The 72,089-nt window shown below is 39.8% G+C and overlaps 3 protein-coding genes across 4 annotated transcripts in view; all 3 read right to left on the bottom strand.

Moving 5' to 3' along the window:
* The window catches only part of plcb1 (phospholipase C beta 1), a 23,067-nt gene extending 10,190 nt beyond the window's left edge, over window positions 1–12,877 (bottom strand). The window contains exons 1-15 of the mRNA XM_079362164.1: window positions 12,385–12,877; window positions 9,809–9,886; window positions 7,892–7,960; window positions 7,228–7,368; window positions 7,072–7,151; window positions 6,388–6,441; window positions 5,657–5,732; window positions 5,103–5,203; window positions 4,329–4,492; window positions 3,498–3,644; window positions 3,207–3,364; window positions 2,758–2,840; window positions 2,588–2,672; window positions 2,341–2,506; window positions 1,266–1,321 (exon numbers count right to left, since the gene is read on the bottom strand). Coding sequence (XP_079218290.1) covers window positions 1,266–1,321; window positions 2,341–2,506; window positions 2,588–2,672; window positions 2,758–2,840; window positions 3,207–3,364; window positions 3,498–3,644; window positions 4,329–4,492; window positions 5,103–5,203; window positions 5,657–5,732; window positions 6,388–6,441; window positions 7,072–7,151; window positions 7,228–7,368; window positions 7,892–7,960; window positions 9,809–9,886; window positions 12,385–12,483 — 1,557 coding nt within the window. The 5' untranslated portion in view covers window positions 12,484–12,877. The remainder of the gene's footprint in view (window positions 1–1,265; window positions 1,322–2,340; window positions 2,507–2,587; window positions 2,673–2,757; window positions 2,841–3,206; window positions 3,365–3,497; window positions 3,645–4,328; window positions 4,493–5,102; window positions 5,204–5,656; window positions 5,733–6,387; window positions 6,442–7,071; window positions 7,152–7,227; window positions 7,369–7,891; window positions 7,961–9,808; window positions 9,887–12,384) is intronic.
* Window positions 12,878–21,331: 8,454 nt separating this feature from the next.
* Window positions 21,332–26,049, bottom strand: crls1 (cardiolipin synthase 1). Its single transcript, XM_079363076.1, has 7 exons — window positions 25,382–26,049; window positions 24,687–24,824; window positions 24,014–24,143; window positions 23,812–23,897; window positions 23,629–23,697; window positions 22,625–22,716; window positions 21,332–21,618 (listed from the first exon to the last, which is right to left on the bottom strand). Exons 1-7 carry the CDS (start codon window positions 25,814–25,816, stop codon window positions 21,525–21,527), a joined length of 1,044 nt encoding a protein of 347 aa, XP_079219202.1. The 5' UTR covers window positions 25,817–26,049; the 3' UTR covers window positions 21,332–21,524.
* A 330-nt stretch (window positions 26,050–26,379) lies between these two features.
* Window positions 26,380–36,029, bottom strand: mcm8 (minichromosome maintenance 8 homologous recombination repair factor). Of its 2 annotated transcripts, XM_079363075.1 has the most exons (22): window positions 35,944–36,029; window positions 35,490–35,547; window positions 35,253–35,441; window positions 34,953–35,018; window positions 34,795–34,877; window positions 34,538–34,687; window positions 34,136–34,233; window positions 33,824–34,022; window positions 33,570–33,655; window positions 32,955–33,100; window positions 32,702–32,776; window positions 32,482–32,617; window positions 31,222–31,252; window positions 30,871–31,008; window positions 30,708–30,768; window positions 30,492–30,572; window positions 29,248–29,443; window positions 28,949–29,162; window positions 28,652–28,861; window positions 28,441–28,517; window positions 27,453–27,642; window positions 26,380–26,966 (listed from the first exon to the last, which is right to left on the bottom strand). In XM_079363075.1, exons 2-22 carry the CDS (start codon window positions 35,533–35,535, stop codon window positions 26,874–26,876), a joined length of 2,565 nt encoding a protein of 854 aa, XP_079219201.1. In that variant the 5' UTR covers window positions 35,536–35,547; window positions 35,944–36,029; the 3' UTR covers window positions 26,380–26,873. The 2 variants fall into 2 exon arrangements, with proteins under 2 accessions (XP_079219201.1, XP_079219200.1); XM_079363074.1 differs by having other exon boundaries at window positions 35,253–35,547.
* Between the last annotated feature and the right edge of the window lie 36,060 nt (window positions 36,030–72,089).

Below are 72,089 nucleotides of genomic sequence, written 5' to 3'. Positions count from 1 at the left end.
ACACCCACCATATTACTCAATACTACAATTTATTTTTTTAATTATTGTTGTGAACCTGTGACAGCTTTGAATAGATTTTTAACTTAATTTTTAAATCCTTACTTATCAGTTTAATGCAACAATGGGTAGACAGAACAAACGCATCTGTACACACTTTTCTCTTTTGTCTACTTCATTTCATTTGTATTTTTAATTTTGTCCCAGGGACAACGTTTTTTTGAACTTGAATATGAAGTCCCTTGACTCTCCTACCAAAAAATACAGAAAGAGGTGATACTGAAGCATTTGTATGTACAGAAGGAATCAGTGTGCAGAGCAACATTAGGAGGAAGTAGCATGTCTTAACTGTTTGCATACTGTATTCTGTACTACTACTACTGTACTGCAGTTCAGGTTTAAAGTAAAGCAGGGGACATCTCTTGTTTAAAGGCATCCCTTTGGATTATGTTAATATACAGTGTGAATCCAACAACATTTAAAGAGAACAATTAATGATCATGAGACATTTGTGTTAACCCTAACTGGATTCAGACAAAACACAAAAAATATGCATTTGAAACAAAAAAAAACACCATCAACTAGAGCCCAACCGATGAACTGGAGAGCCGATAATATCAGCAGATTTCAGCATATCCAGTGACTATCGATACTGGCTTATCTTATAGCAGATATCCGCTGATATTGCTTGATTAATTCATCAGTTAAATCTCAGTTCACTTCAGTTTCATTGCATTACACTAGCAGTTGTGTTCAGCAGCAGAGTGCGTTATATGAATTATTACACAAGCATTATCCCCCCATCCAGAATATAAAGCGGTGATGCACATACATGGGAAGTTACTTTCCAGTCGAGTGACCATCTTTACTATATTAACTTTTCCACAAGTGTTTGATGACTGCATTAGAGGGATCAACACAATAAATGTTTCTATCTATCTATCTATCCCTACAGATCAAACATAGATCCAATGAAGATATCGGCCGATGTATCGGCGTCTGATTTTTTTTCTTCTCAGTGTCGGCCACAAAAATCCCCTATCGGTCGGGCCCTATCAACAACAAGAACAAGAAAAACAACAACAACAAACAGAGAACTAATCAAACACGCTGCACATACAACACTTGAAGCAGCAAGGCTGGACAACTACCAACAGCAGCATGTAAAGTTCACATGAAGAACAATGAAAATGGAACAAAGAACAAACAGAATAAACGAGACTCGTAAACAAACTACAAATGGCGACAAAAGTGACGTCACCACTGACCTTTTTACCATCATCATCGTCATCATCATCATCTTCCTCACTCTCAGCCTCCATCTCTGTTAAAATTAAAGTTAAACCTAATTAAAATGAAAAGTCGTCATGATCATCGCCTCTTAATCTCTTCTTCTTCCTTTTCTCTCCCAAGATGTCGGGAGAGAAGAATATCAGTAAACAACTGGAGCCTGAGTGTTCGGCTGATACTGTGGTCAACACAACAATAATGTCAGATCAAAATGCTAACACCTCCGTTTAAAGAGTGATAGGCTGAAGCTTTAATAAAGACAATGGGAGACTTTGTGCAACATCAGTGCCTGATTTGTTAAAAGTAAAAAAACCAACAAAAAACCCATGACATATACCAGACTAACAACCAGACACAGGGATGTAGTTTTTTTCATAAACAAGTCGCTTCTTTAAGAACTCTGTCGGTGATTATCCAGCCCACTCAAGCATTCACCGCCTGCAGGGTCATGGTCAGAGCGTGTGTATGTACCTGAGCACAGCCACCACTCTGCTCTTTGTGTACCATGCACAGCAAACTCCCAATCCTGTATTCAAGATTTGCACGACATTTAATAAGGCTCTTAATTTCCCCCTGCACCTCCTGTTTAATCACTGCTCCTTTGGGAGGTCCGGCTCCTCATTGACACATCCCGGATGAGGTCCAGAGAAAAATAAAAAAAAAAACAGCAGTGAAGCGCAGGAAGAGCCATTTCGGATGCCTGTCCGAAATGAGGACAGAGCTTGTGGCTGACTAAAAGAGGTGTTCACTTTCAAAGAGACTTCCAATGGCAAAAAATATCTATAAAAAAATGAAACCTGACCATACAGTATGACTTCACTTTTTATTATTTAAAGTACATAAAAAATGTAGCTAAATATGTTTTAGAAGTTTTATAAAGTAAGTTTAGTTTAGTTTTATAAAGTAAAACACTGAACAATCTTCGGCATGAATTCCTTTCAGCCATTTGAGTTCTGTTCTGAACCATGTAGTCTTTGTATTCTGTATCGCCTTTTGATGCAAACAACATCAATTTGTCACAGCTGAACACATCCTCATGTCTTTGTGTCTTACCTCCTGTGTTGTTGCTAGGTGACAGTGGTTCGCTGGTTTGATTGGCAGGTTGGTCGATCAGCCTTTTGGTGTCCGTGTTATTGGAGGGTTTGTGTGATTTCTTGTTCTTGATCAGGATTTTGCCCATCAGCTCCTGAGGACTGGGGAGGGGGACGCCGGACTCCAGCTACACACATAGAAAGTGAAAGTGAAATTTGATAATGTCTAGCTGTTTATCATAATTGCATGCCTTCTATGTGTTACTTACAGGGTATTTCTCCAGAGGGTCAATCAACAGCCTGTCACCGAAAATTGACCGACAGTATTCAGCCATCTTAGCCTGCTGCTTTAAACTGATGGACAGATAAACAGACACATAGATATCATACATTATGATACTGTATATTTGTCAATCTGTTGATAAATAATGATCCTTACGAGTCCACATGGTTTTCAAAGGAGAGTATGACAGGGAAAGGTGATGTCTTGAAGGCGCATTCTGAAATAGCTTCAATCACTTCCTGAAAAATACATAAAATAAATCAGCTTCATTAATAAAGAAACTCAAGGCAGTCATATTAATGTTGTCTTCCAGCTGCATTCCCAACAACTTTGTCAGTGTGAACAGGAGATCCCCTCATGTAAACATTTTATATATAAAAGTAGGGAAATATACCTCCAAAGACACAAGTCAAGAAATCTCTAAATTACATCTTTTCAGTAAGCTACAAAACCTTGTCAATGAGCAGACATTGAAACTACATTGTGATCAACTCAAGCCAAACATGTGTAACTGAGAGGATATTGTTTCGCTGTGGCATTAAAAAAAAACCAAAAAACAAAACCCAGAGGCTTCAAGAAGTCAGGACGAGACTACGTCTACACACTTTAAAAGGGATTTCTGATGTCATGGTGAAGCCATGGGTGATAACAGGTTCCTCCTCTGCAGTCCGACCTTTCCACACGTCCAGTTCTACACAGCGACACCCGGCCAGGAGAACCTGCCGGTACATCTCTACTGACGAGCTCCCTGCCAGCTGGCCCGCTGAGACACACAAAGACAAAAAAAAAAAAAAAAAAGAGAAAGAAACATTGAATTAAGAATTATAAAGACAATTATTATGGTTGTTTTACTCTAGAAGTTGTGTGTGTGTTTGTGTGTCGGTGTGTGTGTGTACCTGTCAGATATGTATTATGTGAAGAGTTGATGAAATACTGAGACAAGGGGAAGCTCATGTCTTCCGACTGATCCAGTTTCTCAGGTGGGATGACTCCGTTCTCATCACTGGACAGATAACTGGAGAACGCCTGTAGAGAGATGGTGCCTACACACACACACACACACACACACACACACACACACACACGCACGCAAGCCGACAGTGACATTAAGGTAAATAAAATACCTCCTGTACAGTGAGATCAATAAACACTACTTCCAACAACCTTGCTCTGCTACTAAATGCAAACTCTATGTTGTTAAATGCTGATAATGTAAATGCTGTGACTCACAATTCTTGTCTGAAAAATGATCACGTTACCTCCTGTCTACTTTATATCACCTGCTCATTTCAGATAACAGATGAGATCAGATTGTACTGTTTGTTTCACTGTTATATCATACAAGGTTTTCTTTCAATATAAAACATTTTGAGACACATTTGATCACCTGAATAAAACTAAAACAAGATTTCCAGAAAGTCATTTGTTTCAAATAACAATCTTGTCCTATAATAAAACTTGGGAGTTGATTCATGCATATATTAATAGATACTTAAAAAAAAAGATCCAACTGGTAGGAGAAATACCAAAAAAGAACTGGTCCTAGAGGCATAACTGGATCTGAAGTAGGTGCCATTTTTTTTTGGCAGTATCCAACACAAATGTGAACTCCTTACGTTCTTATTTTAGCCGTTTACACTCTGGGGGGATGTGGGTGAAGCTAGAGGAGTATTTCTGTAACAGCCCGTGTTAACGTTCAAAAGAACGTTTTGCAAACGTGTGTGCACCTTGATTCAGCAGTTCCAGGTCATGCTGGTAGCGCTCCATCAGAGCCTTTGTCTGCGCGGGACGTAGAGGCGGGTAGAGGATTTCGTTGAGCCTCGGGTCTCTCTGCCTGTTGTTGATGAACTCTGTCATCTGATCGACTGACATCTTCCCTCTATCCCCTCCTCTACACGGGAGCAGCAAGAGGCAGGCCAGAGGTTAAAGGTCACATCGAATGTCATTGATGTGTCTAATGTCTTCACACGTTTTGCTTAGCTATTCTCACGTATTCTTTGCTCTCTTCTCTGATTAAATCACAAGCGATTCTTTTTCTAGGTGTTACAATTGTCACATGAATTACACTTAAAAATGATAACGTCCAAATGTGTTTACCACTAAATCTTTATCTTCAGTAGTAGCGCATTAAATCAAAATCTATTTTTACATCCATTAGGTACATTTTTTTTATTTAGTCCTTTTTTCTTACCCAGAAGAAGAATATTTTTCATTTGAATTAGAGCTGAAATAATCTCTTCGGCTGATGAAGTCATTTGGATGATTTGCTGCTATTCTCTGTCTTACATCATCCAAATCCTCATCCCTTTGTGTTTTGTGAGTTGGGACTAAATGTCCGAGCAGCAATTGAGATGGCCGTTTTTTTTTTTTTGTGCTACATCTCTTTAGACTTTAAGTTTTCTCTCTAAACCATCTCTGTTGTTGACTGAAGTCACTATTGAGCTGTTCTCAGAGAATTAGCTTAAAGAAAAGAACAGACTGTTTCTGAATACGGCACTTACTGCAGTTTAAAGCTGCTGCTGAGCTCTGGACGAGGACACAGGCTTTCCAAAAAGCTCTTGTAGACTTCGAGTGTAAAGTCCTCCAGTTTGATGCTGTCACCCTGCAGCAAATGTGAAACAGAATTAAACACAGCCACTTTTTTTTTAATGTCCTCTTGCTTAATACCTCTCTTACATGTTTTACAAAAAACACTTGAAATAATCAACTCTCCTCATTGTTCACACTTGCAAACAATTTTCTTTATTAGAAACAAACATTTAGTGATTGGGCTGAGAATCCGACTCCTGCATTTCTACTTTTCAGAAGCCTCAGAACTTGCTGAACCAGATGCATTTAGGCTAAGTTGACCTCTACACCGTGAGTCATTCAAAAAACAGATACAAGCATCTACAGCCATAAAGAAAAAAAAAAAAAGGCTAGTCAGTTTTTTATACATGTCGAGTTATCCAAAGAGGATGACGTTCATGGCATTTTCTATCTGGTTAAACTCTCATGTGTAGCTACTGTTTACTGCTACAATCATATTAAAAAAAAATCAATTTAAAGTGTTTACCCGTGCATAGGGTAGATTACAGCTCTCCAGGGAATTTTCCACTCTCTTTCTGTCGGAGGAAAACAGTCGAACAATGCTGCAAAAGACACAAGATCACACAGCTATTAATTCCTGTTCTAGCCCAACATATCACCAACTTGAAACCTGCAGTTAGACTGCCTTAAATAACCCCTCTGATAAACCCCTTCAAATGTACCCTTCCTAACTCAACAGAATGTCCTCCTCCAGCTTTCTGTAAATCTCTCACTCCCCCCCGCCCCCCTCCATGTCCAAAAATTCCCCTTAAACAAACTGTAGCTCAACAGAACATGCTCCTCAACCACTCTGAAAGCCAATTCGACGACTCGCCCAAACATTCAAACCCGAATTTAACATCTTCTTCCTAGACATCCAGGATTATGAGCTGGCCTTAATTCAGCTTCTGTTATCTTCTAAAATGAAGGTTCCCTTCGTATTATCTCCTTCCCTGGCAGTGGTTGATTACCAGGTCAGTGCTGAATTAAGCACCTTCATGAATCCTGTCCCTGTTTTTGCTTTCCCAAGTGCACATGGAATTAAGTGTATTTTTGGAAGCAAGGGACAGAAAAGAGCAAAGTTTGTGCATGTCCCTGCAGGCTTTGTCGAGCTATTTTCTCACCTGCGCAATCATCTATCGTAACATGTGCCACAGAGTTATCACAGACGGAACCATTGATTAAAGATAAGGAAGGCAATGATAATCCGAAGCTCACTTCTTGACAGGAATTCTCCCCTCTGTATTCGGCTGGAGACACAACTTGACGTACCTGAAACAGAGCGAGGAAAGTTCAAGGTTAAGACTCTATTCAAACAATCTGTTGCACATGGGATGAAGTGCTGGCTCCATTCGTTTACAGTGTGTTTTATCCATTTGATAGTTAAATGAAAAGAAGTGAAAGTTTGTTATTTTACTCATGGATTGTAATGTTACTTTCCCTGTAAAAGCCAAGTGCATCTGCACATCCAGCAGTGCAATTTATACTTCTAATTTTAGCCTTTTTTCCCCACACTGGGCTGGGATCAGACCTGGGCTGAAGCATAATCCTTCCTGTGTTTCCATCTGCATGCAGAAGACATGCGATTCACTGCATGAAATATTGTAATACTAAGATTGAGGTTAGACTCACTGCAGTGAACCCAATACAGCAGAAACAAAGTATGTTCAATGTGATATGATATGATACAACTTCATAACTTTGACTGGAATGCTCCGCACATTAAGAAGTGCCTTAGAAACAAATGCTTGCTGTCTTCCAGTCCTTCACTTCAATGGCTATTAACTGTTTGTAATAATAAAGACAGTCAATGGAAATATCCTGAAATTAACTGAATATAAAGTGTACACATCAGGGTTTATGTGTGTGCATGCAGGTGAATGCATCTGTGTGTGGACTCACGCTTTCAGGAGACTGTGGTCTCTGTTGAGGTTGTGGCTCAGCAGGTTGGAAGACAGAGAAAACAGCTCCTCACACCACACCTACCGAAATCAGAGCCTCCATCATCATCGTCATCATCATCATCATTTCTAATATCACGAAAAATGACTTCTGTACCTTAGCTTCATCTTCCTGCGAGGCGATGAAGTTAAGCTGGTTGACGTTTACGAGGTCTGAAGCCGTAACCACGGTAACCATGCGGTTCTCAAGCCGTCCAACCAGGTTTCCAATGTCAAGAAGCTCCCGCAGCTTGGCCTCCTATCGAGCAACAGAGAGTTAATGCTGCGAGCTGAAACAGAGCCACGCTGAAGCCCCATGGAAGAGATGACTGAGGGGTCTGGAGCAGATTTTTTTATTTACTTTTTGGTCTGTATGACAGTCATCTGAAAGATATTTGTTAACTATGCCTCACGTATTTCAGCTATCTGGAGGTTGAGGGACCACCCATAAAGCATTCAACATGGCGAAAAAATATGAATAAAAGCAGGAGAAGAGATTTGTTGTTTAAAAATTTAAAAAAGGAAATAAAAAGACAAAACGTACAAAAACTTGGAGATTAAGCCAAAGTCATTATAACAGAACAATGGAAGCACAAAACTGAAACCCGTATGATTAAAACATCAGTTGTGCTGCATGAATGAGCAACCACTGAGTGAGAGGTTACTGTGAGGTCACAGAGAGGCAGTTGACGGGAATGAACAGCTCTCTAAGCGGAGAGATATCTCCGGCAATAAAAGGCAAAGACCTGGTGCATAAAAGGTGAAAAGGTGAAGAAGAGTACCTTGGGTGCTTTGGTGCTTCTTCCTGTTCTGACATCTTTCACAAGGGTGAGGTCCAACAACTCTGTATCCTAAGGAAAACACACACAATGGTGCATGTTGAACACACGTGCGCGCACACGCACACGCGCGCGCGCGCACACACACACACACACACACACACACACACACACACACACACACACACACACACACACACACACACACACACACACACAGTGAGGTAATATCTGGGAGGTAAATGCTTCATCCTGTGCCCTGCTGAGGCTTTAAGCCCACCTGGAGAGAACGTGTGTGTGTGTATGCATGTAAGTGTGTATGTACTCACATACTTGCTCTTTCTCAACCTTTCTCAACCCACAATAATTGATTCTTCGATCATTTATTGTGGTTTATAAATATAGCATTTGCAGCTGTATTTGTAGCATATTAACTTCACTTTTAGTAATTATGCACCTTTACCTTATACAATAAACCACAAGATAATGTAAAGTGCCTAAATTCCTGAAAAAAACATGTCATAGCGCAGACCATTTATCTTTTTTATGTTTATTTTCTATAAATGCATATATTGTGATGTAAATTATCATCAGTATTTTGCCTCTTTCATTTACAACAAGAAAAAGAAAAACTGAGTTGATGAGTCGATAAAAGCTTGTAAGGAGAAATTCATGGTTAGCTTCATTATCATTAGTGGGCTAACAGTTAGCCATAATAGCTCACAAGTACGAGAAGTGTAGCATTGTTGCTATGGAGCAATACAGCTATTTTAGCAGCAAACCTAAACTGTGGTCAAACTGTGGCTTAAATAACATCACGTCATTTCTAAAGGGCGGCGGTTCTGAGCTTCAGAGTGTTGTTTGCCTGATGTGAAAACTTGGCTGTTTGTCACTTTTTGTACTAGCCATCCACCCATGCTTTTATTTTTTAAAACCTTTTCTCAATGCCATCACAGACCTGCAAGACACTTCATGGAGGATTGTAGCTGCGATCAGACTTTCAAATGAGTTTTATGTGGGCGTCGAAGAACTCAAAAATCAACATTTATAAGCGCTATGCTGGAAAAAAGGAATTCAACAAAATAGTCCAAATATGAATTGACTTTAAGATGGACTCCTTGAGTTCCAACAAACAACGCTCATTTCAGGTGAAATGTTCTGTGACTCTTGTGCATTTCAAGACTCTAATAAATAAGATCTTTACTTGAAATGGAGATGAGAGCAGAACATTATCCACTACTTAACCTTCTTCCTCAAACTTGTGTTATTTTAGTAATGTGTTATTTGTGTTATTTAACTTGTGTTATTTTAGTAATGTAAAAAGTACAGGCTTTGCTCTGTGAAATAGTCGCAAAACGTATTCTTGTTATCTGTCCCAAATGTGACATCGTCGGGTTGTACATGTTTGACTTTCTGCTCTGTGACTCGGGATATTTTTATCAGTGTTTACAATAGCTCTGTGTTTTATTATATTTAACTTGTGAAATGTACCGCTACATATTAGGACACTCTTATATATGGGATGATTGATGTCAATGAGTTTTTTGCCTGGTTAAATTTATTCTAAATAAATACATCTATTCTAAATAAATAAATAAACTATTGTTCAATTGTTGAGTTACCATGTAAAGAGGTTTTACATTAAGACAGAAATTCGAGAGGTGTATGTTAACTAATTAATTAGTTACTCTGAGAACTCTATCTGACCGTCGTCTCAATCTGATGACTTGACTTTTCAGGTCTGAATATTGATGACTTAAATTAGGACTGACATAATTAACTTCACTTTCAGCATGGTGCTAAATCAGTTCCTCATCATCAGGCTAATATGGGCCTACATGTTGAGGACATTAAGGACAATGGTATGTGTGTGTGTGTGTGTGTGTGTTTCTGTGTCTGTTCATGTGTGTGAGTGTTAACCTTATTTTGATCTGTCCAGTAAAGGTAAAATCCATGTTGGTCCACATGTAGAGTCACTGGAGTCACAGTTGACAGATCCTTAGGAAAAACAGAGAACATTAGAACAATGCAGAAAAAAAACAGGCTTTTAAATAGAAAATATTCATTCACATGAAAATGTTTAAAAGCTAATGTTCTTTTTTATTAAATACCCAGACACTCCTTTTTATCCTCTGTGAGCGAGTGAACAAAGATGAATGGTATTGGACACTGTGACGGTACAGACTTAAGTTCTGCCCAGTTGTCATGGCATTCAACTATTGTCCCTGTTGCTATAGTAACCCAACATGACAGTTTGTAATTGGTTGCAGGTGTATGTTGCGGTGCAGCTGTCCTGATGTTTTCATCCCCTTGAAAAAGCTTTTGCATCCACATCTGAAACGTACTCAACAGAGGGCCAATTCATGTGGCTGCTTCTCAACACGGCATTGTGCATTTAACAAAATGATATGATGTATCATGACAAATATGCATAATTTAAGGCATTAGTTAGTTGACTGAATTTGGTAATTACTTCATTTAAAATCTTGGCCAATCAGAAGTTGTAAGAGATGATTTCTATGAGCTTATAATGAATGAAAACAGTTAGAAGCACTGATAACACAGCCAAGCAAACTAGACACAATAACTTGATGACTGCTTGTCACTAACTTGCTTGGAAGCATTTTGCCTACTAAGTGTCCAATCAGGGCGTTGCATGGCCTAGTGGTTAGGTTGAAGGCCCCATGTACGGAGGTTTCAGTCCTTGCTACAGATGACATGGGTTAAAGTCACACTCAAGACTTTTTTCTGCACATCATTCCCTCCTCCTTCCTTCCTTCCTTCCTTCCTTCCTTCCTTCCTTCCTTCCTTCCTTCCTTCCTTCCTTCCTTCCTTCCTTCCTTCCTTCCTTCCTTCCTTCCTTCCTTCCTTCCTTCCTTCCTTCCTTCCTTCCTTCCTTCCCTCCCTCCCTCCCTCTCTCTCTCTCCTTAACTAATAACATAAAAGCAAAAATAAATGAAATATGACACCAATAAGACCAGTCATTTCCGATGAAAGACTCATTCCTGGAAGCTACCTATCAGCTTTGGGTTGTCACTGTGTTTAAGTTAAAAGTTTTTTACATGACATGATAATATCAATCATAACCACAACTGAAAGGTTTTACAGCGTGCCGAAATGTCCTTAATTGTTGTGACTGTGAAATTGTAACTTCTGTGAGGGACTAATTGCTCACACGGTGCCACCAGCTACATCTTGCACTTGAGTTTTAACTTAATCCTGACAATCTTCACTCTGGGTTGGGTAAATGTGTGCAGATTTCAGTTTTCAATCATTTATGAAGATATTTCTTTGAAGGTGTTTGTGGTTATGGATTTTGGAGCTGTACAGTAGCTGCTTTCCTCATGACAGAGCAGCCTGCATTCAAAAGAAGCAGTGGAAGAAAACACTCTGAAGATGGTTAACTAGATCCCTGGTTGTCACTTGTTGGCATAGCAACCGATTCTATTTTTCATAAAGCTCAGCTCAACATGCTGAAGAAATTCAAATATCAAAACAGACACACACACACACACACACACACACACGCAAACGGTTCAGTCCGGATTTATAGATTCAACAGAGTATTCGATTAGCTCTTCCTTGCGTATGATTCATGACATTATATGGCTCAATACATTGACTTGAACCCCCCCACACACACACACACGCACACGCACAAAACCAAGCAAACGTCCATTCTTTCTAACACAAATCACATCTGTTTAGGTGGTGGTAACCATGCCAGTTACCATGACAACCGGACCGCATATTTCATATAGTCAGGGACAACACTTCAGCATACCAGTGCACGCACAAATGCACACACACACACACACACACTACAAATGCTAGTTGATGAATAAATCCACACAAACTTAACTCGACGTATACCTATTTATATGTTTTTATTTATATACTGAATTCAACACACACACACACACACACACACACACACACACACACACACACACACACACACACACACACACACACACACACACACACACACACACACACACACACACACACACACACACACACACACACACACACACACACACACACACACACACACACACACACACACACACACACACACACACACACACATTGAACAGTACATTGCATACCAATGGAATCCAAGCCAACAGGTGGTAATAGGGAAACTGACCACAACTGCCTCCTTCTCTAACTATTACTTACACACACACGCACACATACACACGTCTGTAATCCACAGGTACTTACTGCTAAATCTAAATCAACAAATGAGAAGTAAACGCATCTGACAACATGGAATGTTTCCTCCTCTTTTTCTGTCAGTTTCATTCAATTCTACTTTATTATAATTACCATAGAACATTTGTAATACAGCTAGAACATATATGTAAATATTAAATGAAAAGCTAAAGCTCCTAAAAGGTGTGTAAAAAAGCTTAAACATGATAATGATCTTCGGTTAGCATATCAAAATGTACTTTTATTAAGCTGGTAAAGAAAGTCGGTGTCCTTACCTCGTCCCATTTGATGAAGTTGCTCCCGTTCCTCAGCGTGTTGGAAACAGAGGGAGGCTGGAGTTTCAATGCATGGACCCCCGGCTGAGCGCTCGCCATGGCTTCACGCACATGAACAAACTCTTACACACACAGACACACACACACAGACACAACCTGGAGATGCTCAGGCTGAAACACTTGCATGCTGCATCTCTGTCACGTCCAAATCCAAACTCCTCAGAAGTCAGGCAGCAGCATCCTCTCCTCCTCCTCCGGATCTTGGCTTGCACTTGTCTTTTTTTTCTCCTCTGTTTTCCCCCCTGTTCACTCTTTTTCATGTATGTCCTTCTTCTTCTTCTCTCTCCTGTTTTTCTCTGCTCTGTATCTCTTTCCTTTCTTTTCTCCTTTCTTATTTCTCCCTCCTCTCTTCTCCCTCCCTCCCCCTGTTTGTCTCCCCCTCTCTCCTCTGTTGATGCTGCATCTCACTGAGAGACAGACTGAAACAGATGCCTTCGTGGGAGACAGGATATGTGTGTTTGTGTGTGCGTGCGGGTGTGTGTGTGTGTGTGTGTGTGTGTTGGCGCGTGCACTGCCTCCACAAATTGACTCATCGGCGACATGCGCACAACGGCAGCTTCCCACAGATGGGGGAGGGATAAAAGAGAGAGAGAGAGAGAGAGAGAGAGAGAGAGGGAGAGTGTGCAGCAGAGACAGGGAGAGCTAGAGAGAGGAATAAAGGAGAGAGTGGGAGAGATGGAGTGAAATGAAAAGATAGGAAAAGGAAGGAGGGAAAAAGAGGAGGAGAGAGAATAAAGAGCAGGTGGGAGAAAAGGGAAAGAGAGTGGGCGATTTAGTGCAGGGTGATTCAAACTGAAACCAGGATTACGGTCAAATGAGGCCACTTTTAGATTCACAGTACATTGCCAAAAGTATGGAGACATCAAACATTTCAACCATACATGGTTCTCAGTTCTGAATCATGCATTTGAGTGTGCTGCTACAAGAGCCTTCACTATTCTGGTTTTAGATTTCCCCTCAGATTTTGAAAGCTGGGTGCAGGGATTTGCTCTGGTCAGCATTAGTGAGATTTGGCACTGATGTCAGGCGATGAGGCCCGCCTTGCAGTTCGGCGCTGAGGTCAGGGCTCTGTGCCAGCCTATGAATCTCTTTACAGTTACGCAGTGGGGGGCTAAGACAATATTTTTGGGTGAACACTTACAGTAAAAATCTTTAAAAAAAAAACAAATGTAAAATTCATACCACATTTGACTATTTGCTTGGCATGAGATTTGTGATGGTTGCATGAACCCTTTGCTTCCACTTGCTGTTGTGTATATGACTATTAGTGTGAGGTTTGTTGTGGTTAACTAAAGTGGCAACCTCAGAGGCATACAAATGAAACAAACGCAAACATTGCCAGAAACTGCAGTTTCTAGAGTTGACCATTTGAGGTTAACTCCAAAAGCCGGTATATCCTCCTTTGGTCCAATTTTAAATATAGCCATCTTTGTAGAAGAATTAAACATGCTTTTAGCCTGGTGCAAATAATAGCTAAACCCTTCATAACGGAATTTTCACAGAAGCAAAATGTAAGGAAAGGGGAATTTTATAAATAGTTAGGGGCGTGGCCACTTGGACGCTGCAGTCTGCACCCCACTCTCCTTAATGATAAAAGCCTTTTGTCTTCTTGTGATTATTGTTGGTGAGAACTGTCCATATAAAACGATCGTGATGCTGAAGATTTTAGCCTATCAGCCAATTAGTGGATTTTTTTTTTTCTTACTTCTTAGCTGCAAACTACATTTGTTAGCAGATTCCATCCATGTGACCTTTCACCATAAACAAAGAAATGACCTGCATTCGCTCTTCGGATGTACAAGTCACAAAGTATGAAAACAAACCACAACTATATAAAAGAATATCCACACACTCTAGATGATGTAGTGTGCTAAAAAAACATGGGCTGGAATTTTTATGATTACAAACAAGACTAATAATAACAGAGAAAAAAGCAGAGTGGGCGACACAACAGAGAATGAATAACTGGAAACTGAAACAATACAAAAAAAAAAAAAATACAGTCAATGGCAAACAAGCATGCAAGTCCCTGCCTCCAAACACAATATCTGATATTGGCAGTTGTGGGGCATAAAAAGGTGTGTGATAGTGATTCAAAGAATCAAGACATCCGACAATAAAACTGGATTTTTTAAACAATTTCCGTTGTTTAAGGCACACAAAACATCAATATATAATGTGCTCTGGGTTGTTAGTGGAACACAGAGTTTACAGATGAATTAATTTCTCTTTGCAGTGATGCAATAATGATTATTTACAGACTTTAAAATACAGATGCCAACAAACGTATCCAAAAAATGTTTTTCTGATAAAAGTGTTCATAGTACTGCATCTGCCTTATCCTTACTAAGGCTTTGTATCAACATTGTGTCTGGGAAGAGACATTGCTTCTAGAATTTCACATTATCCATTTTACATGATAACAAAACCAAAAAAACTGATTTCATTTACAACAAAACTTCATGAAGATTCCCATCAAAATGTTGCACAACCCAGCAGATATCCCCTGTTATTCTGTCCGACTGAGAGTCCAGAAGATTTCTAATTAACAGCCCAAATACAACAGAGCAAAAAAACATCCTTAAATGAGAAACGATGGAAGCAGAGAATCTGTGGCTCCATTAAAGACTTGATTAGATTGCTAAAACTGTCCGGGAGTTTCCTGCCCACTCAGGGATTGTTTTGATAAATTGCCCTGTACCTTCTAACTGTTTGTCACCTTTGATCAACTTCTGGGATCAATAAGAGACCTGTCTATGCCGTTAGCATGAAGAGACGCACAGAGCCCAGAAACGCTGCTCACCAACCACACAGCTGTTTTTTTTTTTCATCAATACTCACACCTACGCACATGTATGCAGTAACATATTGATTTCCAAATGCACATTTCTTGAGACATAAGCACATATGGTATTCATCCAGTGTCACACTTTGACCCCATAACCTTAACATGATCATACACACAAATATAATGCATCACATATTTCAAATTCACTATTCCAAGGCCCACTTTATCAGCCTGCAACCTCCCACACACTCACACATAAATGCATAAAAAGACACGTGCAGAGACTCACGTTGCCATGACACTGTGAGTTTCTGCTTGATACTGTTAGTCAGAGCCAGAGCCCGTCGTATGGGTGAATATACAGGATTAGTTTGTGTATACAAACTTGGCGTGCTACCAAAAAAAAAGGTATAGGAGGGTTGTTTGTGCGTCACTCATCAAAAGAGTATAATTGAGGACAAATGTTTAAAAAAAAAAAAAAATCAAAAATCTGTTCAGTCCAGATAACAATCCAGCACGAGGAGTGTTTTTGCCTCAGTGTTGAAGCATTGAACAGAAGGGCAGATGAGATGCTCAGTGTTGCACAAAGGTGAGATAAGATGGAAGCTTTGTGGAGCTCCCACAAAAAAAAAAAAAAAGGTGGGAGGTTTCCTCAAGCATGGATACAGTTCAACTTTGAATTAATATACCAATAGTACTATCAAGAGGATAAACAAACAACTGGTGGTAATTTTTAAAAAACAACAACAACACAGACTTTTTGGACTATTTTGTCAATCTACAGTTTTGAAACAGAGCTACTTGCCATGCTTCTTCATTGTTGCTGGGCAACCACAAAGTCATCTTTCTCTTGGCTAACTTTGCCTTTGCTGCGAGTTAACTGACAGACCTGTACATTAAAATCCAAATGGAAAACGGTAATTCTACTCGTGTAACCCTTGTGAACATGAGGTCCTCTCTTGGACTTTAACATGTGAATCCCAGTGTGTGTGCAAGCAATGCAATAAACATACTACCGAGAGAAACAACTGGTCAGGTTTTTTTTTCTCTCTTTAATTTCTCAAAGTGTTTGCGTTTCAAAGTTCCACTAATGTCACAAAATCTCAGCAGCATTATACAAGTAGATGGTCAAAACTACAAACCCCTACAACTCAAACTTCACAAACAGAATTGATGAAGAGAAGGTTTTTAATTTGCTGCCTAAACGCACCACCAGCAGCATCAACCCACTCACAGAAACACATAGACATGTTTCCGCACATATATTTAACCACAAAACTTAAGACACTCCTATGCTGCCCACACACTGGCACTCACACAGACAGAGGTGCACACACATTACAGGCACATGCACTTGAACACACGCTATTGAACACACCCCAGTCTTCACCAGCAGATCTCTGTGCTGGGAGCTTATATAAGGGAGAGTGGGAGGCTGAGAGCTATTTCAGGACCAGAAAAGACGCAAGTATCTGTGTGTGCGTTTGTGAGCGTGTGATTGTGTGTGTGTGTGTGTGCATGGTTATAGTACCCGTATGGATTTGTATTGGTGTTGCTGTGCGTGTGGTGTGTGCGTCTGTGTGTGTAGGCCCGCTGTAAGGACTATAAGGACTCCAATTCAGTGGGTTTCATAACCAGTCAAGTTTGAAGTGAAGTTTGGCTCAGAACCTCTGGCAGCTCAGAGAGTCTCTGTGCCTACGACGTGTTCAGTCATACCCTGAGCTGCCGGCGCACACATTTCAAAAGGCAGCCATCCCACAGAGCTGCAGAGAAACTGGAAACGTCTTCATGTTTACTTGTTGTAGCCACAGACATGTCAAGTGCATCTGGATGTGTGGCAGCAGCATCACCTCCCCGGTTGCTCTGATGAGCGCATTTCCAAAGCCGCCTTTTAATTGCAGTGATCTCCCAAAAGCAGCCCTTCTGAATCTTTGAAGATTAGAATAGAGGTTGGTTCACCGCTGAAGGGAACCTGAAGAAAGAAAACCTATACGGTTCAACGGCTGAAAATCAATGTAAGGCCCTCGCAATGGGCTGGAAGCACCCAGTTCTGTTATGGGAAAACTCTGAACCTGATTGAATGAGAGTCATTTTTCTGCAGCACAAAGCACGATAGGAGAAGAGATGTTTATGGATGCGTGGTACGGTATATGTCTGCTTTTTCGGGGCCCCACAATTTGTGAGCTAAACAGAGAATCCAATCAAGTTAATATTTCAAACTCAACCTTTTTTTTTTATAACCTCATGCGCCAATGAGCAGCCCCCCCTCCCCACCCGCATCTGCTTCTTCAGCCTTAAACTTAAGACATTTTGTGCACAAGACCTAAATTCTAATGAATCCCTCATTGTAGAGCTTTGTATGTAAGGGGTGGGAGAGTAGAAGTCTGGTAACACTTAGATGTTGTCTGTGATGAATACTGGAGCTGGAGGGTGGGCTGTGGGTTGTATCAATCACCCTTTAAATAAAGCTGGGGTAAGCAAACTGAAGCCTTTATTCTGAATAAAACATTTGAATAATAAATGGAAAAGCAGGGTTTTTTTTCTTTTTACAATTTATCTTTATTACCGTATGTGTTGCAAATAATTCTCTATAACAGAGAGTAGAAGCTGAAATGCTTAAGAGCACAGCAAAGCTTTCTTTAGCTCTGGAGGAGTAGGAATAACTTGATGCAGGACTGACAGCAACAGTGAACAGTAGCCGGAGGGCCGCGCTGACAAAAGCATACAGATCCAAAGTTTGTCCTTGTTAGTGTGATTCAGTGTCTGTGGGTTCTGGAAAGCAGGGCTGTGAAGTGTGAAGGCACATTTGGCTGCTCTCGCCTCTTTCGCTAAATCATCTCTGTTTTGCCTCTCCTGCTTTCTTGCTGCTGCTGCTATAAAAGGTAGCCTCGTGTTCTGAAAAAAAAACAATGACCTCTGGATCTTCGTAACCTTTTTCTAAAGTGTGTGTGGTTAAAATTGAGCTACAGTTACAGTATGTTACACAATATCAGTGCAGGGTGAATTTTACCTGAAAAGACAAGAAAGCAGAAGAAACGCAGGAATACGAAAGGTATTTACAAAGGAAGCATTTGTAACTGTGTGCCAAACACTTTTCAATGCTGACAATGAATGATATGAAAACTAACATAATTCACACATCCCCGTTTCCTTTTTCACAGCCTTTTAGTGGTAAAGGAAGCATGTTTGCCCGCTGAACAAATTGCACATTATGCAATATTGATTGACAGCTCAACCGATGCTCTGATACTGCCAGTAGCTTACATTTTGCACTCTTACTCATTATCATGAAAATATCCACTGACAAAAAAACAAACAAAAACCCCCCGCAGAAACATGGACAGCTTAGAAATTATTACTTAGAAATAAACTAAAGTCTGCACATAGTGGATGATTTTCAAGTTAGATGCTCCACATTTCAACATTAATTTCAGATTTATGAAATCACTGTTACTTTATTTTGAAAAAAACAAAACAAATAACACTTTGTATTCTTCCCTTTCAAAGCTGTAATTACTCATCTAACATTCAAACCTAACAGTACGCTTTGCAGTGGTGGTAACTTTATTGTGTCTGTGTTTCAAAAGCAAAGAGAAAAAAAGTGATACTGGAATACAAGTTTTTATACTGGGGTCAGAGAGTGCTCAATGTTTACGTAATGTGCCATTTAATGTGATAATCAACATCATTAGACGAGATTTGTTCCTTTTAGAGTGTCAGAAGCGATGAAGGGGAACAAGACCTGTACTCGAACTGACATGAAAACATCCAAAGACTATCTGGTTCTTCCATCTGGTGGTGGAGAAGGGCCTAACAGTGGCTCACATAAAGCTCTATCTGCACGTAGAAGGCTTTGTAAAGGAATATCGTTTTTTTTTTTTTTTTACAGGATGCGAGCAGAGTCGAGATCATTTAAATCAAATGTTTGAAAAATGGCACGTTGGCGCTTGATTTATTGCGATAAAATCATTTGAAGCATAACAACAACATTAGACAAGCCACGGCGAAACATGAGATTGATATTTGAAATGAAACTGCATTGATTGCTTCCTTTTACTTTGACTAATATTTCTAGTTCTCTTCTTTTTTTTTTCTCTGTAAATGTTTCACGTGACTCACAATGATACGTTATGTTGTCTTTTAGGAGACTCTGCATTGTTAGAAAGGGTGCCAGAAACTGTTCACAGGGAGTTGAAACATTGTTTGGTTTTAGAACCAGCAGATACGTTCGTTGTCCTACCATGTTACATTCAATCTAAAACTGAGCAGAGCAGAGGCTCTATTTCTTTAAATGAGGGCACTGCACAGCCAATAATATCACTTAATATAAGCCAATTACAGGACTGTCGTTATCGACTAATTTTATATATGCTGATATATATGAAATAAAATACAATCCCATATCCTAATTTAAACATGTAATGAAAGTGAACATGTAATCAAGATTGTCGCTAGGCTAATGCATGTCTAATTATAATAGCCTGTTATGAATTCAGACTATCTGGAGAATGACCGATGACTTTGGAAGGTGAGGAGCAAATCACACTTTAGTCATCATGGGCCAGGTCTTACACATGTTGCTTCGCAAGTTCTTATTCCTACCACTCTAAGTCATTCAGGAGTCCCTCTGAAGAAACAAAGACGTGAATGAGGCAGAATGTCAAGAAACAAGATGGAAAGTATTTTTCCAGCTTGAGTTCATGCGTCAAAACGTTTAGTTTAGTTTCCAAAGAAACCGACAGTCCATGTGTCAATCATGATGTCACATGTAGCTGCTAAGACTACAAGCTCTGCAATGAGAGCTTCGAAAAAAAAAAAAGTGCTTTGATTTCATTTATCAGAGGCACAACTAATTACTGCATAAAAAGCCTGAGGGACATCATCCAATGCTTTCTAATAAAACACTTCTCATCTGTGTTTTTATATATGGACTTAAGCTCCTTACCTTTAAAAAAAAAAAAATAATTACCTAAAAAATATTTCAACAGTCATAAAGAGCATAGGTATCAATTTGATCCCACTGATGGATCCCCTCTTTTTAGAGCGAGACTCTAAATTATTCAGCGAGGAGATAATGAGCAGACATCCCACACAAGGCCACGAAAACAACTCGTGGAAGCCCGGCAGTCATCGGCACATGCTGGGTAATGAAACAGCATTACCCAAGAGGTGTAGAAAAACTGCTGCCAAATAAGTGGAGGAGTCACACAAAAAAAAGGTTACACAGCCAATGTACCTTCATGTAACTAGTTCTTTTTTTAACTTGTGAAATATAATCGCTGCTGGAACAGCTGAGAACAGAAGGTACAATGGTAGCTGATGTCTCTAAAAAACCTGTGGCTTACTTTGCTTACTGATATTCAGGCCAGAGGAACGGAGTTAAAATTGAGTTTGTGGATCTTTCATTACCAACAATGAGCAGAGGATTCAGACAGTTGTTACGAGAACAGCATTTATTTTTCTTTTCGTTTGTATTTTGACTTTGTCTGGTTTGTATTTATTTACAGTATTAATACAGGTTTGGAAATTGGTGCAACAAAACAAGGCGTCAACAGATGTTTATTTGAACTTTTGTCTTTGTATATCAGAACATCTCAAAGGCCCAGTTCAACCAGTCAGGTTGTTACTGGGAAGTTTCGGTAATCCTGTGCTGCTCTGATGCAACACTGCTAGCTTAACATTGTGTTTCCATTCAAATTTCTATAATCCTTGATTCTGGTCTCGAAATGGATTAATGGCCGGATTTGTGTTTCGCAAGATTAAAATGGTGTCTTTTTGTCTGAAGACAAAGCATCCCCTATAAGACTGTATTAACATTCATATGGACAGAGACAGACAAGGCCCATTTTATTGATTTATTTTTTAATCAGAAATCATTGGTTTACAAAACTGAAGATCATGTGACAATGAGTCGGTTGACATTGTAACCGCTTGATTGGAAAACTGAGACCAAAATAGAAGCTCTCGCTGGATCACTGAACAGACACTTGACACACTCGTTTGAGCGTATGCGTGTGTACGTAGTTTGGGTTTATATTTGTGTCAATGTGCAAGTCTCCTCCGCAGCCAGTTCAAAGCAGAGCTGCCGTTTCTGTAGTGTTGCAGTGAACCATCTGCGGGCCACGGTTGGTTTCCCTGTGTCATTGCTATGACGATTCACATAACGGTTGTCACTGCTACTTGGCTTATTCATCCATCTTTCTGTCTCACTCTTCCCATGGCTGATCAGTGTCTTTGCCGCGGCTGTTCACTTCTTTTCGTTCTGCTCTCTGGGCACTTCCTGTTGGGGTTTTCACGGTGATCTGGTGTTTAGCACCCGCACAGTCTTACGGCCGTAGTGCCAATAACTGTAGCCTGAAGCAGCTGTGGTCACTGCGGTGACATACCTGCAAAATAACACGAAAAACACATCATCCCACTTACAGATGTCAGCATTCATTATTTAATCACACAGGAGGCTTGGAGAGCACGGACTCCATCACTTACCACTTTCAAAACAAATGGATGAATTCACAAACTTGCATAGATGTTTGAGCTTCAAATTGGGGATTTGTAATGTGTGTGCACCCTGTTGGCATTATTTAAGAAATCATTTACAAAATAATTACTCGAGGTTAATCTAATCAACGAATCAAACCACTGCATTTGAAATAGCACAAGTAATGAAAAGCTCTGTAAGGAAACCCTTCCCATTGTCCCTTCTAACAGAACGTATTCCTAACTGATAAGTTACGAAAGCTACCACACGACCATTAGTGATCACCACATCTGCATTATCACCTAAAAAAAAAAAAAAAAGACGCTTCTAAATAGTATCAACTTTTACTATCTATGAAATAATGTGAAGGGTAGAATGAAGCATGCACTTACTTGTCTGCTCATTTATCTGATTGTTTGTTGATTCACTCATCATACATTTTGCTTTTTTCACTGCCGTGGTTTAACTTTAGGGCTGAGATTAAATCTGATGATCTCCTCTCTCCTCCGGTTAGAACTACAAAGCTCCGACTCCGCCATGTCTGATAGAACGTATTCAATGAGCTGCTCTGTTTTACAGCTCACTTCAGCTGTCTGCACAACTGACACGATATCATGTAGGTTAATGTGAAAAGCTGACATGTTGGTCATGAGTCTACGCCGACACACTCGGCTGTGTTGATTGGAATGAGTCAATACACTTGACTCGATCATTCACGGGGAAAACAAAAAACAAAAACATACCCAAAACATTTATTTGTTAGAGACTGATGATTAATGTGAATTTGATCACCTCTCTGCATGATCAACACTTCCCTTCACAACACTGAAAAAGGAAGCCCATAATGGATGTAGTTGACCAGATGAGAGCTGCGTGTGTGTTTACATGTAATGTGAGTAATTCAAGTGGTTTACCATAAGCACTGCAGCAGCACACTGTCGGTGTACTGGAAGACCGGAGCAGCCAGAGACGACGCAACAAGAAAGAGCTGGATGGCTGTATTCACCTGACAACAACATGAACAACAAAAGTCAGATTACAACTTTGTAAAGACGCAACAAAGGGCAGAAAAATGTGTTCAATGATTCTCAGATAGATGAGGTTTGGATCGTTAGTTTTGGGGAACGACTTTAGGCCTTTTCACAACACACTTCCTCCTGCCTGCTTCAAAAGGACAGAACAGTCTAACACACAGGCGACTGTATCAGAACACATTTTGCAAAAGATGAGCATTTTTACACAGGATCTCATTCTAGTCAAAACATCTGATATATTAGCTGTCATGATAAGATGCTGATGACGACGTATTCGCTGCCCGTCACTTTGACAGAGTTTGTAATTATGTGTTATTAGAATGAAAATCCCATCTGTTTTTCAGTCGCACGTCCGTGTTGGAATGAAACTCAACACCTTTAAAAAAAACACTGACAGCACTTAGCGTGGTGGAGTAATGGTTAAGTTAGCGTGTACTAGCAGCAGTGTAGAAACTTTTCATGACATATTGAAACGAATTAAATGTACAAATACTAAAATCTCACATTTGCTTTGAACATAGGGGCTTTATCCCTCTCCCTATACTTTCCCTTTGTTTGTTTTCTCCGACATATTTCATTTTCAGTTGTTTCTTTCTTTTACATCTTTTTTCCCCCCTTTCTTCTCCACCATCTTACTTTATTTCATGTCTGCCTGTTTGTTTATTTCTAAAGGTTGATGCTTTCTTTTCTACTTATTGAAGTAGTTTTGTTTTTATTCTATTAATTCAACACCATGTTGAAAACATGTTTGCTGGAAAAAAAAAGTCAACTACATGACTGAAGCTACCCTTGAAAAAAATAAAAATAAAGTGTAAATATATATAAAGAAACCTTTTAAAGTAGTAGAAGGAAATGAAGAGTGGATGGGAGGTTGATTGTCTCACCTTGCTGAAGAATGTGGGCTTGAGCTGTGCAGTGGTGTAGCAGGGGTTAAAAAACTTACTGAGGGTCACCTGGTGGGAAATGAGAGGGGAGGGGTTACAAATGAGTTTGTTCAAGTCGCCGTGAAGCAGATTACATTCAAATCCACAGGATGTGTTTTCAGAGTTTTTCTTGTCGGGTCTCACCGGGGGAGGAACGGTCTTGTACCTGACCCAGAACACTGCAGCGATCAAACCGATGTCTCTGGATATCACCAGAGCCGTCAGTAAAGCTGAAACAGAACCACAAAGGATTTTGTACTGAAATAAAAACACGAGAAAAAAATGTTGCTATTCAACATCTCTTTCATTGTTAAAAGGAAGCACAGACGCACAGAAAGCCCAGTACCTGGGATCAGCTCAGCGTAGGTGAGGCTCAGATACAAAATACTGATGAGGATCTTATCAGCCAATGGATCGAGAGCGCTGCCCAATGCAGACTTTTGAGTGGGCCACGTTCTGGCGATGTAACCATCCAACTGAGTAAAAGAGACAGATATGAGACGTTTAAGGAATCCTTGTCAAAAGCTAAACCGAAGAAGAAAAAAAAAGTCAATGTCTTTCTAAATGGCTGTTTGAAAAAAAATATTTGTAATATTTGGTGCTTTTACACTTGCACGAAGCTCCAGTGTTCAGGGTTAGCTGCATGTGTGAATGCAAACAGGTGAGTTTTTCTGGCTTAAACAGGCTTGAGCTTAATATACAGGCTCAGGACCATGGACTGTAAGCATCCAATCTATATGATCATCATGCTTCCTGTTCGCCAGTGTGTGACAGCTGTTTTGTCGATGTGTGTAGATGGAATGTTGACCGATATTAAAGTGCACACAGTTCCCTTTAGTGCTATCGGAGTTCAAATGAATTTCCCAATCTGTTAGCCCTAAACTTCTTCACTCTTTAAGAAATGTGCATGTTTCAACTCTTGTCACTTTTGCTGCAGTGCAAGCCTACAGCGTGTCTGTCTGTGTGCAGGTAAACAGCAGCTCCACATATCAAAGTGTCTCAGTACATGCATGCATTACCAGGTCTGTTGCTCCGGCCAGTATGAAGAGAGCGAGGCTCAGGTGAAAGTGCTGCTCGATGATCAGGTGACCCAAGAACGGAGCCAGCACAATCCGACACACGCACAGAAAGTTGGGGATGGTCCACGGGTTCTCATACTGTCGAAAATAGGATGGATACAAGCATAGCAGAGAAATGTAATACCGCCAGCATAGCTTGTGACATACTGTACATCACCCCATTTGTACTATTCCAGCATTAGTATTTTAATGCTTGGGATAATGCTGAGACATTGTCCGAACTATTCTTTTCAACTGTGGTTCTTAAAGACATGATAACATTCCTTGTCACTTTGAATTGACTAATAATGATGAGTCTGTCCATCTGTCTAGTCCTCCATTCAGTAGTAATACTTTAAGTTAAACCTTTAACATAACTTAAAACAATGACTTTCAGATTCTTATGCACAATCTTGGTCAAACTACACTGTCATAACTTTCCTACCAGCAAAAATAGTCACCAGCAACAACGTTTAACATGGTGTTTACCATTAAACCTCGAGTATTAACAACACTAATGAAGTTAAAGCTCAGTTACAGGTCGCCTAGTTTATAAAGTACATGCTGATAACATTATGATACCTCATACTTTCTCTCTCTTCTATTAACGTTACGTTTAACGTTAAAGTGATGATGTGACATCATGTGACATTTACCAATTCTTTGAACTTGAACAACCCGTGTCCAGGTACCGGGCTGCCTTCAGTCCGCTCTTCAACCGGAGGGGTCTCCGGTGTCTCCTCGCTCTTTCTGCTGCACAGCGCACGCGCTTTAGGTGAGAGGAGGGACTGGACACTAGCCTCCGACCTCTCGTGACCTCCGTTATAAATGGGGACTACTGTCCCTCGTGCTTGCCAGGGTGACACTTTCACCTGCTGTAGGATCCCAGTCCAGCAAGCGAACCTGCTGTCCGTCCCTTTAAATCTGAGAAGACACAAACCACTGGCCGGGGACCGTTTCACCTTTGCGTACTCCGTGACAGGTGTGTGTCTGTACCGCCATGACGCAGGCTCGAGCCAACACACACCCGCACGGCGCGTGGACGTCACACCGCGAGCCGCTGCAGAAATCCTCTGTAAACACGTCATCATCTTCAAGAGCCCTCTGTTACCGACCTGCTGGTCTCGAGCTGTCCGTCCACGTTTTCATCATGAGTTTTCAGATAAAGACCGTCAGCGCCGAATGAGACTCAGCTCAGCAAGCAGGCTGCCATTTTGCCGTAAAGTGCTGCCGCATATGATGTCGTAAAATCCCCCATAACACTGAGTTGACTTGACTTTCGTTTTGAGACTATCTTGAGCTTCAGTCTGTATTTAGTCAAGCAGTTATAGCCTCGAAAACAGTTTTTATACAAAACCGTAAACCGACACCGTATTACAGAGTTCTGTTAAAAAAAACAAACAATAAAAGTAAGGAATATTAGTTAAGATAAGACCGTTCCTATTTAACAAGAGGAGGACTTAAATCATTGTCAAGCTTGTTTTATTGAATACTAAGAAATAACAAAATGCTGGGGGTCATAGTTACCCAATTTTCCTGCTAATTAAATATAAAGTGCACAGCCCTACAGATGATACAGTAAAAATGCATTCATATTTAAGTGCTCTATTGGTGAGAAATGTACCACCAGTTAAAAAAGTTCAGAAAAAGAATCGGTATTTAAGTCATATAATTATTTAACATTTATTTACAATATCAGTGGATACACTTTTATTTGGTAAGAATTAAAATTAGCAGCATGAAGCAAATTTTCAAATTAAGTTCTTTAATTCGAAGATTTGATCTTTACTTAGCTGCTAAATTGCATACTGTATATGAACACAAACATCAGCAAAAATATATCATTGTATTTATAAAAGAAATAACAGACATTTAAAACATATTTTAACTGTATTCATGTTTTTAACACTTTTACATGTAGACAACAAATCTTGAATTTATCCCCGAACAGTAAACATTTACAAGGTATACCCTGAAGCTATGTGCATCATCATTTTTTTTAATATAAAAAAAAGAAAGAAACAAAAGTGTTTGTGTGCGAGTGTGTGCTGGAGTCTTTTAAGCAGGAAATACTGAGACCCCCCCCCCACACACACTTGCCTTATATTCAGGTGTGCATGAAGAAGCAGGCGTTGCAGTGAGAAGTAATCAGACGGTCTGCAATTGGTACAGATTGGCTCCTTTCTTGAGCAGGAAACCCTGTTCATTCAAGGAACTCACCAGACCTTCAAAATCCATCACCTTTAAGGAATCAACCAAGGCATGAACACATTATTAAGCATGTGAACACTTAAATTTTTTTTTTAATGAAACATCATTTAAATAAAGTCATATTCTGAAATACTGGGACTGCTTATGCCTGGGATGATTTCTCACAACAGAAATCACAAAATCACAACAGTTAATTAGGAATCATGGCGTTGCATCGATGGTTCTAATTTCGTTTTTTCCCCTCAGATTCATACTTTATCCTGTTTATTAGAAGAGGACAACACAACACTTTCCTCCTGGGATGTTTTATTGAATAATGTGGTGTCTTCATTTAATAAGTATCAAAGTTTCAAACGTCCTCTGTGCCTCTTGAGCTCGGCCTCATTCAGAAATCTGTCTAGATGACATTCAAAGTCACTGATATTTCAGGCGATCCCACAAAAGTGTTTATGAATTGCATGTGCATTAGTCTGTTCTAATGTTGTTGTTCATTTGGGTGTATCTATGGGCTTTCACCTTGATGTTCAGTCTGGCGGCCACAGATCGAAGCGTCTGAAGGTCAAACTGCTTCTGATTGGTTCTCTGTGCATGTAAATGCAGAGCGTTGACCAATCGTTTTCCAGTGCCGCGCTGACTCATTCCCGACCCGAGCTGAGAACGCTCGAAGTCCAGATTGCCCAGACCATCTGAGTATGTATCAGCCAAACTGCAAACCAAAATCACACAAACACACACATCTCAAGCTCAGGACAGCATAACAATGATGCATTATGGGTGTTCGAAAGGATGTCTTCAGTGATAAGGTTTTTAGAATCTATGATTTTTTATATCATGCAAAATAAAAAGCCCCATCATCTTCTGAAGGCTGACATTATAGTAAGCAGACAAAAAATATCTTCCCTGGTGAGAGCACTTCCTCTGTTATTTTTGTGAATCTAAATCTCAAATTGTCATTTAGAGATCAAATGAATGTCATTTTGTGTTGATGGAATAATCTCATTCTTGAAATACACTTGGCTAGTACTGCGCTAAATTGACTAACAGCGAGGCTTTTTAAAAAATTTTTAAATACACTAAAATAACTTGCGTCTTTTTGAAATGTTAAGTGCTCAGTGAAGAAACCTCTTATCCCTCCTGATAACTTACATAACCTACCTTGAAGTCCTTAAGCTGCCACCGCAATGAAAACAGTGTTGCCACATTCGACAGACGTGGTTGATGCGAGCTCGCCAAGTGTTGACATTGCCCATCCCTACCTACCCTACCACATGGCCCTCATCTGACTTAGTTTCAGCTTACAAAATAAGAAGAACACATCCTATTTCTTTGTTGCACATGATATTTAACTCTGAAGATGCTAACCTGGGCTACAGAAGATTGTGGGCGTTTTTTGTTTTTTTTTACTGACAATTTTTTGACCGGGCTTAAATAGATAGGTAATAATTTACTTTCAACACCACAAATAGATTTGTAATGCTGGACAGAAAGACTCCTGCAGTGGCACCTGTGTTTCATAATCTCCACCACATCCTCAGCGTCACTCTTTGTAGCAGTCTCTCGGAGGTCCAGCCTCGCTCTCGCCTGCAAACAAACAGAAACTCAAACATAGTAGTACAGGAAAGCGAGGGGCGGGGGGAGATGGTTCCTTGTTAAGCATAAAATATTTCTGAGTTTGCATAAATTGCTGATGAGTTGTCAAACATACAGAAGCCTACCTCAGTCAGCCTTATTAACGACTCGAGCTGTCGCGTGGTGATGGGTGTGGCATCAGCACAGTGAGCCTGAGATCTCAGTGACAGGTAGAAGTCCTGCAGTATCTGCGCAGCCTCAGGACACAGCGTGGGATGGACGTACTGTCGAGCGTAGCTAATATACTTCCTCAACAAACATGCTGGAATGGGATCGACACTTTCACCCGCGGGGATCTTGGCGGACACAAAACACAAATTGCATGAATGGAAATGATCCTTGAGAGGAGGTCCTGCTAGTTCGGAGGACGCTTCACGCTTTACCTGCAAACGTTCAGCCAGCGGCATATCCGAGTGCTGATATAAGACAGACGTTTCTAATTCGCTGTTAATTCTCGTAACCATGGCGCTGCTGGTTCGGCCTTTCCCTGCCCTGTTGGCCATGACGTGCTCAGACAAACGGCGGTCATGTGACTCATCTGGGACGTCCAGGAGGAGGAAGACGACGTCAAATCGAGAGAGAAGAGCCGAGCCCATTCTGCAGGTAGAAATTCCACTTGTATCACTTGTGTGTTTTACACCCTGAAAAGCAACGGTTCACTCACTGTGCTGGGCTGACTTACTTCAGGTTTTCAGAAACTGTCTTGCCTCTGTTGTAATGTCCTCCGATGGGGTTCGCAGCAGCTACAACGGATGTTCTGGCAGGCAGAGAGGAAACTATTCCAGCTTTAGCGAGGCTCACAGACTGCTGCTCCATGGCTTCCAGCAGAGCCTGCTGCTGGTTGCCCAACTTGTCGAATTCATCGATGCAGCACAGACCTTTGAAGACGAGACAAAGGAGAAAAAAGCCATGAGAGAAAAACAAGTGAAAATCAGCGTTAGAGTGTGTGGAGATGAAAGAACAAGTGAGATTCTTTAACAGGCAGGCTGAACTGCAGCAGCCGTTTATTTCTCAGCTTTCGCTTTAAAGTTTCTTCCAACTGCTTTTGTGAGTCGAGAAGTAAAGTAAAGAAACCATAGGGCCTTTTCAAAGGAGTTATATGTAACTTTCAAAAATATCACATCTCCAGGCTGCTCGGCTAACTGCACCAGCATCCTGTTGCTCGCTCTCGCTGGCGTGCTCGTACATACACGAGCAGGCATCTTCATCGGCCGCAAAACTCACACGCTCTTGAGGAACTATCTGACCTTACAATAGAAGTGAAGCCACCTCTGGGTCAGACGCTCCCTCCATCAATCAAACGCTCTTCTGTGTTCACTCGAGTTTTCACCCGACGGAGGTCATAGTCTAGTTTGGCTCAACGGGCTTCGAGAGATAAAACCTTTTATTTATTTTTTTTAGTTTCTTGTGCCTACGTGGAGTCTGCGAAGGAGTCTGTGTTGTGCTAGAGAATGGCAGTTTATTTGTAATAACAGATTCCATCTTAGATTCTCCATCCAGTCAGACACAACTGTTGTGAGGAGGACGTCGAGAACGCACAAATAATTGTCACTTCCTGCAGTTCTTGCGGAAAATCGGACCCGGGTTCGTCAATTAATAATAACAGACAGTGAATGTCTCATTTTTAACATCAGTTATCCGTCCTCTTACTAATTGGAGATAAAAAGGGATTTAATGATGTGACAAAGTTACATATAGCTCTTTTCAAAGTCTGAAGAACCGAGAGGCTCTGCTGCAGTGTGTGTACTTCTCAGACGAGGTCGTAGATCACTTCTTTTCTGGTGTATTATTGAAGAGTTTGGCATTCTGTTTGGTCAAAGACAAACACAACTAGTAAAAGGACCTCCATACTACCTTTAAAATGAAGACTATGCAAAGCTTTACAAACACACTTTATGAACTAATGTTTCGACCCCTCGTGCTCACCTTGGTCAGCGAGCACTAAGGCTCCAGCCTCAAGGGCATAGTCTCCTGTTCCTGTGTCTCGGGACAACGTCACTGTAAGTCCTGGAAAAATAAACGTGCAATATTAAAATCACAACTTGATTGTTGATGGAAAAGATTGGAGATTGAGTCGTAAAGTGCAGCTACGGGACAACAAGGATGAGTGTGACTTTTTGTTTGTTTCTCAGTGCGGCGTACCTGTGGTGCTTGTGCTGTTGCCACACACGTAGATTCCTCTGGGAGCCACATTACACACCGCCTGCACACGGACATTAAGGCGTTAAGTTTTAAATGTGTACATGTGACAACTTCAAAAGGGGAAAAAAAAAAGCCTTACAACTTCAACCTTGATTAGTGTTACCTGTAACATCTGACTCTTTCCCAGTCCAGGGTCTCCCACCATCAGGACGTGTGGGTCTCCTCTGACGGGGACGCTGTTCTTGTCTGTGTGCTTCTGTCGGCCTCCGAACAACACTAAGCTAAGAGCGGCTTTTACAAGCTGGAAACACAATCAATCAGTATGTTGCTCTGACTTTTTGTCGTTCTCTTAGCAAACTGAAGAATAAGTCCCAACCTGTCCTGTTTACAAGGAGTGTATTTAAAGTAGTCACAAGTATCCCTTCGTAAGATGTGATGAAAATGAACAGTGTTCTTAATCTTGTTGAAAAAAGAAAAGGAAAGAAAGTGTGAAAAAAAAGTGTACCAGACTCACCAGGTGGCCGTAGATGGCCGGACACAACGAGCTGAAAGAGGGGAGAACATTGAGAGTTTAATGGCTTTTTGTGAGTCTGCATCGACGTGCATGAACGTTTACTACAGGGCTTAAAGAACACGTTCAGAGTAGCTGCACGACGAGGCCGTAACGCTCGGCAAACATAACTGTCGTTTGGGAAATGCATCTCGAGTTTATTCGAAGGCGTTTGCTTATCCATTAAAGCCCTCCAACTACCAAGGCTGTCATTTTGAATGCTTTCAAAATTTGCGACGTCATAACTTGGTTTAAAAAAGAAAAACAACCTATGTACCAATATGACCCTGACTTTTCCTAAATGTGTGTATATTTCATTCTAACATTATTTTATCATTAAAATTTCAAAACACAAACGAGATCTGAGTATTACTACCTTGAGTGACCACAGCAGTCGAATTGACTGCATGCTTTTTTCCAGGGGGTTTTATACGTCATATTTTACTATTTGCTACATTTTACCGCTCTTTCTCCTGCTCTGTTGTTGTGTTAGATTTGTATGCTAACTAGGTTATAACTAAGTTTTAGCTTCACCCTAAACCCAAGAGAGACGCAAACGACAAGTAGAAAGAAAATGACATGTTATGGAGGATTTAGCCTCGCTTCAGAGTCTTGTAGTTGTAGTTCAAGTTTGCCTGTTTTACGGCCCTGGGGCCTGTTGCCTTCTGGGTACTGGTTGTTTTCTTGCAGGACTGATTGGTGCTTGATTACAAATAAGATCAACCTGGCGGATAAATAGGCCCGCCTACATGAACTCAAGTCCCTCTCTCTTTTTGACTTGCCACCACAGCGGACCTTTTGTTCTTTGTTTGTCTTATTTACTTACTTTGTCGCACACACAACACCCACCATACATTGATTGATCTATAGATGATGCTATTGATCATAGCACCCGCACACTTGCATACACTACTGATATCCACACCTCATATGCTCAATACTTAATTTAAATAAATGACTTGTGTTAAATATCGGACCAGTGCGCGCGCATCTCCCTCTTTTTGTTGCGGCTTGAGAGCCGGTCGTAACAGTGTCCTGATGTGTATTTACCTATTCCACCAATTCATTCTTAGAGCTTTTTTAATGATAATCCAAATGATATATAAAATATGTCCGAGCAGTCAAAATGACTGTCATGGTCATTCAAGAAGCAGAATTCTTGTAGAGAGTCGTGTTGAGTGTTAAAATGCTGAATTCTACAGGCAGGGTTTCACGTGTACTTACTGTACTATGAGCCTGAGCAGGTCAGGCTGTGACTGGATCTCCTGGATGGCATACAGCTCCTTCAGACTGAACTCCTCCCCTCCAGAACGATCCTCTGGTGACCCCCCTGAGCCCTGAGCTGACTTGGTCTGCTGACCTTCAGATTAAGGTCATGTGTCATGAGAGCTGAAAACAGAACTGTCCAGAACAAACCGTACAGAAAGGACACACTTGTCATTACCTTTAGAATTGCTGACTGAAGTGGCTTCAAGGTAGAGGAGGAACATACACTGATCCTTGTTCCCCCGTGTAGTACCTGCATACATGTAGCGTCAGTGACAAGCACACTGGATGTAGCTAATAGCTTTTTACAAAACACAACCACTGGTAGAAGAAGATTTTTCTCCAAGTTTTCTACAAACTAACTCCTCCCTTCCCTTGGGAGTGTGTGCGTGTGTGTGTGTGTGTGTGTGTGTGCGTGTGTGTGTGTATACCATCGTTGGTAACTCGGACTATCCCCGTCACTGTGACCGTGTCTCCAGGGACGCAGCTGTCACAGAGGTCGGCGTTCAGGTGACACTCCACAGTGCGTGGGATCCTTCCAGTCTCCCTCTGCTCCCCGCCCATCAAATCCTGCACCCTGAGGTGGGCGGGGGGGAAAAAAAAAAAAAAAGTTTATCGTTCTGGTAAGCATGTCAACGGGGGAAACCCAAGGTGGGAGAGAAATGCTGAACATTTGCAAAAACTGGAGAAAAGTTTGCGCCGCAATCCTAAAACAGAATCAGGAGGGAGACAGGAATCCAAAGAAATGTTCTGAGTCGACTTCCAGCTGAGACATCCAACATGGCCATCGCTAATATGTTGACAAGCAATTCCACAGTTTCACTCTCACAGAGTTCATGTCGTGTAGTGACGCACAGCTGACAGTGACAACAATGATTTCAAATCATAGTTTTAACGAGCTGGAACAGAAGAGGACTTTTAAACTGTAATCATTTAGTCTTTTCTTTGTTTTCATTTAAACGGCCTGAACCCACGTTAGCAAAAAGAATTCAACCTCACCACAGATTTTCTCAGCTGAAAAGCACTTCCATAAAACAGACACTTACTTAATAATCTGCCAGTCTACGGTGTGAGTGAGAGGCGAGCTCCTGCAGGGGACGAAGGAACGACTGCGACACTCAGGCTGGATACACTAGTAGTAAGACAAGACATGTGAGCGCTCATTTCCCTAAATCAAGGTTATGATATCAAAGAGGCTTTGTGTGCACCGTTAAAGAAAAAGTATGAATGAACAGAAGCCGTTTTGCTCGCGGGAACAAAACGCAACAGAGAAGATAAGCGGTACGTTCTGAGTGCACACCTTGGTCGGTGTCGCATATTTCCCGTGCTGCAGCGGCAGAGACAGTGTGTTCGAGCAGCCAAGGCACCTGAAGGCCATCCTGGTACACAGAGGTCTGATGTTGCTCACTCTGACCACCGTCCCCCTCACACACACCAGCCGCCCAAACACGTTGGCGCGCAACATCCTCAAAGGGGTCAGTGGTTCGTAGTTGTACAGCCTGAGGAACAGTACACACACACACACATGGACAGACACACACACAGACACAAGTCAGCTCTGTTTACTCCATCCAGGATGTCGAACTTGGGCGTGCTCAGCCGTGCACTTTACCTTGCACTAATGTGAGGGATGTTGATGATTGGGGTAGCGTGGGGAAGCTCTTCCTCTTGCAGCTCAGCAGCCTGTTTCTCTAAATCTAAAGTCAACACCTGAAACACACACACACACACACAAACATACATAAAGGCATTCTGGTATATATATATATATATATATATATATATATATATATATATATATATATATATATATAGAGAGAGAGAGAGAGAGAGAGAGAGAGAGAGAGAGAGAGAGAGAGAGAGAGAGAGAGAGAGAGAGAGAGAGAGAGAAAGAGAGATCTAGGAAACACTGCACATCTTATATCTATATTTATCTGTCTATAATCTGTCTATAATGGTCAAGTAGCAACACCAGTACTGAATTGTCGGTGACAGCTTCATTTTGTAAGTGTACCTGATGAACTGCCACTCCCAAACAGTTGAGCATCACCTCTGGCTGCTCCTTCAGCTCTGTGGTCAAATCAGGGATCGCTTGACGCACCACTTTGTCTCCAGTCAGGTCTGCGTAATCCACCAGAACGCTTCCCTGACGCTCAATCTCGTCCTGCATACACGGACGAGACGAGAAACACAAAAGACAAACGAACGGCGTCAAAAAAAAAAAAGATGACGAACCGAGCTGGACAGGAGCAAGAGGACAACGTGGCCAACCTTGTCATACAGCTGAATCTTGGAGGTGAAATATTTCTCAAAGACTTTGATCTTCTCCACACAAGGTGAGCTCTCGATGAAGCCTGTGATGACAAAAAAAAAAGGTAAACACTAACAAACACAGCCTGTGTGAGAGAGATCCATCAACACACCAGTACCTTCTGTGAAGTAGAGCGTCCATCCTTTGTACGGACACAATCGATCAAGAGTCGTCTGTACAGGGACTGAGGAGACAGCAGCATGGATAATAATTAACATCATGCAAATGTACCTTTTTTAAAATTGTGTTCCATGTGCTATGTTGCAAAAACATTAGATGCTGTTAGTAAGGTTTAAAAGCGTGGTTGAAATGTCATGTTTTCTGTTTGTTTGTTTTTTGACGAGAATGTAACACGCTTCAGTTATTTTAATCTAATTCCAGGATAGAAACAAGAAGAAAAAAAAAGAGTGAAACTCACCTCTCTGATGGTTTCCTGATGCGACCCCAAAAACACTGCCTCCTCCTGAAGCTCCCCTCGAGCCTCTCCCTGCTTCGCCTCCTCTTCCCCTCCACGGCCGACTCGCCCATCCTCCTCCTCCCCTCCATCCTCCTCCTCTTCCTCCTCTCCATCCACTACCTCCTCCTCCTCCTCTCCATCCACTTCCTCCTCCTCCTCTTCCTCCCCTCCATCCTCCTCCTCCTCTCCATCCACTACCTCCTCCTCCCCTCCATGAGCCTCTCCCAGACGCCTCTCCACTCATACTGTAGCTCTCCTGAGACACAGTTAAAAAACAACAACAAAAAACAGTGATAAGCAAATATTTTAATTCATGAAATAATTACCTTCTTTCTAAATTCATGTACACAAGAAACTGAGCTAGACTTTGTAAAGAGCCTTGAAACAATGTTGAACCATCTGAAAAATCGGCAGATAAATCTTTCAGTGAGAGCACAGAAGAGGAGTAAACCCAGGCTAACACAAAGACTGAGCATGTTTAGCAAAGGAAACAAAGAAAAGGACACATGTCGTAGGCAAATAGTTCATGTTTTCCGAGCTGCGTTGAAGTGTGTCGCTTTGACAGTTGTGGGTTAAAAAGCTGTATTAGTACTTAAAAGTTCAATAAAACGTGTCGTTTAAAACGTGAGAGCAACAGAAACGTGACACGAACCTTTATCCTTAAACGTCCACAGCACGACGACTACGTCAATTCAAAACGGAGTGAATTTACATCAGATATGAAGGACGTTACAGATGTTTACGCCACAACAGGTTGTCAGAGTTCCCTCCACTGACGTTAAAGCTTCTTCTTCTGCTGCTTTTACGTGCAACACAGTGTATTCACGGCCCTACACCGCCGCCCACAGGAGACTGAAGTTACTACATCTAATTAAATACCGTTAAGAGAAGAGACGGTGAATGAGTAATCGATCCGAAATACTGCAGGATACATAACATACATACACAAATAACTATCCTCAAAATCACTTCTATTTTTCTACAAAAGTCTTTTAGCATACAACCCTGTTCCCTTGTTCCGTTTAGCTAAACAGATCATCACAATAATAAAAGTGATATCCATGAATATGGAATTGTTGATGAATACAGGTTAGAAAACATTTAGGCCTACAAACCCACATGATTAAAAAGGAAGTGGACAATAGACTCTTGGCTAAGCATTTTATAATACACCCCCATGTTATATACCTTTCTCTATTTCTTCTTATTCCTATTCTTGTAGCATGCAACCTACCAAACAGTTTTATTAGTTATTTGCCTTTGCCTTTTTAAGGAATCTACATGTTACATCACATCTTTGAATATGTAAATATGATATATAAAGATCATCAGGCTTATTTTATTGAAGGTTAACTATTTGTATAAAATTACCCTGCAATGAAAACAATACAACATACTGCATACATTAGACGTATGATCCTTGGACCTCTTTTTTAAGAGGGCATGACTCACTAATAACATTTATAATCCTATATGAAAAGATAATATCGAAAGATATTTGCCTTAAAACATTATGGCAGCGATTTTCACCATTTTTAAGTTGACCTTTGCTGCCACCATCTGGATAACTTTTGTCATTACTGTTGTCTTTCTCACAAAAGAACACAAATGGTACCGTTTTTATTGTGTCGCTTTGAGTCCTTGTCATCTGTTACTTCATTACTCTCCGTCCTGCCAATCATCATATTCAATTAGAGTTATTATTGGAACAATTTCAATAAACTAAACATAGTTTCAATGTACGTTAGTCCAATGCTTGCATTTCTGCTCAAGCATACACTATCAGTTAATGTCTGAATCTAAAATGCTGTTTCTCAGTTTTCAGGTGTGGCTGTAGAGTAGATCCGATGTCTAAGGTAAAGTAATAACAAAAGAAGTTTACCATGGAATAACATTCAAAAACTCACCTTCCTTTGGCCATATCTGATACTGATTTCAACATTATCAGAAGCTAATTTTGATCTCAAACCTTCAAAGTGAACATCTGTTGATGATGTGTGACCACAGTAGCGAATCTAACTAAAAACTAAAAAAATGCCCATGCTACCTCATGAAGGTGATCGTAAAATTGCAATATAATACAGAATACTTTAAGAATTAATTATCATTCCATGGACTCATATATATATATATATATATTTATTTATTCCTCTACCACCCCTGAAAATGAAATGAAATGGAATATGTGAACGTTTTTTTTTTTTTTAAATAACAATTGTTCTACTAAAGGAAATTTATATTTTGAATAAAGTACCTGTGCAGTAGTTAAGAAAGTACACTTTGATTGTTTTACCGGCAATGATGAAGAAGAACAGTGCACAAAAATAGAAGAAAAAGACAACTCAGCAGAAATAGAAATCTGTGTTTATCCAAATGAGATATATGATGACAAATATCTAAAGAAAACATAAACTTGTTAACTATGTTTAGGTTTCTTACACTTGTTTTGCATATTTTTGCATCCATAGGGAATGTTATTCTGTAATAAATTTCACTTCAAGAGCCATTTTAGGGAAAAACATCCAGACAGTCACTGTCTGAAAATTAAATGATAGAACAAAGCAAGGAAGTAAGTGTAAATAGTAAAGGGACTTGAACTTGTACAGCGCTATTCTAGTTTTCTGACACCTACCCATTCACACACTGATGGCAGAGGCTGTAATAAAAAGTGTTATTCATTATTAACTAATCCCATTTACTCACGTTCATCGGCAGCCAAAGACGCAGTTTGAGCAACTTAAGTTTCTTGCCCAAGGACATATCGGACATGGGATTGCAGGAGCTGGGAGTTGAATCCTCAGACCTTCTTTTAGGGAGATTCTACTACTGATCCACAGCTGAAAGGAACTTAACTAAGGTATAAACCTAGTAAAATAATGAATCAAATACATGCGTTTTAGCAATTTGGTGACACCTGCTGGTCAATCTAAAACGGTGCATCCATAGCCACAAGGGCCTGAAGTGATGCATTTTTTAAACAGCATATAACCATTTTTTTTAACACTTTCTCATGACGGTTATATAATTAGGATTGTTGAGGGTTGCGTCTGATTCGGTCTAGGGTCCAAATAAAGGGGGTGAGGGGCTCAGTCAGTATAATCATTGTTGTCTGCCTCTTCTTTTAATCTACCTCTGACAAACACACAAACATGTCTTGTCAGGACCCTTCATGAAATACATTAACTCAACTTGAACTTAACTTTACCACCCAAAGTGGATGTAAGAGAAAAACAATCTAAGTAAATTGTGCAGCCACGAAGGCTGAAATAGTTCTCCACAAAGACAAATGTATGAAGGCAAAAACACTCACACACCATCTCGAGGGAGTGTTTTTGAGGGGACAGAAAGACAGAACAAACAAGAAGAAAAATCAATACCTGAACTACTGTGGCCTGGAGTAGTTAGTGGTAATAGCAGAGGGCTGAGCGGGATGGATGCACACACGCACACACACACACACACACACACACACACACACACACACACACACACACACACACTAGCTAGTAATCTCAAAAACAGCTCTTGCAAGGAAAGCAGAAATAAAGACAGAGTGAGGAATATGTCTTTCTATCCCCCATCATTATCTTCTTAACGCTGAGAAATGAAATTCTGTGTGTTCCATCCCATCACACTCAGTTATTTTTGCGCTGTGATCTTTGTGATGATAGTCGGTGTTTTGTGGAGATGCATGGAGGACCACCACAGAGAGACACTGAGAGGCTGCGCCACTAGGCAAGGCGTTTAATCTTTATCTGACCAATCAACAGCTATACTGTCGGGTCTGACAAAATCGATGCAAATTTAAGGTGTTTTGAGCAAACATATGGTTTGTTTTTCAGCCAGACTTTACAACCCACAAGAGCTGGCACCACATTTGTCACCTGCCTCCACGTCGGCCGGTAGAAAAATGTAAAAGCATCACCTGGGTTTCAACCTGTAGAGGGCAGTCACTATGCTTATTCTGAACCCAATATGTAGAATCAATATTTCTGAGTCAAATTTGGACCAAATTAATCAACAATATTACTTAGCACACATATACATGGGGTTTCTGTTGAAACAATACTTTTTAACAGCAATCAAACACTTCCTAGCTTAAATTTGGAGACATTTATAAAATACTCACAAGGATGTAAATTCCTAGCTCACAGTCATTTAGTCTCTACACCTTTCAAGTACAGTGTAACACCAAACAGGAAGAGGAAAATGGCTTTTGTAATAAAATTGCTTGCCAGCAATGCATGACATCCAATTTACGTCCCTGATCACAATTTAATCCAAACATGAAATAAATACTTGTAAATATGAATAATATTGTTATTGCATTGTTTTACGATGTAGGAAAGAATTATGACCTGAAGGCGTCTTCTAATGTACTATTTTGTGTGTATCAGTATGTTGTAATATAAAAAACCTGTGTAAATAAAGTGTTCAAAAAAAACTATTCCACATTGTTTTAAAAATCATCTTCTGGAGGAAACAATGTGCGGAAAGTTCCTGGTAGAAGAATGCCGGAAAATGGACAAAACTCATCTTACATGATTTCATTCAATGAAGAGGAACCTTAATCAGAGTAACACGGTTCAATGTCAAAGCCATAGTGATAGTGATAATGCTTGAATGAAAACCGTTTGACTGTTAACTTTAATATAAATAAATAAATAAATCGCCACGAACTCTCTTGCTAATCCGCTTTACAACCTCTACTTGTGTTTTCAATGTCAATATTAGGTTAATAAATAACTTATTAAGCTACGGTTTCGCGAGCTTGTCAAAACCACTGAATAGAGTCATGAAACATAACGGTCATGACGTAAAAATCGACCGATGGCGATTTAAATTGAATAATGTTAATCTGTGAAGATTATCCAGCTGAACAAAACAGCTATGCATCAGAAACTTATGTTTTTTCATAGAGTTTATCTTCTGAAATGATCCATAGCTAAAAATCCCATAGGCAAATTCTCATTCGAACCTATGGCGAAGTTACTTCCGGGTTGGCCTACAAAAATATGTCATCACTTTTCCAGTCTCTAACGCAAAAACCTTTAAGAAACGCAAGTCCAGATAAAATATTAGGCAGTCATGCTGAGAAAAAACAAAACAAAAGGAAGAAGCAGTTTAGGAGAGTGAAAACACTGATCTTCTGTATCTCTTACATACATAGATGAAATATTCATCTGAGTGATGTGATTTACAGATCACTTTACAACCAGCGTAAAGACCTTGAAGATAACCGTTTTACGACTGTGCAGTTCGGTCAGTAACCTGCTGATGGCGCCAAAGTGCACCAACACTGAGAAGTGACATGTAATATAAGGATGCTTACTCTCAAAGAAGTATTTTTTTTAAAAGTAATGAGTAATGTAGAAAGAGTCAAACAAAAAAAGAGCAACTAATAGCCTCTTTGACCATTCTTCTCTCACTCTTCTGTCTGAACATACTGCATTACTTTGCATTTTCCTTTTCACCATTACTCACAGTACAAACACACGCTTTAACTGAACATACTTACACACATACAGTATATCCCAAAGATACACTCTGAACCTACCAAACCATACAAGCACTAAGGAGTAACACAGAAAAGCTCTTGTGAAAGCAAATGGTTTGCTTTCATAAGACTCTGTGGTGTTTTAGTTAAACACCCAGTGGATCTGTTTCTTCTTATTAACTAATTTGTGTTTTTACTGCACACTAATGGAATATTATGAAGCACAGACAAACACACACATACACACACACACGCACGCACACACACTGGCCCGAGGAATGTGTGTGTCAACTTAGAAAAATAGCTTTTTTTAAGTAATCAGGTCAATGATAGATTGGGTTTGACTAAATCTGTGAAGGAGCCCCCGCTTAACTTATTCTATTAAACTTTTAACATTTCCCAAGAGGCAACAATTAGCTCACAACAAGCGACACGTTACAAGATCATGATTACAGCTGCAAATCGGCGGTTAATGTTTGTGTTACATTGTATGGATCTTTGAGGATAATGTAAGCGTAGTTTTTCATGGAAATTTTAATTCTTTTAATGAGTTTGATATTCTTTATCTTAACTTAATTTCTTATTGAACACTTGAAAAATAAAATGTGGATCACTGACAAGATTTGGCTAAAGGCTAATTGGTCACAAAAGATTAGCATAACTACATTGCTATGAACACCGCACAATGAAATTAGCAGATTTTGTAAATAGGTAGAGACTTACACCTGCATTCTTTCTGATGGTCAGCAGTCGGTGACTGTAAAAGGAAGAAGTCTGAATGTATTGAAGTCTATGTGAAACTGTTTTCTTCAGTAAAGCAGGATGTTTATTTATTATTGTCAATTATGATCCTATGTGAAGTGACATAAATGATAAAGCGGCTTTTTGGACTTGTTGACATTGTGATAAACATAATAATAAAACTATCACTGTGTGCTACCACACAGTATAAACATACATGTACAGATAAGCACTGCAATGTTCTAAAATATCATTAATGACAAACTGAGTATTAAGGAGCAGATGATCCTTAGACTTCAATGGTGTTCATGGAAGGTTTTTAAAAACTGCTGGTGAGGGGCTGCGTTTTTTAGGAGAATAAGTCACCAGTGCAATGTCCTCCATTTTATTTTTTCCCAACTTTTGTTGTTTCTCTGGTTGTAAGAAGATTTAAAGCAACTTAAAAGGAAAGCAGAAGGATGAAACATTTCCGATGGGTTAAATTAAAGCATGTGAAATGAAGAAATGTCAGCACGAGTCTTCACAAGTCTACACTGTGTTTTAAAAGAAAAAAAAATACTCCTGCACTTTCTCTTCCTGATCTCATTATGGGTGAGGGGATGTGAGACAGTTCTTAAGGTTCAGAGGGATTATTTCCTTTCATTCCTCAGGTGATTGACACTAAGCAGTGTGTTACTTAATCCTCACACTCTGTTATGAAAATGTTCAACATAGGCACAATGACAGTTTTGACAAAAAACACATTTATGCTAGACGTACGGCAAAGGATTATAGAGCTCAGGCAATATTCTATTTGTAGCACTTTTTAAAAAGAGTTTACATGAATAAATAACTTTGTAAAACTCTGAAGGAATCTCTTTCTGTACCTGCATGCAGATGCACAGAATAAAGAGCAAGGGACGTAGATGAAAAGTACAGCCGGTTGACTGAAGTCCATGTACAGAGATGTTAAAAACAATGTTATATTCACATAAACCATTGGAGTCACAAATCCCTATCAACAGCCATGGAAAGGTCCCAGGAAAATGTGGGATTGTTAACCTTTTAAATTTGGGTTTGGGGTGGATATAATGCATATTACGGCAAAATATATCGCTCTTAGTCTAACTTTATGTTTTAATTTCTACTTCTATTATTTCCTGTATTATTACTAGGGGTGGGACTTTAGCACATCAATTACGATTAATTAATTAGTAGACCTACACGAAAACACATAATTTTTTTTTAAAATCACAGTTTGCCTCATAAACAGCCCAGAACTATTTGTCAGTGTCTGCGCTAGCACCACACTAGCTCTGCACTGGCATCGCGCTAGCCCCGCGTTAGCTCCATGCTAGCTCCGCCGTAAGTACAAACAAGAGGCGTTTGCAGCCCAAATTAGACCAAATGACTGGCTTCAGGACCAAAATTAGTATTTCAACGTCTGATCAACTTGCAAATGCACTCGCTAAATTGATTGCTCTGGACTGTTGACCACTATTAGTGGTAGAAGAAGAGGGGTTAGAAAATGTGCTACAGATACAGGTGTGATCCAACTTTCAAGCTGCTGCGCAGATAAACTATTTCAAACAAGATCAAACAGCTTCATGAAACGCAAAAGCAAGTATAACGCAAGTAAAATAAAGCAAGTTAAATAAAAAATCCAGTCAGATTGAGTGTTGCTTTTTAGGGCAAATATTATGATGCAATTAAAATGTGATTAATTTTGATAAATTAATTAGAAAGCCCAGAGTTAATTAGATTGTTATTTTTTAATCAAGTCCCACCCCTAATTATTACCACTCCTCTTGTTTCAGATCCTCCACTTCCTGCCCTCATATGTTGCTGCTCCGTGCTGATTATGTCCTCCTTCTTATAATAATTTACACTTTATTATTTATTCTTCTTCTTATTGTCTTCCTCTTCCCTGTGAATTACTGGTATTTGGTATTTTTGACTATGACATTGTCTTTTCCCTTTCTGGACTCTGTTCGACTGCTTACAAATAAAACCTGTTTTTTTCCCCTTCGTTGTTCTTTTGAGTCCAATCACCTGTGGGTTTGTGTTCCTACGTGGTCAAGGTCAACATAATTATTGAACTTCATTTGCCTCAAATAACAATCTTACAAGGAACAGATCAAGAGACATGCAAATGAAAAGTTGTTGGGGCTTTGAATTCTAACATGACACCAAACCGACACACTCACAGTTTCTAAAGTAGAAATAGTAAAACACAGGAGTGAGGAAAGAAGAGGAGAAAATGCAGGTAGTCTACTCTCCGAATTCAACATACAATACAGTCCCATAAGTCATTTAATCTCAGACTTTACCTAATGACCCGTCCAATCATATCTACTAACTAAGTACATGACAGCATCCAATTATTCCAGACTGTTTTTAACTTTAAGATGGAGTCAGAAGTTTTTTACCCAAAAAAAGGAAAATATAGACACTAAAATAATGCCACTCAATCCTCACTTATGGTGAGGATTGAGTGGCATTGGTGACATTCTCTGCACAGACCATGTCTCGGGATATTTCTGAGTGGGGCGTAGGTGTGCTTCCAACCAGCCAATGACAGCCGCAGGACAGTTTTCGTAGAGGATACAATTCAGTACTTTGATGCCCTTCAAACTGGCAAATATTAGTGGCAAAGAAGATAAAATATATTAATAGCAAAGAAAAACACCACATGGATAAAGCTTGTTGGAAAACAATGCTGAACCTTTGGTTGACTGTCATCCACAGATGTGGAGTTGATCTGAATTCTGTTGGATTGGCTGGTGCCAAACACCGGTGGCTGCTTCCGTTAGTGTGCCAAATAATCAGCTTTTCCAAAATACACAAATGGAATTTTCTCAGGTAACTCAGGGTGAAGGTGTGTGTGTGTCTCTTCAGGTAAGAAATCCTGTTTGAGTCATGCATTTTGGGGCTCATAATAATCAAAGCAGCGCACTACAATTGACATCACTGTTCATAACAGGACATTTCATAACTAAAGAAAAGTTATCGCAGCGGGAGTTACATTATCTCGTCTTATTTGGAGAATAAAAAAGCACAAACGCAATGTTTGATTGCAAAAGTAATAATGCTCTTGCCTTGTTGGTTAGTGTAGCATTGTTGTCTTAACTTTTTCACTTAATCTCTCAGTTATGGCAGCTCATCTTTCATTACAGAAAAGTCTTAGAAACATGGCCTTAATTTGTTTTTTTTCTTTTGAGCTTCTGAAAGCCAGAAAATGGGCAACTCCTGCAGAGATGCTTGTCTTTCTGCAGAGCCATTTTTGTGATTATACTTGTGACTGAACTCACCATGTGTGTGTTTGAGTTGAGATTTCTGGAGGCTATCTCTTGTCTCCCTCATGACAGTCTCAACTTGTCAGCACCTGAATTTTGGCGATGAAGGGCTTTTGTTAAAACAAATGCTGACTGGAAACAATATCTGCCCCTGGAAACAACGCTGCCTGTTAGTCGAAGGTAAACACGTTGTGGGTGTTTTGTAACACGAAAACACAACCGATTTATATGAAAGCAGGAGGGTTTTTTTGTTTGTTTGTTTGTTTTCGTGACAGGGAAGCAGACATCTTTTTGTTTATACTGAGAGGAATGTCAAGAATCAGTGTTGTCAAACTCACCAGCCGTCTCCGATGCATCCAACTCCTGTTACCATTAGCAAACCAGAAGCTTATTACCTTCCAGCTGTGCACCACCTTAGGTGCACAGCTGGAGATCATTATGTATGTAAGACTGTTTCCCTGGTGAGGACTTCAGAGTCATGTAGTAAGTAGTATGAATGGAAGTTACTTCTGATAGTAAATTTACAGCAGCCACTGCCATTCGTGTGTGAATGGGTAGGTGCGACATACGGTGTAGAAGTGCTTTCAGTGGTCAAAAGACTAGAAAAGTATCATACAAGCTCAAGTCCATTTACAACTAACAGTTAGGTTAGCTTGACTGAAAAAAAGGAAATACAGAAAGATTCTGGGTAAAGACAACAAGTGAAGTTTACTGATGAATAAGATTTTACTCCAAAAAACACATTTTGTCCAAGTCTATTTAAGGAGCCCAATTGACTACAGCAGTAGAGTTATTTTTACTCTACTTAGTGTTTAAAAATAGCTTCAAATGAAGATAATTTACTCGATAAAGATTAAATTAAAAACAACACTACTGTTATTAAACTCGATAAAGAATAACATTTACTCATTTCAGAGATGTAATTTATTCAACAGTGTTGTAGTGTATTCATTTAAGAGCTATATATTACTCCATAGATACTTTTTACAGTCTAATTAGATTATTCAGAGCTTTATTTTACTGCCTGTACAGTCCTTCCAGTATTTTCGCGGAATATCAACAAAGCCAAAACATCTGTGTTAGGCTAAATTATGATGATGAATGTTAACTTTGAAAAGAGCAAGAATTAACAATAACAATAAAGTTGTTCTATACTTATGCATTGACTCCATATGGCCTGTTACGAGAGTGAAGATGAGATTCTCAAGTGGAGCATTGTGTACGTCATTTGATTGTTTGACACATCCACTTTCTTCCACCAGACTCATCCCCCAGAAAAGACCCATAGACCCAGCCCCAAACTCCATCTTTGCAATAATAATAAATAAATTCTGTTTTAAAGCACGTCTTCCTGCCTCTTTCTATTAATGGTCATGGGTAGCCTAAATGGGTTCCATTCAGACCTTAAATCTAAGTCTTTTAGATTATGCGCCGTTTATCCATATTAATAAACAATTAAAAAAAAAAAAAACTTGTAATACATTTTTTGTTTGTCTTGATTTATCAACTCAGACATTTTCATGTTGATATCTGAAGCTTAATTTTTTTTCCTATTTGCAAGAGAAAAAGAATAATTACGTAGGTGTATGAATAGAGTAAATTTGGGTCTTTTTCGAAACATTCGAAACTGTCACCTATTGGGATTCTTCTACAGGCTTTTCCCCCCTTACTCAGGACATAATGTTGAGGATCAATAATCCCTTGAGTTTGCTTCTGTTGCAATTTGTTCAACATTGACACCTATTTTGGCATAAATTGACTGGACTATATGTCGTATTACTCAAATCCAAGTTCATCTGTATATTTACTCCCACTCTGCTGGCCACTGGTAATAATTACACTCAAAAATAATTATAATTAATAACAATAATAATAATGATAATACATTTTATTTGAGGGAGCCTTTCAAAAAACCCATGGACACCTTACATCTGGAAAACTTGCTCTCTGTTTTTTCCTGTACAGTTACTGACAGCAAAGTGCTTTCGTGTTGCATGCCAAAATAATATTTCCAATCATAAAAAAAATGTTTTGGAGGAAGACATGCCCTCACACTTTATCAGTGTGATTACATACACACTTTTTTGAGGTAAATGAGCAATGTTTTGACCAGAGGTCTTTTTTGAGGTAATAATTGTTACACTACCCTGCACTACCCAGGTAACTGCGCAGGATCCTTTAAATTCTGTCATGATTCTGTATTAAAAGGTTTTACTTTCCAAACTGTCAGCACATAATGACTTTCCCCAGTGTTTTTTTTTCACGAAGTGACATTAAAAATGACATTTGATTGTACTTTGGAGGCCCTTTTTAAGACTTATTGTCTTCTGTTATTTAGACAGCACTTTTAACTCTATTCTTCCAACCTCACTTAAAAGCTGTACACAAGCTGTTTGTTTTGGCTTAACAATAAAGGCCTTAGAATCATCTGACCTCTCTCACTAAGAATCGTGCTTGTCTCAAGTGTTCAGTAGATCTGTAATCCTCCACCCTTCATCAGCGCCTGTTTTGTTCTGCAGATTTTCCTCGCTCCTCCTGTGATGGAGCAGAGGCACAGCAGCTTGTTTTTCGGCTGCACGCTGAATCATGAATGCTGACTAAGTCTCCTCTTGTTCCACATTACGAGAGTCTGATAAATGCTCCTTCCCTTGCTCAGTGTGATCCTAAGTGGTGTGAAGTAGAGGAAGCCCACACAGAGGCCGATAGCAGTGCAAATTATGTGGAATAAGTTGTGTGGTTCCATTCTGTTTGTCTGTGCTTATAGCTTTGAACTGTGCCGGGCGCCTCCGGGCGCTTCCAGATACCTCCAGTAATGTATTGTTTATGGCAACAGTGCCTCAAGCAGACAGAATGACAGATTGAGCCGTTCGGTTTTCTTCTCACAATCCGTCTTCAAAGAAACAAATCGATCTGGAACAGAGAAGTGGAGGGGAATAGGGGGGAAGAAAACTCACAAAAATAGACTTTCTTTAGAGTGCTTTGATGCTGTGATGTGTTATTTTGTCAGGAGCGTTTTAGGGTGAAATCAAAGTTTACCCTTCGGAGCAGAAAAGAGGACAAGCTTATGTTGTATGAATGTATTAATTTTTTCGTGAGTGTGTGTGTGTGTGTGTCTTGGGGTTAGTGTTTCTGTTTTTTTTTTGTGGATTAACAGCAACAGAGAAGGTCTATGTTTCATAGCAATTTTGCGTTCAGAATCCTTTAAATTACTTTGAACTTCTTGGACAAAAATTCTTGAAATTATTTCAGCGTTTCACCGCTTTTTGGCGATGATATCGTTTTATGTTTATCTTGACGGTGCTTCCTTATGCACAAGAACATTCCTTGTAAGCAGTTTTACCAAACTCCTTTCGCTTCATTGTTGGACCGACGTGTTTATTTTACTTCCTATTAACTTCCTAAATGTTTCATTAACTCAGAAATGAAAGTCCAAGAAAATTTATGTATTGCTGTCTGGGAAAAAAAAGAGTTTCCCAGCTGTTAGCCGCAGAAAGGTGTGTACATTTGAATTCAACAATAAAGCAGACTTTGCTCCTCCTCTGTATGTTAGCATGTTCCATGTGAGTTTATACCAGCTACACAGCTTTTATTCGGTACTGTACTTTAAGGCCCTTCCCCAAAAAATCACATGTAGTTTTTCACAACACGTGAATCTGTGTTATCTTTTTATTGCTGCCTCGGAGGTTACGTTTTTGTTTGTGAGATAGATTATATCAGAATAACTTGGATGATTTACATGAACCCTGGTGGAAGATTATAGCCATGGCAAGAAGGAAGCTAAATTTTTTTTGGAGTGGACCTAATTCGTAATGTAAAACCATGCTTCGAGAACTCAAAACATTTATTTTCCAAGTTTGACTTCAGATTAAAGAGGAGGCTCTTTTCCATACATAGTAATGTTTGGTTATTCAGCTCGAGGTCCTCATGGCCCTGACAGCCCTTAGTATTTGCATCAGCATCAGAGTTTTAGAGAAAATCAGTTAACCACATTCACACTGCAGCCATTTTTTTCTGACTCCAAGCTCATGTTAGAAGTCAAACCTGGAACACAACAGAAGGAGCATAAAACCACAATTTAAGAGTCCCAGTTTGAGCCTGATGTCAGGTGAAAATGGCCTCTGTGTGAATATTGTCACAGGAACCCAAATAACAGCAACATGAGCTGCGTATCGGCTCTGTTGAAGACAACAACACTCAACACATTGTGAATTTTTACTCATGTCTTTAAAAGTACATTTTGCCCGGTATTATATATATCATAGAATTGCTTATTTTTAGTTTTTTCATTGTACACAGATTTTCTGAATCAAAATTGTCCCTTTTTTCCAGTCATGCTTTGTCTTTAGACCTATTCCTCTTTCGATTTAATGTTCATACGTTATTTGCATGTGTTGCATAGAGGTTTCTGGTTTGAATCCCTGACAGACAGGGTCTCTCTGCGTGGAGTTTGCATGCCTTCGTTATGCATGCGTAGGCTCCCTTTCGGGTGCTTCCTACCACAGTCTAAAAACATGCTCGCTAGTTCAATGGGTGACTCTCAATTGCCCGTAGGTGTGAATGTGAGTGTGGCTGGTATATGTCAGTCCTTTGATTGACTGGCACACCATCCGGGGTGTACATTGCCTCCCACCCATTGACAGCTGGGATCGACCCCAGCCTCTCCACAACCCCAAACAGGAAAAGCAGTAAAGATAATGGCTGGATGGAAGTGAGTGACAGTAGAAGGGAAGTAGATAAGGGGTAGAAATAAGTACGTTTATATATTTGATCCTGCTTTTTTTGTATATAGTGAATACCTGTGTTAAATTTTGCAATGGAATTGAATTCACAAATTTACTGTTGATTTTGTTGTTGGGATTCTTGTTCATATTTTGTGTTATTTAACATCTTCAAAAATATAGAATGATAATATCTTTCTGCTTTTAACTTTAACAATGTGTGACTGTGAAACAATGGCCAACATTAAGAGAATGGAAAAGAAAAACAAGACAACACTCACTATTGTTGAACTAAATGGGTTTGAGATGTTGCAGAGTTGTTATAACTCACACCACCTCTTGGGGGCACAATGACTCCACAGTAAAACAAATAAATCAACATATTCACTTCCTCTGATTTCTTTGTTTCACTCCCTACCTGCATCAGCATCTGTACTTTTATTTCTTTCCTTCCATCAATCTTTCTTTTTGTTTCTCTCTCGCTCTCTCTTTCTGTTGACCTCTCCATCGCTTGCTCTCTACCTCTCTGTGGTGTGCCAGCTAACAGTGTTGCAGGCTTCACTGCTTTACCAATTCTATCAAAAAGCTATTTAACAAACCGCAGACCTGGCCAGCCGTGCCTTCACTGCCTCCTCTATAGCTTTATTTTTTCATTTCTCTCCTTTTCCCTGTCTTTTATTCTCCCAATCTTTCTACCTCAATCAAACACCCCTGTCCTTTCTTCACAATCATATAGTTCACCTGTTTGTTCTCTGTTTCTTCAAGAATCTTTGAGGGTTTTTTTTCCAATTTTTATTTCCTTACACTGTCTCTTTTTCTCTTTAACCTTTTTTAAAGTCCTGAGTTTAATTCTTCTTCATTCACTGACTGTCAATTCAGTCAAGTTGAAACAGTTTCCCTGAGAGGAAAGACTCCCCTGTTTTCAATTATTCTGTCCCTCATGTAATGGTGTACATCCTAGACAAGCTGCAGACATAATCGATTGAGAACAAACTTCATCAGTCAAATTCTACAACCATCCAAATATCCCTGTAGACTAACATCAGTCTTGATGTAGGGGCAGTTAATCTGCATACAGCACTTTAATACCTCAGTGTGGACTTGATTAGCTCACAAATAACAAATAAAGTAATACATTCATATTTGTGACGTACAAGTGAAGAATCCCCACAATATTATACCCTTTTTGTTTATGCTTTTTGTCACTCTAACTATAACTCTTACGTTATGCTTACAATGCACTTTTAAAACCACTGCATTTCCCAAAGCATCGAACATTTTAGAAAACTCCAAAAGCCCAATGTCACAACTCCAATTCTCCAATTGGAGCCCAACTCCAATGTCACAAACAACTCCAAGCCCAACTCCAATGTCACAAAAAAAGTGTCTTTTGTAAAACGCTTAAGTGCTTTGTAAAAAAGTTGCTGTTCAAGGAACTCCCGTCTGCTGACCTTACTTTGAGAGCTCCTCCCTTAAAGCTCCTGTGAGGACTTTTAGATTGTTAATGATAAACATTACAATTAATACTGTTACTCTTTAGGACCTATAAAGCAAACAAGACCATCTGCAACAACATTGACTGTTTCTTTGTTGTAATTTCTCCTGCCTGTAACCGCTGCCCTTCGGTATGTGTCAGTCATTGTAAGTGAAACATGCTGAAGAAACTTTCCTTTACAGCAAATAATCAAAATAAGTGATACATTTGATTGTTGAAAATAAAGCAGGACAAAAGATGTGTGAAAAAGGACAAAGTCAGTACTGCTTTTTTTTTTTTTTTGGGGGGGGGGGGGGGGGCAAAAAACAAACCAAGTGCTTCTCACAGGATATTTTAAGACTGGATTTTGTGACCTTGAAATATGTTAACAGTTGGTACATGACTTTATGAGTTAATATTTCTGATTGTTAGCAGTAGTAAAAGTGGATTAAAAGACTCGATCTATGAGGGAGTTAGCTTGGGATGAAGAGAAAAGTTAAATCGCCATTTTGCCTTTTTCCAAAATTTGGAAAAAAAAAACAACTTGACTGTTAAGCTAACCTATTTCCAAATAAAATGTAAAACATATGCACATTTGCTTTTTGTGGTTTCAAGTTAAAATCTTGCTAACAGGCTTTCCTGCTGCAGCTGAATTCTAACCTCTCACAGTTTTCTTTCTGCCCCACCAGTGGCCCTAAAAGGAAGAAGCTATTGCTGACCCTGTGTCTCTTGTCCTCCTTCTTCCATAACCCCATCAAGTTTCTATTATTATTTTTTTTGTTGGCACAGTGGTTTGTTTTCTCTCTCTTACTGCTGGCTGCATGGTGCCAACATTTCCTCCTGCTTCAGGCTGTGCCATCGCTTGTTTTCTAATCCATTATTCTCGCCCAGATCTGCCAAAGGTAATGCAGCCAGTCAGTTTCATGGTCACTGTCGTGAGCAATAGTCGCCTTTGCATTTAGATTTGTGTCAATCTGAGATTTAATAACAAATACAGAGGGTGAGATTCAATTTCTAAAGTATTTTCCTTTTTTTCCTACATTACATCTCTTTGAGATCAAAACAATCATAAGTCAAGTTGAACAGCGAAGTCCTCTTCTTGATATAAGCAGCACTGAGTCCAAGTGTGACCAGTAATAAGTCATTTTTGCCTGACTCTGTTGTTCTATCTTGCTGGGCTTTATTTCATTCCAGTTGAGATTGAGGCCCCGTTTACACGGAGACGCTATGACAGAAACGCAGCAGAGAGTCCGCTCCGTTTCGTTCACATGGCTGCGATACGCCCCCCGTATCAGTTTCGCTCCACCTTGGAGGTCGAATTCAAAAGCTTGCGTTTTCACCCCCGTGAAACACCGACGCCGTGTGAACGAAAGGCCAATCAGATACTCAACTGTTTTGTCTTACTGCCACAGCGTCTCCGTGTAAACGGGGCCGGAGAATATGTTAAAAAAAAAGGAGCCATAAAATGTATTCCATCTGTTGATAAAGACCGTGAGAAACAGTCAAAAATATTGGAACAGGCGAGTAAGTTAAGCTTGATTTACAGTGAGTGTGTCACACGGGAAAAAGGTATGTAGGTGAAGTGTATAACCTCCCTTCTTTCCTACATAGTTTTTGGCAGCTGAAAGCTTGTCCTGATCTGACTCTGCAGGTCTTGTATGTGAGGAGGTTTTGCCCTTGTTGTAAAAGCCTCTTCTGTTGCTATTGTGAGTGTTGTTTGTGTTTGATGGGGAGAAGGAGGAGGAGGAGGGATGTTCAGCAGGAGGTCTGAGATTGTGCTGAGACAAGGGGGAAATGTCAGGGGCATGGACAGTCTGGACATCCTGGCTGACAGCAGGGTGCAGTCTGCTTTGTCTTTCACTGCACTCCTCTATACTTTTCTACTTCAACAGCTGGAACCTCTCTCTCTTCCTCTTCGTCACCTCAACCCATATAACCCCCTTTTCACTCTATCACCTGCATCCCTACAGTACCTCCTTTATTCCCCTTTTACCTCCTCTTGCTTATTTCCTTCACTGCCTTCCCACTGACTCTCTTCTCTTCACCTACAGGGTGGGTTGAACTAAGCAGTGCTGGCTAACAGAATCACGATTAATCCTGCCAGGCTTGATGTTACCGATAGTCATCCTGCTGAGAAAAGAAGAGGAAGAAAAAAAAAACACACAAAGGAGAAAGAGTAGCGAGAACAAAAGGAAGCGATGAGGAAAAGCAACTTCTGGAAGAACAGAGAGGATGCACTCATTTCTGTGATATTATCCCCTTTAAATGTTTGACGAAAGTGGATTAGTGTTTATTTGTTGCTTTCATCGAGCAAACAACACTCATTTAAATTTGTTAGAGGAGAGATACAAAACAAGAAAAGAAAACTATATGCAACAGTCTGAAAAGAATAGAGTGTTTTGTTTTCATTGTGTGTGTGTGTGTGTGATGGAGCAAAACAGAAAAAACAGAGGGTTATTTGTTGTGGTAATAGAGATCGAGGACACAAAGCAGAATGACAGCAAGATTTAAAAGAATAAAAGAAGGAGATTAAGATGTAAGGCTTGCTCCTTTAAGCATGCCGGACGTGGGTGATTCCTTAAGCACCGGCCAAACAGCTGCGCTCGAGCCATTGCACAGCTGGTTGAAACATGATCACAAATACCAAAAAAAAAAAAAAAAAAAAGCGCAAGCAGTTTGGAGACTCATGAAGAAGAGGAAAGGGAGTGTAGGTGCAATCTGTTTTTGCAGTGTGAGGCCTGCAAGCTCGTCCTTGGTGGTCACTCTAAGCTAGTGGCTTCCTGTGGATAACGGCTCAGGTTTGAGCGGGGAAGCAGAGCGCTCTGTTCAAATTTGCAGCTTAAAACAGGTGGCACATTACTCGCTGGCATTTGGAGAGCAGCGCTGCAGGGCAGCTTTTCGCGGGTCTCTGCATTTCTAACTCTCCAGGCGTAGTTCCCTGGGATGGCAATGGGCTATTTCCTGGGAGCCCAGTTTTTCTTTTTCCTTGTACTTTTGTGCTCTGGTCTGTTTTGTTCAGTGGAGAGAAAGCAGCTTTGTCATTTGTCATTATCATATTGTGCTGTGTAGAGCACAGAGCGTTTTTTCCTGCCTCTCAAAAATGGCCTTTTCTTTCACAGGGAGGACATGGGCTTATTTTCTGTTATGTGCTTTTCGAGGCAGTTATGTACCCTATGCCCCTCATTTGCCTCCATGTGTCATGCAGACCTTACCAGAAAACTGTTTTTTCCTCTAAATAAATAACTACAACAGTGGATTTCCTTTGATTACAGCATCTTTATCCAGAGGAGGAAGTAAAAACCTGTTCAAACCTGCATTCTTTTGGGTTGCCATGACACACTGCTCCTATATATGGTTGTCTGCCTGTGTTCAGGTACGCTGTGATGTAACACCTATCTTGGGTAAAGAGCTGTAGCGAGTGAAATTGAATGTATTATGTGATTTTGTCATGTCATTTTAGATTCAGTTTCACACATTTGTGCTGGTGTAGTGAAGGCGTGATTTGGCATATCGTATTTCATTGTGGTTTTTTGTAGAGAGGTGTTTTCAAGGTGGAAGTGTAGAGAAGCTTTATTTGTTTTTCATTACTTTTTCAATTACTCTGATCACGAAACAATAAAGCAGCGGGGTCAGCAGCCCTAGCTCAAAATTTGCATCAGGGGTCAACATTTTCAAATAGGTCCACGGTCAACTCATTATCCAAACAATGGGACAAACATCTGTGATATAAAATAGCTGCAGCAGCATTTTTTTTAAATTTTTTGGTATTTGCACTCAGAGAGGAAGCCAAACCAAAAGGGCTACAACCCTTCTGCACATGTACAATAATGTTACCTCTCACAGTTACGTTTTTGTCACTGTTAATGTTATAGTACACATTGATTCATTTTGAGTATTGTGTTTGAATTTCAAATGTTAATGGACATCAGTTATTTTTCTTTCCCATTCATGTCAGCAAGATTTAAAGTTACCTGCTATCTATTGTTTTCTTCAGTAAATGAAGACGTTTATATTCTGTTTGTACAAAGAAGAAAGCTTTACATTTGACAGAGTTACAGACCACACTCTTTGAAAGAGAGTAGAGGTCAGAAGTTGAATGCATTTGATGAGACTCGCCATAAAGGAAAACCCGACAACAAAAACACAGTAAACCACATGTGAGATTGGTGCTATGTTAAGTTTATGATTTCCTGCCAACAACCTGCTACCAAAGCTTTTATAAGATTCAATCTGTTTTGAAGTCTCCTGCAAGCATCAATCACTGCCTCTCATTTGTGTGTCCTATTGTTCCCATTTAACTTTCCCATGATAATAACTTTAGTCACGACACTCATGTTGTTTCTTCATCTCAAAAACAGCTGGATAATAGACAGATGTATCAGAGGTTTTCTGTCACTATACAAGTGCATTCACACAGAGAATCCTATCATAGCTTGAATTTCCCTCAGGATCAATAAAGAATCTATCTATCCATCCATCCATCCATCCATCAATGTTGCTTGGGATCACCACATACATTGCATTGTCAGACTTTAGACACCCAATGAACTCTTCTGCATCTGTATCAACATTTAATAAATAATCATACTTCATCATTAATCTATTGCTGCCTTAAAGTCACTCTGTCTCTTTCTATTTATGTCTTCAAACTTTTAAAGACGCATTTTGAGAGGTTGCTGTTACAAATCAAGAACAAAAATTATGTTAAGAGCGCTACAACTTTACAGTTTAGTTTTTAAGCCATCGAGATGAAGCAGAACTTATAGAGCTGAACAATCAAAACAGTCTTCTGGACACAGAAGCTAAAACGGATCGTTTCAGACAACCGACGAACGCAGGGGTTGGAGCGCAACACCTAAGGACCCTAAATTGTTGTATAGAAATTTAATTTATTCTTCACAGAATATACATATTTCTTTGGGAATGTAGATGTTTGGTTCACTTTAAATATCGACACCCTTTAGTTAACCTGGGTAATAAAGAAAACTGTGTATAAAGACAAAGACAATGTCTTGGAAACCATCATTTTTCTGGGGTTGGTGTTCAGGCCCATGAATATTTATGGTACCCAGCCAGCTTAACTCAAAGCTATTGTGAGTGAAAATAATTTGTAGGTGAATCTCTTTGAGTCTAACATTCAGCGAAACCAAGAGTGCTCATTCTCAGGATTATATCTAATCTATATGTGAAAGCTGCCTTAGTAAAATGCCAGAGCATTTGATCAATTTATCATATTAAATTGAGGTGCTTTACTCAGTGTGATGACACATGATCTAAATCATATTTTCATTTTTTTTGGGATGCAGTTATTTGTAGAAATCAACTAGAGCTTTAGAGCTTTGTGATCTATCCCTGTTTTATGTTCCTGCATATTTTGTATGTGTTTAAATTTCATGCAGCTGCACAATCCATTAAAACATTTAAGACCAGCCTTTAATGACTTTAAAGTACCATGATGCCATTCAACCAAAAACATGTTTAAATGTAAAACATTTGTCTACGCATACAAAACTGATCACAAAACAGTGTATCACTGAAAACACGAACTGACCAACTGACTGCCTTGCGGCTCAGTCAGTGAGTTGGTAGATAACTCTAAAATCACAAATGTTATTGATTCCATTGCTCTCACTAACGTGAAGGTTGTCTCTAAAGATCTACATGGAGAAGTTCAACACTAGTAAGAATGGAAAAAGAATGTTGCAAAGCTGAACACAGATGGCGTAAAAATAATGTGCAGATTCATTAAATACATAAAGAGACTCTAATAATTAATACTTGTGCCTTGTTTGTTAATCTTTACAGGCGAACGAAACCTCCTGTGTCAGGACCATCTGAATTTCATTCTACCAGGGCTTTCAATGAATTTTTCTTTATCTTTACTGTCAATATACAGAAAATTAGACAAAATATCAGTGATTCAATAAAAGGATTAGGATATGTTCTGTGTCCATTTAAATACAACTTAAGCACCATGAGAGCTTCAGTCTTAGTTTTACTTGATCTCAGTGCTGTGTTCGTCAGAGGTGACAACAATATATTACTCGACCGACTGGAAAACTTGGTGGGAGTTTCTGACACAGCCCTAAACTGGTTTGAAACTTACTTAAAAGGACAGGGGCTTCTTTTCTGTCTATCGGTAACTTAACATTTGAGCAAATAAAAATTACTTGAGGTGTTCCCCAAGGTTCCACCCTGGGGCCTCTTCTGTTTAACATCTACATGCCCCCACGAACTCAGATTAAAAAAACAAAACAACAACAATAAAAAAAGTGATCATAACTATGCAGACAATACATATATATATATATATATATATATATATATATATATATATTACAATGTCACCAGGCAAGTCAACGAGGGGATGATCATTTTGAAATGCACTCTCGCTCCATCCAATTGTAAGACACGTGAGTAAAATTGCTCAAAAAGAATAATGAATATGCACATTACTGGATCATATAGAAAGAAAATGCAGCAAAAAAAACATGTCATCCCTTGTGACCTATTCATGAAAAGAGAAACAGAGTCCCCAACTTTACCACATTTTTATATATTCAGAATAATGAAATGTCAGCATTCAGGGAAAAATCATTATGGATTCTTTAATGCGCTTCAGCTCGAAGACACTTTTCTGTCTGCGTATGCAGCCTCCCTGCAAGGCCACCTCATTTATTTCTCCTCTTTACTGCTCGATTTATACTTGCAGATGTTATCTGTTTTCTCTTAAATAAAAGTCAAATGGATAAAGTTTGTTCAGGCCGGTCGACAGCTGAAAGGCTTTCAAGAGCTGGTTCCTCTGATGAACAAAACAGACAGTGTGAGGAATAAAAAGTGTCGATTAAAGCGACATCAAGTGAAGCCTTTATTCCTGGTATGCAGCCAACTTTGCACTCACACACCAAGGTCCTGTCTGATTTTCTTATTGTCTGCTAAAAGGGTTTTATACCATGGGTCAGTACACAAAATGGGTTTGTGGGCCAATAAATACTCCTTACGACAAGGGAGAGGGACTATTTTTCCTACAAATTTACTCTGGGTGTCTGGGAGAAAGAAGGATACACTCGTCCAGTTGTGAAGTTTTAAAACCACCTATGTTATGACTAGGGTTGGAAAACCAAGGAGGAGGACCCAATTGCAGAAGGGGACATGAGACAATGAACCAACCACATGTGGGAAGGAACGCTGAGACTAAATAGACACAGGGGTAATCAAAAACCGGTGAGACTAATGAGACACAGGTGAGGACCATCAGGGTAATAAAGACACAGGAAAACACAGACGGGTAAGAAACATGACAACACTGAGGACCAGAACTACAAAATAAAACAGGAAACACTAAAGACTGAAACTAATAAAACAAGAGAAAACATGCAACACTAGGGAATAAATAAAACAGAACTCAAAACACTGAAATAAAACATAAACAAAACCAAACCATGACAACCTACGCTAAACTGAATATTTCTGTAAGGACAATCAAGTATTTCAAACTCCTAAATATGCGGCACTTCTGTTTCATCTGGTTGTCTTAACTACTGTATGGTCAACCTGCCAAAGTCGATCCCTTTGTTATTGTTTTGATCGAGAGCCCCCTGGTGGCGGATTTCTCTTGTAACGTTGTACGAGTTTATGTCTGCCTTTTCCCATGAAAAGTCTGACGGTAAAATGTGAGGAACGGTAAGCAAACTGACCAGAGACGGTGAGGTGGTGAATTGAAGCCACAAAAGTACATGATGTCTCTTGTAGATTTGTATTTGACTAAATATGAAAAATCCATGTTATTATGATCATTTAGACCGGCAGTTTTATTTATATGCGCACATGCAGTGAAACATTTTCAATAAGTAACTTTCAATGTAAGAAGATGTAAAAAATAATAACCTCAGATGACCGGACTGTGCACTAATATAAACATTGATCAAAGAAGAAATCAAAATTAGACTAACACAAACATAGCGACACCAAATTGTATTAGTATATTCCAATATTGTGCAACTATCACCAAGTTTGATTTTTAGTTTTAATAAGGATGGCTGTGCTGTAAGATACACAGAGTGCAGAGAGACGCTTCATCATTTTTTTTTCCAGTTCGGCTGTCTTGTACACTAAACACGCTTTATTATTATGTAAAGTCTTTTGTAAAGTGTACAATAAGAGAAGGGAAGGAGGCAATACACCTTACATTTATTCAGTTATAAACTGTGTTTCCTAAAAAGATGTCAGATAAGCAACACTTTTTTTATTGCCTCTTCGAAGTCGTGCTTCTTTCACACAATTTAATTGTTTGCTTCTTCGGCTCAGTAGTTTTGCCCTTTTAGATATCCTGCGCTCCTTCCTACTGTATGCAACCTCGTAAAACAATTACAAATAGAGCAGAACAAAAACAATGAAAGTGTTTGTGTGAGGTCACAACTTGACTTTCTTGGAAGTTAATGTGTTTGCAGACAAATACTAAATGGTCATAAGGGGTTGAAAGCCTCCTCAAATAAATACTACTGATTTCTGGCTTATTTCCAACTGTCAGCTCCCTGAGCTCCAGCTTTTTGTTCTACTGCACCGATTAACCCTTAACTGATGTTTTTTTTCCCTCCAATTTACTTATTCAGCATCACATGGAGCCAACAAGTAAACTGCTACCCAGACTAAAACCAAATAAAAAAACAAAAGCCTGAAGCAAAAATGAGGCCAAAGCAAAAGGTCAGAAACCAGAATTGTTCATTGGTAAAGAAGAATCAAACTGAGAGCAAAATGGAAAGAGATGTCGATTCCACAAAAGCCAGTGAGCGGTTGAATTGGTATCCAGTGCGGAAGAAGAGGTTTCTGCTGTGCAGCCAGCACCCTGCCTATACTGTTTGGCCACAACTCAACACTTAAACTGTTATCACTGTTTTCAACACACACCTCGTAGTACAATGGAAGCAACAACCAAAAAACGAAGGAATACGTGAACATAACGCCCGCTGACGAGTTGATGTTCACCTTTAGCAGGACTCAGCTGTGTTATGTTGTGGAGGTGAATCTAAATTTGTGATTTTGTAGCAGGTCTACAGAGTAGAACAGACCAAAAGCAGACTCTCGTCTTTAAAACTAAAGCGTACATGTGGACATGATATTGCTTCTAACACTTTTCAGATCTCAAAATGCACAATGAATAAGAGCAACAGGTCCTGCTTTTTACACAAGAAAGGGTTTTAAAAAGGATTAAAAATGCAGGCCACATTATTCACTCTTGTTTCAGCATTTAGCCTCTGGGAAAAGATTCAGGGTCCCTCAAACCAGGCTGAACCAATATAAACATGTATTCATGCCCATGTCCATTAATATCTTGAATAACAGGTAATGTAGGATGTGCCAAGGGGACAAGCGGCCAGGCAATATATCATTAAGTAACTGCTGTAGGAAAGTGTTGTGTGTACATGTGGAATTGTTCCATGTTCAGTCCAAACTCAATTTATGTACTTACTATTTATGTAGAACTATTCTACTGGGAATTTGGCTAGTAGTAATTTAGAATGAAAACATATACAGCTATTTTACTTAAAACCACATGCAGTCCTTGTGGTGGTGCTATAGAGGAAAAGTCAGGAGATCTTCACAGCATTCTTTCTCTGGGCACAGAAAGATGGCTTTATCCACTTTCAATTGTAATTCATACAATAGTTCAGATTTTTTATTAAGAGCCAGAAATGTCAGCCAGTTGCTTGAAATAGAAACGAAACATTTATCCTTTCAGCACGTCTGTTCAAAAGAAATCTGATGAACTTAATTCTATCAAAGAGGTTTAAATCTTAAGATCAAGTTTTTATCTGGGTAAAAGCACCATTTTTTGTCAAAACTTCAAAAATGATTATCATAATCAACAGCAAAGGGCTGGATTCAAGATCGGTTTAACAAAAACACAAATAAGCAATTGTGGTAAAACTTTCAAGTATGTCAAACAAAAGTGGTAGAGTTGGTCTTAATTCTCTCAGCTGGAATTTTGGAGTTCAATCCTCAGCTCCAACAGCCACATGTCTGATGTGTCGTAGGGCAAGACACTTAACCCCAAGTTGCTCCTGCTGCTTTTTGTGTGTGAATGTGTATGAATGGATTCATTTACACTGGCAGGCACTAGCAACCACTGCCGTCAGGACGTAAATGGGTAGGTGTGACCTGCAGTGTAAAAGCACTTTGAGTGGAGAAGACTAGAAAAGTGTCCACTTACTGAATTCCTTTCTTATTTTGATCTGGACTAAGCTGTAATAACAATGTACATAAAAATTTGGCCCAATACACTCAATACCCAGAAGCTGTTTAGAACAAAGAAATCATCCAGTTTAAAGAGTATATTGCAGGTTACATGTTTTTTTGTAAATTAACACTTAAAATGGTCTGATAATGCCTTTAGAAGAAGTCAATTCTTGATTTGACATGTTCTTCAACACAAAAAGGAACACATTTGGAGGAAAAAGTGGCTCTTTTCAGTGTAGCTGCAACTTCACACGAGGGACTCGCGTTCTCTGTTTTAATCCTATGTGCAGCAGGCGGGAGTGAGTGAGAGCAGGCGTTTCGGCAGGAAGGGTATGTACCTGGCAATATGATGGCGCTCAGGATGGGATCCCGATGCCGGTTCAGAGTGATGGCGAGTATGGTCAAATCAGTAGGCAACTGCAGGTTCACCAGCAGCAGCAGACATGAGCCCGGTTCCTGGTTGCAAAAGTAAAAAAAAAAATCTGTCAGAGACGCTGCCTGACGGAAACGTGAACTGAGCAACTGAGTCTTACATTTTTGTTTCCTGACTCCAGTCAAGTGGATATACAAATTTCAATTGTTAGTTTGTTTAATGCATAATTATAAATAATATCACTGAAGCCTTCAAGCTTATAGTGACATAGCTTCAGGGACGCGCTAGACAAGGGGTGCTGAGGGTGCTGCAGCACCCCTTGAAATCAGGGACAATTAAAACCATCAGCTATAAGAACTTTAAAACTACAGTTATATGTGACGTGTGAATGTTAGCCTATACCGCTATGTATGTGTGATTACTTTTTATGTCCGTAACTAAAATAGTCTGGACCTTGTTTACGGGAGAGGGAGAGAGAGAAAGAGAAACAGAGAGAGAGAGAGAGAGCTATAAGAGCGAGTCGGGAAACGAGTCAGTGCTCATATTGCACACGGACAAAAAAAACCAAAGGGTGAATTGATAATATGCTGTGCAGTTTCCAGGTTTATCAGTAAAGTACAGTATATGTACTAAATGGCAGACTGCAGTCTCTGTTAACACACTGGTGCAGTCCAAACTTCTCCAAGTGCTCGTCTCTCTGTCTGTGCGTCAAGCTCCCTGTTCTGTTTAGGCCTATTAAAAAAAACTATGAACTGATCATAAACCACGTCGGAACTTTCAGTGTTCATATTTGAAGTCCTTTGAATTGTTCTCAAATACGTTAGAGTTGCTGATAATAACTTGGGGAACCTATTTTGTCATGCTTCGTCATTTCGTCTGACCAGGTTATCGGGCTCTCTCTGTTATGCACAGCGCTGTGGCACCGTAAAACACAGTAGACATTTACCGTTTTTACAAGGTGATCCCATACAACTAAATGGTTTATGATCAGCACTTAATACTACATATTACTAACACTACACATTTGTAAGTTATTGTATCTGAATACAAACGTTCCATACGCTGATGTGAACACAGCAATACATAATGCTTACATTACATAATATAGCTAACTGCGGTCACTGAACAGGACACCGGCCCTAAGTCTCCTGTGGCCAACAGGTATAGGAATACTTATTTTCTTCATCTTCATTCACAGGACTGACATTCGGATCCATGTTTTTCAATGTTAAACAGATGCGGATTCAGCGGGACTCCCTTATTTGACACTTTCCAATGCAGAAGTAAAGAGGACAAACACACTAAAATGTCTCTCGGAGACCCTGTGGTTTATTAATTGATACATTTCTTTCAAAGAAGTCTTATTAACTTATGTTCATATGATTAGTTCACTGGTGTCTTCAACCTGCAATATGCTCTCAAGCAACCATAATCTCTTTGTGTTAATTCTGACGTCCCCATAGACAAAATATGTATGTACCGTACTCCCATTTTAGAGCTCTGGCAACCTGGATTTGGTAACCCTATATATCTTCATCTGGATTAGTTTGATCAAATGTAGTTTTTACTTGAAACACCAAGGCCATCTTTGATAGCAAATTCCGAAATGCTTGTAGTTTGTGACGTGATGCTTTTGCATTGAGCTGAATATCAACCCTCTTCTTTCTTAAACAGTTTTCTACCCTGACCAATTGAATTTACAGCATTTGTCAAATTCAACTGGTTTGCTATTTTTAGTAACTCCCCCTCTAAGCCAACAACATATACTTGGTTAACTTAGCACAATAATATCTAAAAAAAATTCATTCAACCACATCCTTCTTACATTTTATTTATTGAACATTTTACTCCCCTTAAAGGCTTGATACATAACAGCAGCCGGGAGCCTGCAGAGCTGTGGGTTTGTTAATGTAGTGATTGATAGCTCATGATACGTTTAAGGTTTTTGTCACTATAATACCCTGCAATGGAACACAAACATAATTCAGTCTCTTCACCTTATATTTCAATTTCTCCCCCTCTTCTCATCCAATCCCTCCTTAAGCCTTTTCATTCTGTTTCCCTCCAAACATCTCAACCCTCTATCCTCTTCTTTCATTCCACCTCTTTCCCCCCCTGCTCTCTGCCTGTCCCTGGTTCTCTGCCATCCGTCTGCCTCTGTGCCTTAGGTGCCGCTTGCTATTTGGATGATTTAGACCGAGAGGGAGAGAGGGATTTCATTAGCTGTTTACCTGAGGGCCTCTGGTACCTGTGGCGCTGTAAGGCTGCTTTATTAAAAAAAAGCCCACATTTGGCTGTGGAGGAACACAGTGGCTCAGCAGGTTAAGGTTCAACCCGTGCATCTGGCCATGGGTTCAAGTCCTTGGAGTGGGCTGGCACCTCTGGAACTGAGATACCTGCAGAGCAACAAAGATGTTTTATTTATAACCCATGGGTTGATACTGATAAAGGCAGGGGCTCAGAATCAGAATCAGTCTTAGCTCAGCGGGTTAGGGTGCATTATGAGCTGTGGTTTTGAGTCCTCCACGTGGTTGTACACCTGTGGGCCTCTGATAGCTGAGGGGCCATAACTCTGTTTTAATCTAAAAAATCGACACCATGTTGGTTGGGATATCTCTCTAGGTTACAATACCCACTGTTTGTTCAGGTTGTGAATTTGAGTCCTTTTCAGAGGAAAGAAATAAGTGAGAAATGAGTTATTTCATTACATGTTCACCTGAGGGCATTTGCTGCCGGTTTCACTTCAAGCCTTTTTTATGAGCTGTGTGCCAAGTTATTAAAGGGAAAATTGGGTTTATCATAACTTGTGTCATATTTTCAGGAGTTTTGTCATGATGTATTTTGGTAATAATAGCTTCTTTTTGAAAGTAATAGGGCAAAATACTGGATGCTTTGCATCACCTTGATTTGCGCATACTTGTGTCTTTTCTCCTTGACTGACCTGGGAATCATTCTCCCTCTGCTATGATAAAAGGGTCTTCCAATCCCTTAAAAGATCCTAGAGTAGAGGAAGAACGATGAGAGAGGAGATGTGTATTCTCCGTGCGAATCTACTGACCAAAGACTTGACAAGATTGGTTTAAAGATGCAGAATTTGACAAACATTACACATGATAATTTAATTTAAATGGATTTCAAGCTTCAGTTATCATTAATTAATGAATAAATATATAAAAATGAGCTTTCAAAGATTAAGAGATGAAAATAAAGAACCAAAGTAATAACACTTATAACTAGCTATGTTAAGCAATTTGCACGTTTTTTTTTAAATAAACAAACAAACATTATCGGTTAATCTGTATTTGAAACAAACTAAAATGTTTTGAGCGTTTCCTTTGGCATCTGTCAGGGTGAATCAATCAATCAGTATTTGTATTGCGCCAATTCAAAACAAGAGTTATCTCGAGACACTTTACAAAAGAGCATATGGGATAATATGCAGGAAGGATTTCTTCTTTGTTCCTGTTGTTCACACTTCTTTGCCTCTGAAGTGGAGGTCAGGGCCGGCTGTACTGGAATAAGTACTATAGAGGTTGTGGGGACAACACAACCCAATGATGGTGGCTTCAGGCGGTGGTTGGGACGACGTAGACCAAAAGTGGTGGCTGGGTATCAGGCTGTGGTTGTGGGTGGTGGGTGGGCGTCAGGGATATTGGGTGGCTGTAGTGCATGAACACTTCGCATAAGGCTGGGAAAGACCTGTCCACTCCAGAGCCTGCACAGCTTATCATCAGGAGCCTTTGTCCCGTCGTGTCAAACTGATGCTGCAAAGAACAATTTGTCATTTGATATATGTGCTTCCTCTGTCCTTGTGGCTCTTCCTCACACCTCTTTCGATTTCTTGCTGGTTGGAGCTTAAAAGCGAGGACGGGGCATGAGGGATGGCAGGGCTGGGCGATATATCGAGTTTTTAAGATATATCGATATATTTTCAAACGATGTATAGGGTAAAGACAACATCGCTTATATCAATATAGTTTATGTTATGCATTAGAATGACGTTATACACATCTTCTGTAAAGCTGCCAGTTCGCTTATTTCTCATCTCACTGTCTCTCCCTCTTCACCCTGCTCCTCCTCTCTCTCTGAGCCAAACTCAAAATATATATGGATAAGAAATGAGACATATCGATATATATCACGTATTGCCATTCATCGAAAAAATATTGCGATGAGTTTTGGTCTATATCACATCGCCCTAAGTGAGGGGCATATCACTGTATTAAGAAAGACTTGCTACTTGCTATAATACAGTTTAAGAGACCCGCAGTAAATCAATCTGATATGGCTAACGTGACCAGGTCAAAGGGCGAGAGCACACATGCATACAAAGATGCAGAGCTGATGCAGATTAACATCTACTTTTAAAATTTGATTTTCAAAAATTATAAAGGTAACAGGATGGCATAAACAACTTCATTAACAGGTACTGAGCTTGAAGCCATAACACAAAGAAACATTATAACGTTGCTGAAATGGAGAGGATCTGGATAGCTCCAGGTTGGGATTTGCAGTCTTGATTTCTTTTGTTGTTTTACTTCTCAATTCTTCCCCAGTGCTGTGTTTCCCTTGTGTGTTCATGTCTCCTAGTTTGATCTTTAGTGTTTTATTTTTTTTAATTTCGTATTCTAGTTTCTCTGTGTTATAGTATGTTTTATTTTGTGATTTCTCTGTGAGTCTTCAGTGATGCTACCTCTGTGTGTTTCCCTCTCTTTTCCTTGTGAATTTTATTTTTGGTAAATTTTAGAAACATAAAGAAGTAAGCCTTTTCACTTTTTGTTTAAATAAATCATTTGTTCATTCTGCATTTGGGTCCACCTCCTTTGTATCTGTGACATGTAGAAGAATAAGGGTAGGGTGCAGGGCAGCTAGGAGAGACAGGACCTTAAAGGAAGAGAAAAAGCATCTGGGTTGTTAAATAATAAGGAGGGACTTAGATTCCCAAGGATGTGACAGAAAAGGAAAATCACTGAAGAGACTGTTGTTGGTTTAATTAATATCTGCTAATAAGGATTCTTCCTGGCATGTGTTTCAAAGTACTTTGACTGAGGTATTTAATAGGGGATATAATATGTTCATGGTGGGAGGTTAAGAATGAACAATGCCTGAAACATAGCCAAGTCTTGCAAGAAAAAGTGCTTTTGCTGTTGAATGACAGCATGCTATGATTGAAGATAAGCTATGATATAATATGCAAAATGTAATGCTACTTCACTGTGCTTTATGCAGTACTTTGACAAATATGCCTGGGAAAGATATTTTTGAAGAAAATGTCTTTTATTTTAAAACACATTTACTAAGTGCTTCTTAGTTCTAAAACAGCACACAGTAACCGTTCAATTCAAAGCATATCAATCGCAAGACAGGGATCAAATCTACCGAAATAGAGATGGATTTTACTAGCTTTCAGATTCAGCAGATTTGATAGATTGGTGAAATTGATTCCAGAAGGGCGAAAACACCAAAGGTGCACTTTTTGTTTTGCAGCAGAAATGATGAATGTATAAAGGGCTGAGATCTATAGATCAGAGAGTTTGAGAACAAAAAGGTTGTTTTTTTTATTAGTTCTACTCCAGTTTATAAAACTATGTTGAAGTATTTCACACTCACTAGTCATGACCCAGGTTTAAGTTATTATAATGAACGTGATGCTATGAGGAACTTACACCTGCATGTCATGCAGGGAACATAACTTCTTTTCTGAGCAGAACGAATCAAACGTGGTCTCCCTCCTGGCAGCGTTTCATAATGAAGCCGCCGCAATATTTGTGTGACTGTCTACCTTTAGTTAGTGGCAGAATTAATCAAGCTTATCTATGTAACGTCAGCTTTAATCAACATCGCCAGGCGGGTTCTGTGCCCTTTGACATCATTTGTATGCAGCATTCAGCTTTTTGCTCTCAGAGACAGCTGTGGATAAAACAGGTCACAGAAAGCCGCCTCACACAGACACACACATGTGCGCACACACATACACACTTGCACCCGCATAATAATAAACTAAATGAAATGAAAACTAATTTATACACATGTTGACATCCACACACTTTCACACATTCATATCAATAGATAATTAACTTTGAGCTACACAGAAGAAAAATACAAAGATCCTCATGCATACACATCCAGTAAAGTATAGAAATGGCCACATTTTTTACTTGCAGACAAAGAACAGAGAGACAAAACAGCACAAGTGAGGAGCAAAATCTGAGCAGTGCTGGAGATGTGGGATCACAGGGGAAGATAGGAAGTATTACAAAATAAACAATTAGCAGTCAGAAGGCCTGTTGCTTCTCCAACATGGGAATTTTGTGTGACCTGGTTATAGAGAAAGACCCTCTAATAAAGCCATATGTGCGACATCAGAATGTTAGCAATTGTAGGCATGCATGTTAGCATTTAATTCAAGTCACTGCTTGTTGAAGTTGAAGCTAAAAAGAGTGTAGGCTGGTCATTAGGGTGCCACCCAACCACTCCCCACAATAAAGAAAGAAACTTTTTTTTTTTTTTTTGGTGCATTAGTTATAGATATTTTAGCTATACATACATTGGCAATTTTAAAAGAATCAGACAATTATTATGTAGTCATTGTTTAAAATGCATAATTTGCAATAAAAATGCAGAGTTAAAACTTTCTACATGTCTAAAGCTGCTAATTGGTGATGTCTTTTCGATTTAGGGTGCTAATATCCAGCGCCCTGGACCGTCATTGACTCTAGTCATAAGTTGCACATGAGCATTTGTTCCTTCTCGATACACGAGATAGGAGCTTTGATAGGCGCAGGAAAAATGCCTCCTCGAAAGCTATAGACACCACCAGCCAAAAGTGGGCAAATCAGGAAAAATAATAACAACAACAACAGTTATAAAGCCACTTTAAAACAATGTACAGAAACATAGTTTCTTGCGCTTTATGGTTTAAAAATCAAGAAGAGACGATTGACCCTAAATACAATTGCAACATGCACTTTAGATCTTATGAATAGAACACCTCACGCACAAAAGCACCTGATGCCTACACCTCGTCCAACACCTTTCATACAGTAATATTAAGCCATCACTGCAACGTCTTGCTTATGCTGGGGTTATGCTGTACATCTTTTTATACTAACTCTGCCAACTATCTTCCAGACGTAAGCCAGATATGTCTATTATGTGTTTCTAGCCACGTAGAGTGTTGTAATACTCTGTAGACGCCCAGGTTTGCGCTGATGGGGCTCCAGAAATAACAAGACATAAACAGTCGGAAAAGAACATTTTTACAAGAATCAGACGGAGCAACATAAAAGGAGCACACTCGTTGTGTGAGTCTTCCTCTTGGCATTAGTTGGAAGAGATAACGCTGACTGACAGGTGGCCCAGTGGAAAGGTTGCTTTGGAGGCCCATCACTCTGGGAGAGGCCTCCGAGCTCAACATCGCCTGAAAACCGCCAGCGCTACAATAGGGCAAGCATCCTGGGAGTACTCTCTTCCTGTCTGTACTCCCTCACAGTTTAACACAAAAACGCACACACATTCACACATTCCTGGTATAGGTTATGAAGAAACAGAGATCACAGAAGGTGAACGGTGCCACAGCTGGAGCTGGAACATCCCTTCTTCTCTTCCCCTCAATCACCATTGGTGTCATTGCTTACAGTTTCTCTCCCGGTGACCTTTTTCATGTGACCTTTTCTCCCGAACTCCTGTAATCCTCCCACCTGCTACTCTTTCCCCCCGTCTTCTTCCCTTAAGCCTTCTCCTCCATCTCTCCATCTTGCAGCAGCCACCCCCAAGCCATAGCCCCTTTCTGTCATTTCTCCCCTCCCCCTTATGCCCCCTTGTCACCCGCAAGTATTCCTGTCACCTTTCAGTCTCCTCTCCCTGTGTTCACCCTTCAAGTCCTTTTCTATCAACCTCTCCTCTCTCTTCTATAACCTCCCTCTTATAACCATGAAAACCCCTGCCTATCAATTCAACCTAGGCCACCCCACACCACACCATCCCTCTTTCCTTCCCCATAGCCCCTGCTGCCTCCTGTCAGCCTACATCTTTACATGACCCACTTACATTAACTGTTGCGAAATATCACTCCTTCACCACGCCTGGTCTTTCCTTTTTCTATCCCCGCTTTATCAGTCAGCTAGTCAGTGAGCATGCCATAGCAGAGTTGGTCAAGCAGCCAGAGTTTGTCCTTTATAACTCGGTTTAGGATGCAGTTATCATTCTCTTGTTGGTTTATATCGGCTTTCTTTGACGGGGGTCCAAGATTTTGTTTTTGGCTAATCGTTCATGCACACTTTTTCAGCACTCGCTCAGATACCTCAACTGGTTTTGAAGTCTTTGGGCAGCTCTGTACTTCCAACTGCTGCGACTGCTTAAATTTGAGGAGTTCTGGAGGTGAGTCAGGCAGTCATATAAGAAGTTGCAGAACATTAAAGCTCATCGGCTTGTCTGGGCTGGATTTACCTCGTCTGCATCCGGTGCCTGAATCTTTATGAAGAAAAAAAACGAAAGAAAAAAAACATTTTAGTCCCCTTATTACTCAACCTTATCATATAATATACACACTGTTATTGATCTGTTCTAGGTGCTGGGTGAGTCCCAGGTTTCCTCTCTGTGTCCCCATCCCCATGAAGCTTTGATTTAGGTTTGCCCTATTGTGATCACTTTTACAGTAGAATGAGGAGGGGGGACAGCGGGTGTGTATTGTATTGTAACCGATGTTTTGTACTGTAACCAATGTCTTGTGTCTTGTGTCCTGTGTCCTGCCTGTCTGTATACTGCTACTGGATGCCCTGAATTTCCCTCGGGATGAATAAAGTATCTATCTATCTATCTATCTATCTATCTATCTATCTATCTATCTATCTATCTATCTATCTATCTATCTATCTATCTATCTATCTATCTATCTATCTATCTTTATGATATTCTTGAAAGCTATAGTTCCAGGTGGTGGGACATGCAGTTGATGCCAATGACATGCATGTTAGACTCTCTCAGCCTGCTCACAAGACCCTCTGTCATCACTAATGCACCGTCAATAGCAAGGATGAGTAACTTGGACTGACACTCCTCTTCTCCACTGACATCCCTCATCATAACAATGGCAATGTTTCCCCTGTCAGCTCTGTCCACATCCTGTATACCTATGAAGTTGCCTCTACCATACCTCTGTTACCTCAGGCGCATGAAGAGCACCCCCTGTGCCATCATAGCGGTCCATCAGACATTAGTATTAGGAATCATGCTCCCGCTATCTTTGACCGTAGGTGTTTCCTCTCTACATTAGCTATGTGCTAGCTTGCTTCCTGTGGATGTGTGCTCGTATATTCCCTCGTCTTATATAGAAAAAAATAATGAAGAATGCATGCTTTATCCATTGCACTACCCAAAGCTCATGCAAAACAAGTTTTAGCATCATGCTAGCCACTGTATTCTGAGTCTAACCAACATGTAATCCAATGTTCCTGACCATAGAGTTATAAAAAGGATGAAATCAAAAAATCTATCAACAAACGTATCAACAAGAGTATATCTTTTACTAGAATCCAGAGTGTGTTGGCGACACACTTTTTTTATTGGAAAAATAATTTTGACTTTAGACTTTTTTCAGTTTGATAAAAGCTCTATGATCCCTCATTCCGATGAAATTCCCCTTCCATCAAAATTAGCCCCTGTGGTTCCTCGGCACTACATTCTGACAGCATCAGGGCTGTCCCTTCTATAATGCACATTTGTTACTCATGGCCAACAAAGAGGAAGGCTCTGAAAGTACAGTCGTTGGAGCCCATGTTCTGTGAGTCAGTCTGTTGACAGAACACATCAACAGCTTGTATGTTTTGTCATTCCTGCTTGTGGAATAATGAAGTGCAATTTCTCTACCACAAATGCTGTTGCATTCTGTACATGTATATTTCCAGCCTTTTACGCAGAACAGCAATATATAATGTATTTACAGTTTTCATAGAGCTTTACAAAGAGATACACCTGTTCTGTCAATAAAAACTTCTACTGCAATAGCTAAGTTATGACTGGCTAAATGTTTGTTTTGACATGAATGATTGTACAAGTCTCTTAACTTTGTGTATAAAAGGGAGGACATGAATGTGCAGAAACCTGTCACAAGCAGCACTATCATATTTCATATCTCCTCTTTCATTTGAAAATCCAAATGTTTTTCTCACTGCATTTTTTCAGCCTTTTCTGGTGGAAACCTTTAAAGTCAACTTATGAGGGCCGGTGTTGCCAGTTTTCCTCTCGCTCTTTTCTCTGGCTGTTTCAACCTTTTCCACTCAGTTCAGGCCTTCATTCATATCATCCAGCCCTTTTGTACCAGTGTTGGGTGAGAAGAAAAGAAGCGCATTTGAGTGCAAATTCTCTCATTTTTTCCTTCCCCGGCTTTTTGTGGGACCATGACGGCAGAGAAAAGGAGAAGATGGAGAGGAGCCAGAGAGGTCATTAACTGCTTTCTTTCACTCAAGAGGAATGGAAAAGAGGCA

The sequence above is a fragment of the Symphodus melops genome (genome assembly GCF_947650265.1).
Source record: "Symphodus melops genome assembly, chromosome: 15".
In the NCBI taxonomy this organism is placed as follows: domain Eukaryota; kingdom Metazoa; phylum Chordata; class Actinopteri; order Labriformes; family Labridae; genus Symphodus; species Symphodus melops.
Note: the sequence above shows the minus strand (reverse complement) of the source record. Positions and strands in the feature narration are given on the sequence as shown.

Excerpts from the sequence above, each read along its gene's own strand:
- crls1 (XM_079363076.1), bottom strand. The coding sequence starts at position 25,816 with ATGATGACGTGTTTACAGAGGATTTCTGCAGCGGCTCGCGGTGTGACG. Across the intron at positions 23,698-23,811 it reads ACAAGACCGTTCCTCCCCCG|GTGACCCTCAGTAAGTTTTT; the intron begins GTGAGACCCGAC and ends ATTTCCCACCAG. Across the intron at positions 21,619-22,624 it reads GTGCTGCTGCAGTGCTTATG|GTATGTCACCGCAGTGACCA; the intron begins GTAAACCACTTG and ends GTTATTTTGCAG.
- mcm8 (XM_079363074.1), bottom strand. The coding sequence starts at position 35,535 with ATGAGTGGAGAGGCGTCTGGGAGAGGCTCATGGAGGGGAGGAGGAGGT. Across the intron at positions 35,019-35,252 it reads ATCAGGAAACCATCAGAGAG|TCCCTGTACAGACGACTCTT; the intron begins GTGAGTTTCACT and ends CTGTCTCCTCAG. Across the intron at positions 31,253-32,481 it reads CTGCTCAGGCTCATAGTACA|CTCGTTGTGTCCGGCCATCT; the intron begins GTAAGTACACGT and ends CCCCTCTTTCAG.